A 72,089-nucleotide genomic window follows, 5' to 3' on the forward strand; every position below is an offset into this window, starting at 1 on the left:
CCCATGTTCAAAAACAGAACTAGGCCGGGTTTGCTCGATCACCATTGGCTCAGCCACACCACTCCCTTCTTCGGTCAATGGCGGTGAATTAGATGTCATATCTTCGATTTCTCCTTCTTCACTACTAGACTCTCTTAGACCAGCCCTCTTGAAATGTGATACATTTCGTGTCACTCTTTGTCTCCCTCTGGCGGCCGTTATCATGGATCCCTTTATGCCAATTATTTCCCACACATCAGGTTCAAATGGCGTTCTGAACTTTCCTCCTCCTCGCCGACATCTCACTACCACTCGATCTCCTTCTTGAAACCCTCGATACTTAGCTCTCCGTTGGGCACTCGCCCGCAAATTAGTAGCTTCTCGCCGGTTCTGAGTGGCTTTGGCGTCTAAGACAGGAGGTTTCCATTTAGGACCTGAGGGAATACAATCACGTGGAGACACTTTGAACATCAAAGAGGAGGGAGCACACCCCGTGGTGCTATGAGGCGTTTGACGGTAAGCACTAAAAAATTGGTACAGACATTGTTCACTGTCTTCCTTTCGTTCTACTCCAATTCTTAGAGCCCTGTTTAGAGTTCGCATAAACCTTTCCACGTCCCCATTTGCCTGAGGCCAATAAGGCATTATCTTCCGATGACGGATTGCTAGACCATCCAGGTATTACCTGAGCTCTTGTCCTTGGAACGGAGGACCATTATCAGTTCGAATCTCATCAGGCAGACCAAACAAAGCAAACGTTTTTTGTAAAACTGGACGTACATTTTCAAACGCTGTTGATGATACAACTTCCACCACTGGGAATTTGGTATATGAATCAATCAGAACAGCAGTCAATCTCCCATCCGGGAAACTTCCAAAGTCCATGCTCACTTTAGCCCAGGGTTTCAGAGTGGCCGGTTCAGTTACCACTGGACTACTTGGAGGCTCTATTGACGTAATGATGCAGGAATGACATCTCCCAACCATCTCATCAACCTGAGTATCCATACCCGGGAACCAGACTTTAGCACGTAACCTCGCTTTGGTTTTAGCCGCCCCTTGGTGCCCTTGATGAGCCAGCTCAATCACCCTCGACCAGAGACACTGGGGAAGCACGATTCACCTTCCCCTCAGAACCAACCCATCGTTGTCGGTAGACAGCTCATCTCGCACTTTCCATATACTCTGCATAGCTGCCTTTTGATCAGGGCAGGACATGTGGGTCTTTTCTAGAAAATATTTCCACCTTTTGTGACTTAACGCTTCTTTGACATGACTCAACATAGCATCTTCTTGGGTTGCGTTTACAATGTCAGTTACGAGAAGAGCATTAGGACATGCCGACTGCACAATCATGCTAACAAAAACTTCAGTACTTTCTTCGTCCTGTTCTTGATGAACATCAAACACCTGCGGAGACGGGTGTCGAGACAGATAATCCGCAGGATTATTAGCACCAGGGCGATATACAACCGAGAATCTATAAGGTTGAAGTAGAACAGTCCATCGCTCAATTCTCGGAGGTGCAAGATGTGTGCCACCTGTAAACAATGGGACCAAGGGCTTGTGGTCAGTCACCACTTGAAATTCATGTCCATATAAATACAGGTGGAAATGGCGGCACGCCCATCGAATGGCTAAGGCTTCACGCTCGATCTGTGCATATCGTGTTTCTACTGCTGACAATGCCCGACTGGCGTATGCAACAGGGATCCACTCTTGATGCCGCTGTTCTTGAAAAAGCACAGCTCCAAGCCCTACAGGGTTCGCATCCACCACCACTTCAGTTTTCTTACTGGGATTAAAATAGGCCATAGTCGCTTTATCGAGCAACGCATTTTTAATATCCATAAATGCTTGTTGCGCATCCTGAGTCCAGTCCCAACTGTGTTGCCCTTTCGTGAGTCGCCGAAGAGGTTCAGACATAGTGGCAAGCTGTGGTATGAACCTTCCGCAATATGTGGCCATTCCTAGAAAACTGCGAACTTCCGTTGGATTCTGCCGAACAGGCGCCTGACGGATTGCTTCCGCCTTTCGTGGGTCCACTTGCAGACCATCTTTAGAAAATACATATCTGAAAAACTCCACCGAGTTTTGATAGAAGGCACACTTCTTCTTGTGAAGAGTTAGCCCGGAGTCAGCCAACCGTTTCAATGTTGCCCTCAGATGACGATGATGCTCTTCTCTGGTCTTGGAGTATATCAAGATGTCATCACTTAAGACCTGTAATCAACAAACTAACAACAGCATATGAAACGCTATGCTCACCCGTCATCATCGCATTCATGTTGTGTAAATCGCAGCCTGTGAAAAGTCCATCCAGTCTTTTGTTCCAATACGATTCTCATAGCCAGGATCATACAGTTTGTTTGTTTAAACATGGCTGTTGTGAGTTTGGATGAAAGAGCCAGTTCTGGTATTTCATTCAATGCAAGTAAAATTACCACACTAAAATCACTGAAGCAGGTGGACCATCACCCACGATGTCCTTTCAGGGATGGTCAAGATGGAGGGTGAAAGCTCCTGCACCGCCATTCCATTTCTTCATCCTCTGGTTTTGCCATGCATCAAGGGACACTGCTGCGTCCTTTCAAGGTTGGTCAAGATGGCAGGTGGAAGCTCCTGCACCGCAGCTCCATATCTTTCTCCTCTGATGTTGCCATGCATCGAAGGGACACTGCTGTGGACCAGGGGGCCGCATGTGGTGGCAGGAGCGCTTGGTGCCCATTTTGGCAGTTTCTTTCAGCCTCAGGCAGCCACTGTGGTTGTGGCCAGCAGAAGGTGCATTAAAGATTGTGGCGGCGGGCCACAGCCATGATGGGGATTGCGCCATGTGGCTTTTGCTGCATTGACTCTGCAAACGGCCTGAACAACACTCCTGGATACAGACCTGTGGGACCTGGCCACGTGGTGAGTTCCTGCTGTGGGGTGGCATCAACTGCTACCCCTTTACTGTGGTGGAGAGATCAGCATTGGGAGCTGGGGATACCCCACGACCATGAGGTACGCTGAGGATACAGGCCTACAGAAATGGCTCAGGGCCTGTGTTAGGTGGGGCGGCCAGTAGGAATTCAGATACCTCAACCCAGGAGCCTTGGGGGAGCGTACAGTCGGGGCCCCAGGGCAGAACCTCAAAAGGGCACATGATGGGTTTGGGAGGCCTTTGATCTCTTATAAACACTGTCTTAGGCATTGCCCTGAGAGATAGCCCCAGCTTTTGATGACACGGCCATCCCTTAAGATATATTTGCCACCCAGGGGTCCCTTTGTGGCCTGTATCTCTGTTCACTGGGCCCCTGGGGGTGAGGTCCCACTCTGGATACATGAACAGACAATACTCAATTATTTAACATATTACTCCACAATGCCCTGTGCTGGCAGGCCCGTCCACTTTGCCCGATGACCCTGGTTTGACATTGAAGTGGCCTACAGACCTGTTTAATGCCTGGTACTCTCTGGGCCTGTTGATCTGCCTCGGGCCCCAGAATGTCTCTACTCAGCTTTCTACCAGCAACTGGGGTTTACAACTGGGTTGGAGTAGTGCCTACAGGGGGACCCCAGGGCAGGAGGTGTTGGCCGCTTATGCTGCTTGGAGACCACATATTTCACAGGTCACGTTGATGCAAGCAGACTGGCTCTCCACTCTCCCCCCATTTCTGTGACACGTTTCAACAATATGCTCTAAGAGCTTGCAGGTGACAAAAGCCTTCCACCCCGCGCCCGCCCCACATAGAGACAACTCAGCGCTTTGGTGCTATGAAGCGGGTGGGGCACCCCTGAAAGGACCATGGGCTGTGATAGGGGCCCTGGAGGACAGACCAACATGGATAAACATACAACTCCTTTGAGGGGAGCCAAGGGGCCCCCAGGGGAAGCCCCTGGAGGTAACACTCCCGCAACGGGTGACATTACAGCCATCATTCTGCTGGCCATCCAGTACTCCAAGATGGTACTGAAAACCAATATAAGGGAGGTGGGGGCAAATGTCTCTCTCCTCCTTTTAGGATCTCTGGTAGATGGTGGAACGGGTCTCTGAGGCAGAAAAAAAGGATCTCCACCCTTTAAAATACAGTGAAACACCTCTCATCAGAGGTGTCCCTCCTGAACAAAGACTCCTAAAGCCTGTTCGACTGAATGGAGGATGCCAAAAACAGGGCCCAACACAATAATTTATGCTTTATTGTCTTCCCAGAGGGGGTCGGGGTCTGATGCCTGAGCATTTCCTGGAACAATGGCTCCAGTCATGGATGGACTCCATTACCCTCTCCAATTGCTTTTTCATAAAATGGGCACACCACTCCCTTGGCCAAAGACCCTCTCTGGGGCATCCCGAGGCCCCTTATAGCCATGTTCTTGAATTATAAAGATCAGCATGCCATTTTCGAAGGTGCTCACCTTACCAAAGACCTTCCTACATTGTCTTATATCCAGACGAGCTTTGAGTGATACACCAGGGCAAAACACTGTTTTTTTGAGTCCCAGATGGAGGCCTGGACTGGGTTCACTGAACAGCGCCCCCTTACCATTAATTCACTAGATACCTGGGGTGACTCCAGGACCCCAAAAGGACACCACCCGGGCACAATATGACCAAAGTCTAAACATCAACGGAAAAGCTCCAGGAGATGCCTGCTTGGCCAGCACCACCCAGCCCCACCTTGAAATCAGAGGGCAATCACGTAGCCTACATGATGGTGGAGGACATGTTGTCCCAGCTCGGCAGGTTCACTTCCTGACTCTGGCCCTCAGTACGTTCTTTCTGTATTTCTTTTAAGTGTACACCAGTACCACAATATCCTGGGACAACTATGTACCAATATTTTGGAAGTGGAGGGGTGGAGGCTCCAAACCGGCACAGTAACATCTTCACCCCTGTTATTTAGTTAGCTCATTCTACAAGATGTTGGGTTTGGGTGACAAATGCTTCTTCTGGGTGGGAAGTATAAGGTGGAGGACTTTGGGAGGAATGGGAGTTGGTTTCTGTTTACTTGTTTTGGTGGTATTGTATTTTTATGTACTGTCCTTATTCACAGGGACAAGGATCTAAACATCCTACCCAATAGAATTTCCATTGTAGGCATCATTTGTCATCATCTCTTCCATCAACAGGGGCCACATTTGCCGAGTACTACCGGGACCTCTATGCACACCATATGTGCCCCGACATTGACGGCTTAGCTCCCTTGGTGGGAGAGCTTCCTTTGTCCCACATATCACCCCTGGGCCGAAAGTCCCTGGATGCTAACATCACTGGCAATGAACTAGGGAATGTGATGTCGGGGGTTAACCCCAGAAAACCCACACAAAACTCTACCGTAAACTTCGCCCCAACGTTATTCCTCCTCTGTTAAAACTGTACACAGAGGCTGTGTATCAGGGTCATTTCCCTTCTGATATAGATGAGGCCACTATCGTAGTGCTTCCTAAGCCAGGGCATCATTCAGACCCATCTCCCTCCTTAACAGTGAGGTTAAGATCTATGCCAAACTATCGGTGAGTCATTTACTGGAGGTTGTACCTGGGCTGGTCCATCCCGACTAATGTGGATTTATCCCTGGCGGCAACACCAGACCTAGACCCGCAAGACCCCAACAGCTACAGACCAATCACAAATGGACCTTTCCTGGGCAAATTGATAGAAAGAGCAGCATTCGCCCAGATGTCACAGTTCATTGAAGACAATTCTATACTTTCAGACTTCCAAACTGGATTCCGCCCAGGAAGAAGCACTGAATCGGCACTCATAGCAATCTGGGATGATCTTAAAAACACAGTCGACCGCAGTGGAGTTGCTGCACTACTTCTCTTGGACCTCTCAGCTGCCTTTGATACGGTTGACCATGAAACCCTAATTCAAAGACTCCACGAAGCCAGCATTCAAGGGATTTCTCTCAACTAGATTACCTCCTATCTTCAAAAAAGATCGAATATCATCCACTCAACCCCTTCTCGTCCAAACACTACCTCACAAAAGCAGGGGTCCCCCAAGGATCAATCATCTCACCTTTGCTTTTCAACATCTACATGATATCTTTACCAGAACCGATCAATGATTTCCATCTCACATGCTACAACTATGCAGATGACACACAAATACTACTTAAATTAGAATGCCCCCAAAACATTTAAAACTCACAAATCTTCAGTTGCCTCAGAGCCGTTGATCAGTGGATGACCTGGAGCCATCTCAAACTAAATACCTCCAAGACAGAAATACTCATATGTGGTGCCTGGAAAAATAATGACCCTCTGTGCGTCTGGCCTGACGATCCCGGACCACCTCCTCAATTATCCAAGGAAGTTAAAAACCTAGGAATCACCATGGATTCCAAGTTAACTATGAATGCCCAAGTGGACAAATTAGCACGAACAAGCTTCATCACCTTGAAGACTTTACAACGCATCTTCCCCCACCTCGGATTTCCACACAAGGTGCAAGCTACTATCTCGCTTGTACTATCCAAACTGGATTATGCCAATGGCCTCTACCATGGATCATCTCTGTCTATTATGAAAAAACTACAACGTATCCAGAATTCAGCAGCCAGGCTACTATTACATGTAAAGCCGCAAGCCCACATCTCCCCTGCCTTGAGAGCACTACACTGGTTACCCGTTGCCAGAAGATGCACTTTCCAGCTGCTTTGTATCACCCACAAAGCTATACATGGAACAGGACCGCTTTTTTATCAGAAACAAAATAATCAAATACATCCAACAAAGAAACCTCCGCTCAAGATTGGCACCCCGCCTTAGAAAACCACCATAGAAGAAAAAGACTATAGGTGGTACATCCTTCTCCGTTCAAGCAGCCAAACTATGGAATTCATTACCCCTAACTACAAGAGCCACTGATAACTTTCTTGTCTTCAGAAAACTACTCAAGAGTTCGCTCTTTCCTTCAAAACCACCATATTCAAACAACTATGGACTGCATATGCCTATGCTGATAAATATTTTTTTCTGATTATGTGTATATTTCTAGTTATGTATAGTTCTTTAGAAAATATGTATCACTACTATGTCATAACAATAAAATACACACACACTCTTTAAACCTGTTTGACTAAGTATATTTACCCATGGTTTTAATTATGTATTGTATGTGCATATGTGTGTGTTTGTATGTGTGTGTTTATGTGTGTATGTATATACATATGTATGTATGTATGTGTATATGTTGTTTCTGTGCTTGGCATGTTCGGGGGTCATTGCATGGCTCCTGGGTGGGTTGTTATACCAGATATCTATGAATTCCTGCTCTCATCTTATCACACTTATCTACCCATCATCATATGCCATGTCTCTATCAAACTATCCTCCATTCCCACTCTGACTCATCCCAAATCCATTCTACTACTTTCATCTCCTAAATAACTCTGCCTACGCTCTTCCCTCCGCTTCCACATCTAACTCAACAAACCTCACTCTACTACCGTGACCTCCCACACAACCCTACCAAATTCTCCCTCATTTATCTCACCCTGCTACTATGCTCTCCCTAACCCTTCCACATACTCTTCCCTCCTCCATCCCCCTTTACTCATCCCAAGCCTTTGGGTTGAGTAAATGAAGGATATACTCCCAATTAACACTTCTGGATTTCTTTCCTCCTCCACCCCTCCATAACTCCAATCAATCTAACTAACAAACTCTCATATCCGCGGCTCAAATTAACTCATAATAATACTAAAACTGTACTCATTATTTCTAGATACTAATCTATCACTAATTCTTGTTGGGTTCCAGCATAGCGTGCTACTCACCGAAAAGCGCTTCAATGCCTCGTCAGGGATAGTAAGCACTATATAAATACTATCACAATACAATATAATACAATTGCATCCACTGTGTACATGTAGCACTGTCTCGCATCAGAGTCTTAGGTGGCCCAGGTGCCCTCATGCTCATTGACTTCGAAAAAGCATTCAATATAGTTGATTGGACCTATCTAGGGGAAGTGCTCAAGGGAATTGGTTTTTACACCCCATTTCCGGACTTATGTAAAGGTTCTGTACGCTGGCACCCGTGCTCGAGTGCGGGTCAATGGACTGCTGTCAGAAACCTTCCCAGTGGTGCAGGGCACCCATCAGAGATGTCCCTTATCCCCCATACTATTCACGCTCACTATAGGGCCACTGGCAGTTTGGATACGGTGTGATGCTTAGGTGTGGGGCTTTGATTGAGGTCTAGCCATGGAAGCTTTATATTCATATGACATTCTCTTATTTATATACAAATCTGTGGAGACTGGGTCTTGGCTTCTCCATATTTTTAATGTCTTTGGGGGTGCCTTGGGTCCCTGGGTCAATTGGGATAAGTCCCTTGTGGTTCCACTGTGGAGAGACCTTTGGGATGAAGCCTGGCTATCCAGGATCCCCTTGCATTGAGTCAGCTTTTCATATCTGGGGCTACACATATTATGGAAACCAGGATTGACATGGATCCTGAATTTGTCCCCTGTATTACGTAGGGCAAAAGAGGATCTTTTGCGCTGGACTGCCTTACAACAGGGGGAATTTCCCCATATGAAATGATGAACCTTCCTATATACCTGTATACCCTTCAAAACTACCTGCTGTGCATCCCAAGACGTGGTTCTACTCTCTACAATCCCTGAGTCACAAGTTTATTTGGGCAGGCAGGCTCGCTAGGGTGTCCTTTGCAAGTGTGTACGTGCATTGTATGACAGGGGCCTTGTCATGGCTAATGTGTGCCTCTACTACTGGGCCTCTCAACTATTCCCCATCGATGAATGGCTGCACTGTGGCTGGGACAGCCTAGCTTAGAGAGTAGAGTTAGCCATTTTGGTCCTCGACAACATCCTGCACATCCTCTATGGTGCCCCTATTCCCTCTGACAATCCTGAGATCACCCAGGTGGCATTCGGAGTGTGGAAGACTGCATTATAATGGTTGAGTTGGAACCACAAGCTAACTGAAAAAAACTCACCTGTGTGAGCCAATGGATGGATCAGGTACTCACCCTACAAGGGCTCAAGGGGTGGGACTCCAGCTCCAAGGCTTGGTGATGTTTGGAGTGGTGACCATATGAAGGCATTCCACAAACTCCAGGCTGCTTTCCAAAGGCCCCAGTCTCAATTTTACCAATATTTACAACTCTGGCAAGCATTACCCGTCTACAATGATGCCCTCCAGAACATTCCAGAATATAATCCCCTGGAAAATAAGATCCTTTTGGGCAGCCTGGGTAAAAGGGGAATAGTCCATATCTATAAATCCATGATAATACACAGCCCTAAGTCCCTGATCCCTCTGAGGGACAGTGTGGAAGGCCATGTGGTACAAGTAGACGAAGCAGACTGGAGAGATGCTTGTATGGCCCATTGCACTTTGGTAATTTCTGCTAGACTCCACTTAATACAATTTAGATACTTACATCAAGCATATATGACTCCTCTCTGTTTGGATAAAGCTGGCCTTATTACCTCCTCTCTGTACATCAGGTGTAGGAGTTTGATCAGTGATTTTTTCCATGTGGTTTGGCTATGCCCTGTGATCCAGGACTACCGAGGGGGCAGTACTGGATGTGTTATCTGCTATAGTGGACACAACTGTTGTTAAGAATCCCAGGATCGTGGTACTGGGTATAATTGATGACTTGAGAGGACCAAGGGGAGATAGGATTTTGGTGGGAATAGTTACAATGATTGCAAAATGGAATATTGCCCAAAACTGGAATTCCCCGGCAGCCCCCTCGATCACGGCCTGGACTCAGACCATGGACTTGTGTGGTAAACTAGAAGAAGTTATTTAGGAGTCTCGGGATGCCCCCTTAAATAAGACAGAACTTGGGGTAAGTGGTGAGAACATCATGTTATGTTGATTAGATGATCCTATGACACACCTCTGTAAATACGAGTTTTGTGATTTTCAGTGTTGCCTGGGAGGGCAATTGGATGCTGATGTCGATATATGCAATGTGCTCACTAGCTTTTGGACAAGCAAATGTTATGTTGTTGTTATTGTACAAATCTGCAATAAAATGTTTTTATCAAATAAAAGATGTTGTTTCAGATGTTGAAGTAATGTTATCAATGATGTCATAGAACGTGTCATGAGTGATGTAATATCCGAGGTAATTAGAAGTGCATGGCAAGGGGACAATTTATAGTTATTGTAAGGGATGAGTTCTAGACACTAGAGATAACTATAACAGGTGAATTTCAGTGGTTTTGTTAACTTAAAATGTTATGATTTACCTTACATTTTCACCTAAACCTTAACCCTTTAATTTTGTTTTTTTCAGTGAATTTGCTAGGTTTCTTTTTTTTAAATTAAACTAAGATATAATTACGATTCCTAACTATAGCATCATTTAGTTTTTTTTCAGTGAATTTCTATGAGTTTTTTAAAGTAAAGTATGATGTCCATCAACACATGGGCTTAGGCAAAAAAACAGCTTGGGCTCCTGCAGCACATTATTATTATTATTTTTTTGGATGCCCTGGTGCCCAGCCGGGACACCCCTAGCTTTATTCCTTATTGTAGTCCATGGGAGAACCCCCAGGGCTCCTATGGCTCTGCCAGCTCCCTGCAAGTGGCCCTGTGGATGTGTAGGGGCCGGCAACATGTTTTGGATTGTTTGTTTAACAAACTGTTGTGCCCTGGTGCTTACTCCATGGGGGAGCCTCAGGATCACTGTGACCCCACTGGGTGCCTGCAGGTGGCCCCTTGGCAAAATTGGGATGCTCCGGTGCCCACCAAGGGTGCCCTACAGCATTTTTAATGTTGGGGCCAGCTCCCCTGCCTGACCCATCTGTGGTGCAGTTGGAGCTAGCACTGCTTCCATCCAATGGGAGAAGTATTTTTTTCTGTCCAGTAGGATGGGAGCAATTCTTTGTTTCCCTGCGAAAGCGTAGACAGGGAGAATCTTTTGTGCTCCCACAGGGCAAGAGCATATAAAACTGCCCTGGCTGCATTCTTGCTTGCAGTTAAACAATGATGTCCTGTGGGATGGGATCGCTAGAAAACCACAACAGGGCTAGCCCTAGGGGAAAGGGATCCCCAAAGCCATTGTATGGCTCAGGGAGGGTGGCCCCCACATTGTTTCCTATTAAATTTATGGGTTCCCGGGAACTTAACAGGCTTGAGAGCAGGGTTGCACACCCCTCCCCTAATTTTAACTCAGAATATTGCCCCCGGGGCCTGGAAGTGGCCCAGGAAGGGGGGCACACCCCCTTACCCTTCTTTAATTATTAAGCCCTGGGTGATGGCATACCCTGTGTCTGGAATTATCCCAGGGAGGAGTGGCACACCTCCCCTCCACTATTTATGAAAATGGCTCGAGGTCATGTTGTCCCTGGGGCTTCAAGAAGGAACAGGGAAGGAAACTCCATTCCCTTCTCCCCTATCAAATACATTGCACTGCCTCCTGCATCCTGGCCCACCCTAGAGGGGTGTTCTGAAAAGCACAGTGGGCTGAATTGTACCCTGGATCCTTCGTGGATTTGCTGTAAAATGTATTTAAAAATAATTTCTCAGCCACCCCTTAACAGATCACCTTGAAACTTTCTAGGTTGGAGCTGAAGTAGATTACCTTTTTTGGAAAGCCTAATGAAGATTCATCAAATGTGTCAAAGTTATTAGCAAACCCAAAAATGTTTTTCCTATGGAAATATGGTCTTAACTGTAACTACTAAGTGACAACCATGACTGGTATATATATATATATATATATGCATCTGGAGCAAAAAAGATACAAAGAGCGGGCTAGAAATGCAATATCCAAGAAAAGTGTGACTTAAAACAGATGGACAACCCAAAGAAGAAAAATGTATTTCCACTACAACAATTCAGCTTCCACCTGCCTCAGGTAGTGCAAGTTTTTAAAAAGCTTCATGAGTGAAGATTCTATTTTAGATAAGGAGTCAATCCACACCTGAGCTTTCTTGAAATATGTAGTAATCAGGTGGTATTGTCAGTGATGTTCAGTCCATCTTGATGCAAAGATGTTAAACAATACATCCAAATGTTTTCCCTGGAGTTCACTCTTTAAGACATGCTCCACATGGAAAGTTTTCAAATTTGATAGCAAATGTTTCACACAGGTAAAATGATTGACCACAGGTAATTACCCCCAAACTATGACCATGGCGGTGATAACTCCCATAGACAGCCAATGTACCACACCAACCGCCAGGGCATTAACACCACTGACCACAGTGGTAGTAGTCAACAGCTAGGTTGAAGACAAAGTACTGCCCACCATATCATGACCCAGGAAACTGCCCCGATTTCTGGGGTGGTACCAACGCCATCAAAAGCCTGGCGGAAACAGAACACAAAAGACCAAAGACTCACCATCTGAGACACAGGGAAGAACAACGCTGCCATGGAACCGGAACTGCAAGTCTTAACCGATGCTCATCTACGCCATGCCCCACATGGAACACCAAAGCTGACGATAACAACAATAGTGAGTACAGCCACCTAGCACACAAGGGAGGGAGGGAGGAAAAAGAGAGTGACACACACACAAACGCACTACACACACCTGACACACGCACACCATATGCACAACCAGCTGCAGACAAAAAACAATGGCACACAACACAATGCATAATAATGCAAGGACAACAAGAATGCAGTAATGGGAATGTATTGATTGTGAACAACTACCAAAAGAACCAATTCTCTCTGCTGGGGAGTGCAAGGCCACAGTCTCTGGAGTGGGTGACTTTCCTACTGGTTCTGGAGGGGGCTCCATGCCCATTTCTCTCTAGTGGGGAGTGCAAGGCCACAGTCTCTGGAGTGGGTAACTTTCTCACTGGTTCTGGAGGGGGCTCCATGCCCACTTCTCTCTGCTGGGGAGTGTAAGGCTACAGTCTCTCAGGTGGGGAACATGCCCACTGCTTCTGGAGGGGGGCCCTTGTACAGCTGTCCCTGGAGGGTGGCCTAAATGGCTTCTGCTGGTGTTGAGGGCTGCACTGTGTTATCTGGGTGTGAGGGCTGCACTGTGTCAGCAGGTGAAGGTGCCTCCTGGGAAACCTCTGCTGGAGGTGAGGGCTGCACTGTCTCAGCAGGTGAAGGTGCCTCCTGGACAGCATCTGCAGAAGGAGTAGGCTGGACTTCCTCAGCCTGTGGTGAGGGCCCGTGACCTCTGGTTGATGGTGTCACCCTTGACAGCCTCTGCTGGAGGTGAGGGCTGCATGTTGCACTCTCTCAGCAGGTGAAGGTGCCTTCTGGGCAGCCTCGGCAGGGGGAGTAGGCTGCACTTCCTCAGCTGGTGGTGAAGGCCGCCTGACCACTGGTGGTGGTGGTGTCACCCTGACAGCCTCTGCTGGAGTCGAGGGCTTCTTCCCATTCATGTCAGGAGGGTTTGGATCCTTACCCTTCCTGGCAGGGGTTGAAGGCCTTTTCCCCTTCATGGCAGGATGTGCAGGCTCCTTAACCTTCCAGGCAGGAGTCGAGGGCTTCTTCCCCTTCATGGCAGGAGGTGCGGGCTCCTTCCCCTTCATGGCAAGAGGTGTGGGATCCTTAACCTTCCTGGCTGGTGGGTTGGGATCCTTCACTGACTTGCCACCATGACTAGGTACCACCACTGTCAGCGTGGACTGTTTGGCTGAGGTGCTGGGCTGGGTCGTTGGGACCCTGTTCTTACGGACAGGACGAGGGGGAGTGGGATGAAAGAGGTCAAGTTGGGCAAGGAAAAGCTTCTTAGGGATGATGGGGTGGGATGAGGGAGGAGGAATGGGAGTGGACGTTGAGGGAGTGGTTGTTGGAGGTGTAAGTCTGCTGGACTTGGGTGCAGGTACATGAGCGGTGTGCTGATGTGAGGTGGATGGCTGTTGGGTGTCTGAGTGTTTGCTTTTGTGTCCTTTAGGGGGGCAGACAGGGTGGGAGAGGACACAGGAAACGCGTGGATGGATGTAGTGGAGGTGTCTGCTAGTGAGGTGTGTGTGCTGCTTGGTGTGGTGATGCTGGTGGTGGACGTGACTGTGAGAGAGGTGGAGGAGGAGGAGGAGGAGGGGAAAACAGTGGAGGCAGTGGATGTGGTTGTGTCCGCAACTGTCTGGTGTTTGTGTGAGTGCTTGTGGAATGAAGTGTGGTGCCTGTGTTTGACTGTGCCACTCTTGTGTTTTGTCTTGTGTGCATGCTCGTCTGTATGTGTGCATGGGATGGGATGGGGTTGAGGAGACTGGGTCTGGGAAGTGGTAGTTGGAGGGGGATGATAGGAACATGGAGAATGGCTGCCATCAGAGAGGAAGCCAGAGCCTGAATCGATGTCTGTTGGGCCCCCAATCCACCGTGGATGCACTCCAGGAATGCATTGCATTGCTGCACCTGGGATGCCATCCCCTGGATGGCATTCACAATGGTTGACTGCCCTATAGAGATGGATCTCAGGAGGTCAATGGCCTCTTGGCTCAGGGCAGCAGGGCTCACTATGGCTGGGCCTGAGGTGCCTGGGGCGAAGGAGATGCCCACCCTCCTGGGTGAGCTTCAATCGGGGGAGGTACCTGAGTCTGTGTTGTCGCCTCCTGTCTCCGCCGTGGTGCTCCCCTCGACCTCCGTCCCACTGGTCCCCTTGACGTCAGTGGACTCTGCCTCCAGGGTCCTGTTGGATGCAGCTCCCTCTGTCGACAGTGCCCCTGCTCCTCCACCAAATGATGCTAATGCACACATGGACAGGATGACAGAAGAAAAAAGGGGGGGGAGAGAGAGAAAGGAAACACTGAGTCAATTACTACACCAACACCACAGTTGGCATACACAGCACCGTCACACACAGAGATCAGGATTGAGCACTATGCATTGCACTGCCAGTGATTTGGCTAGATGCTATGGCAAGGTGGGGGCCACACACCACCAACTGCACCCCTCCTGGTACCCACAAAGCCATGACTGACATGGAATGCTAACAAGCTAGGTTACCTGCATTTGCCATACACCCATTACCGTTGAGCTGGATCACACTGCAATGTCTGACCTGGCATTAAAGGGCACCCACTAACTCACACCTACCACCCGGATCCAACGCCACCTACCAATTATTGTAGTAATGCCACTGTAATCACCCCCTTGTGGCTGCTGTGATGCCCTCAAGTGCCCATCCAGCTCTGGGAAGGGCACTGCCACTATTCGGGCCATTAGGGGGGTCAGGTTCCAACAGTCACCTTCCTCTTTGGGAGGCCATCTCCAGCTGGGCCTCCGCGGTCTTCCATGCCCAGCGTCTCAGGTCATCCCACCGTTTCTGACAGTGGGAGCTCTGCCTGCCATAGACCCCCCACAGGGTCCGCACGTCTTTGGCGATGGCACGCCATAATCCCTTCTTTTGATGGGAGCTGACCTGCAGAGGTAATACATACAGGAGGACACCATTACACATACAATCCAGACTGTCACACATATGGCCCACCAGTCCCGTTTCCATCACCATTGGCACACACATCGCCTGGCGCACACCATGTACAACACCACAAGACATCCCCCCGATGACTTGATGCTTGCACACACATCTCTATGTATCCGTCACACATGCATCATCCCCATGGTGTAATCACCTGTTGGCCTGGAGGCCCATACAGCAGTCTGTACTGGGGTAGGACCCCATCCACCAATCGCTCCAACTCCTCCGCAGTGAAGTCAGGGGCCCTTTCCCCAGCCATGGTAGGTTACAGACACAGGTTACAGCAGCACACGCAGTGTAGGTGTTCTCCTGTTGAAGGTCAGGAAACAAGTGAGGAATCTGATGGAAAATGGCAGTCACGTCCGTGGCAGTGTACACCATCACCGCCGGCGCTGATCCCCATTGGCCACTGTACTCCATAGAGTCCCATATTATTGAATGAGGAATTGCACAGCAGCGCAAGACCACCTTCTGACATGACACCCAACTTCAGCAGTTACCTCACTTCCACCTGTCCCTACATACACGACAGGCAGTCGCCATTTCATGGGGGTGAACAATGGTCATATCAACCTTAACTGCGTCCCAGCTTAGATTAGCACATACCTCGCCATTCCCACTGTGCCATCACAGAAATGCACTATGTACACTGAGGTTGTGGTGGCATTGTTTGAATTGTGACAGCCTACTCACTTTTGTGTCCCTTAGATACCTAGCGCTGTGGATGAATAGGAGGAGGAGACAAACCCTCGTGTACAGACCCCTTGAGGACTTGGCTACACTGGAGGACAGGCATATTATACTCACCTATAGACTGGACAGGGCCACAATCACAGTGCTGTGTGCCCAACTGGAGCCTGACCTGATATCTGCTATCCATCATCCGACTGGGATCCCTCCTCTAGTGCAAGTGTTACCAGTGCTCCATTTCCTGGCAGCTGGTTCTTTCCAGGTGACAGTGGGCTTGGCAGCAGGAATGTCGCAGACAATGTTTTCAATCATGCTGCCAAGAGTTTTGTCTGCCCTGGTGAAATACATGTGCAGCTACATAGCTTTCCCCCGGTGGAAGATCTGACCACTGTGAATGCTGGATTCTATGCAATGGGACATATCCCCAATATTGTTGGGGCGATTGATGGGACACATATTACGTTAGTCCCCCCCCCACCAGAATGAATAGGTGTTCAGGAATCAGAAGAGTTTCCACTCACTGAATGTGCAAATGGTGTGCCTGACAGACCAGTGCATCTCCCATGTCACTGCTAAGTATCCTGGGTTGGTGCATGACGCCTTTGTCCTGAGGTATAGCAGTATCACAAATGTGATGGACAAACTACAGAGGCACAGTGTGTGGCTAGTGGGTGAGCCATGGTCCCCATCCACTGTATGTTAGTGTATGCCTTCAGGTGTCATCCTCATAGCATTGTGTGAGTCTAAATGTTGTCCCTCAATACTTGCAGGTGACTCTGGCTACCCAAACCTATCATGACTGCTGACCCCTGTGAAGAATGCCAGGACAGGGGCTGGGGAACATTTTAATCAAGCACACAGGCGAGCCAGAAGGACCATCAAGAGGACCTTTGGGCTCCTGAAGGCCAGGTTCAGGTGCCTCCATCTGACAGGTGGATCCCTGTGCTACTCACATGGGAAGAACTGCCAGATAGTAGTGGCATGCTGCATGTTGCACAACCTGGCCCTCTAACAGCATGCACCTTTTCAGCAGAGGAGGAGACTGGAGATGCCCCTGTGGAAGCTGTGGACCCTGAGGACAGTGAGGATGGGGAGGATGAGGATGAGGACAACCAAACGTCAGTTATACGTCAATATTTCCAATGACACACAGGTGAGACAGTGCAACTGACCATTCCTCTGACTATTGCATCTCAACTTACTGTCTCCTATGGCTTGTCATTTTACAGATGTTGGTGAGATAACAACTGTGTACTAATGTGATGACTACAGACAGCTACAGGTCATAATTTCTATGCTCTCACAGTGTTCAGATCATTTGCACTAGATGTGACTGTTTCCATAATTGCACATTATCAAAACATAAAATATTAGTAGTCAAGTTGTGTTCAAGGGTGTTTATTGTATTGCTATGAAATTGAAGGAAAAGTGTAATGGAATGTGGTGATGATGGAGGAAAGTCCAGGGTATTGTTCAAGTCTGTTTGTAGCACAGGTCCAGTGTCCAAGGGGCCATAGGAAGGGGAGCAAAAGCAGTTCAAAGTGGACAAGGTGACAGTGTGGGACACAAGGGGGACAATCAGGAGAGTCACATTTCCTGGTGGTGGTCTTGGCAAGTGTTTCAGGCTTCTGCCTGGGTCAAAGGGAACATTTGCAGGGTGGGTCACCTTCTGCAGGGGGAGGGGTGCTGGTGGCCTGTGGGTCCTGTGGCGGGCCTCCTGCCCGCTAGTGGCACTCGAAGTGGAGGGCTGGTCAATGGACTGGCTAGTGGTAGGGGCCCGCTGATGTGTTGTTGCTTCCCTCATGATGTGGGCCATGTCTGCCAGCACCCCTGCTATAAAGATCAAGATGCTGTTGATGGCCTGCAAGTCCTCCCTGATCCCCTGATACTGTTCCTCCTGAAGCCACCTGTTCTCCTGCACATTGTCAAGGATCTGGCCTATCAGTCCTGGGAATGTTGGTAGGCTCCCAGGATCTCGGTGAGTGCCTCCTGGAGAGTCGTTTCCCTAGACGTGGCCTCTCCTGGTGCAAAGCGGTCCTCCCAGTGTCCCTGTTGCCCTGTGCCTCTGTCCCCTGAACGGTGTACCCACTGCCACTGACCCCGTGTACCTGATTGTCTTGGGAGCGAGGTGTGGACTTGGATCCTTGCACAGGTGGGCACACTGCTGATTGACGTGTCCTGAGGACAGAGGTGTGGGTCCACTGGGAGGCTGCTGTGGTGGCAGATACTGATGGGGAGGTTCTGTGGTGGGCTGTGAGTGGGCTGGGGTGACCAACTGTCCAGTAGTCCCTGATGGGCCAGATTGTTGGTCCTGATCCTGAAGTCGAGAGTTGCTGTCATCACTGGGGGCATCTTCTGTTGTGGGGCTGGATAGTCGTGGCACCTACTATCCGCTGGGATTGGCTGGGGCACCTGTGAGGATGTAAGTAATGCATTATGCTTCATGTCTGTGACCTATTGTACATCGCTGGCTTCCCCTCTATCATTGCTGTTGTCCAGAAACCTATGTTTGTGTATGGTGATGTATTGTGGGATTGTTAGTTTCCCTATGCTGTGCATGCTTTAGTGATTAGTGTCCATGCAGGGCTGGGAGGGCTATCCATGCATTGCTATGGCATGCAGGATTTGGCATTGGGGTTAGTCAGATGTGTAGGTGCAGTGTGTGGGATGGATTGGAGTAATGGGAGTGAGGGCGAGGGGGTGTGATGGCAGGCAGGTATGTGGGGTGATAAGTAGTCAATATTGACTCACCAGTGTCCAGTCCCTCCAGCGAGTCACTCAGGATGCAGTAATGTGAAGACTTGCTCCTCCCATGCTGTGAGCTGTTGGGGAGGAGGTGGGGCTCCACCACCAGTCCTCTGCATGGCGAGCTGGTGCCTTGCTGTCACGGAACGTGCTGACCCCCATAGGTCATTCCACCTCTTCCTGATGTTGTACCTTGTGCTTAGATGCTGTCCCACAGCGTTCACCCTGTCCACGATTCTCAGCCATAGCTCCATCTTCTGGCAATGGATATTTGCTGTACCTGTGCTTCAAACAGCTGTGGCCCTACCCTGACTATTTTCTCCACCATGACCCTTAACTCCTCATCAGTGAAACAGGGGTGCCTTAGTGGGGACATGGGTGTTGTGTGGTGTGTGTTGGTGAGAGTGTGTTGAGTAATGTGGTGGGGTGTGTGATGTGGGGTGCAGGAGGGATGTATGGGTGTATGTGGTGTGAGTGTCTAGTTGTCTCTACGGTGTTCTTGGCAATCTCCTGGAAGTAATTGTTGTTCGTAAAGGGTTTTGGGTACTGTTGGTGTATGTTTTATGGTACTGTGGGTGGGTGGGTGTGGTGTGTGTATGAGTGTCAGGTGTGTATTTTTAGTATTGGCCAATGTAGTGTTGTTTTGTATTTGGGTGTCCATTCAGAGTGTGGCGGTATGTACCGTTAATGGTTTACCGCCATTAAGTGTCCACCGTGGTGATTTGTGGGTCATGATGTGGTGGGCATTGTTTTGTTGGCATAATGGTATGGGTGTTGGTACCGCCACTTTAGCACTGACCTTTGGCTGGGGAAATTGTGTATGTGGCTGTATTCTGTCGGATTGGTGTATGTGTGTGTCATAATATGGGGAACGGATATTCACCACCGCGGCGGTATGTTGGCTGCCGTCACTGCGGCGGTAAGCAGGATTTACAACCAATGTCATAATAAGGGCCACTGTTTCTACTAGCATTGGTATTGGCTCCGAATCACATAAATAATGCAGGTTGATTGACATGTAAGGTGCTAGTTATACCATTGGTTCTTCATGTAACAGAACCTATTAGTGATGATCTTTGTAAAGGATAGATATTCACATGAAATGCAATTTTGTGCTACCAGAGGAAAGAGGTAGCTGAAATGTTAAAGTGGAAATATATTTTGTTCTTTTGAGTTGAGTTATATATATATATAGATATATATATATATATACATATTTATATATATATCTCTCTCTATATATATATATGTAGACGTAGAGCAGGTTTGCCCAGACCCTAAATTCTGGCACAACCTCTCCAGTAGAATTTTGAAATAAAGCCATTGAGGGGAATCAAATGCCTTCTTGACATCTAAGAAGAAGATCACCACCCATCCTCTCACCGCATCACCTCATGCTAAGTAAATATCTAAGGTTGTGTCTCATGGCCCTTTGGGGCAGAAAGGGTGACTGAGCCACCCCAATAAGCTTTTCTACCACCTGTCCCAGTCACATGGCTAGGACCCTAGTGAGTATTTTAAATTTCATTTTTAGGAGGGAAATGGGTCTATAGCGCCCACATTCCTCAAGCAACTTCCCACGCTTGGAAATGAGAAAGAATCTGTACTGTGTATAGATTATTTGGAAATTTGGCCCTCATTTTGACTCATAGAACATATCCTTAATCAGCTCCCACAACTTCCTTTTAAGACATTTAAAGAATTTCGGGGGGAATCCTTTGGGTCTTGGGATTTTACCTTTCTTTATTTGAGCTATTGCCTCTAGTATTTTGTTTACTACTCCTATAGGGGTCCTCCAGTTGCTCCCAGTCTGATTCCGCCAGGCACGGGATGGCATGTCATCCATAAATGTCATTAGAGCTTCCTCTGTCCCTGGTATCAGGATTCATAAAATGCGTGAAGGTGCACATGAAAAGCCCTTGATGATTTCCCGACAATACATCTTTGGTTCCCTGTCTGGAACGATCACCCTACTAATCCACCTCTGGCCCTCATTGTGTTGCGTTAGCCAGGCCAGCAACTTTCCAGCTTTGGTGCCCATTTTATATAGTCTATATAATATACCTGAGCCTCTTGCTGAACTTATTTCCTGTATTCCTCTCACACAAAGGCTAGCTGATGTTACAGTGTGGGGCTCTGCAGCTTCAAGAAGATGGTTTTTAATTGCAGCAGTTGCGCTTTAGTCTCTTTCACCTCCCTGAGTCTTTCCCGTTTATTCCCTGTAATATGGGAGATGAGAACTCTCACAACCATTTTATAAGCCTACCACAGTATAAGAGGATACTGGACTGATCCTTTGTTTTTCAGGCAACAGTGGTCAGTAGCTTCAGTCATGAGTCTCATTTCCCAGTCCAAAAGTTTCCATTGGCCATGGGTCAAACCTCCACTCCGCTGACCGCCTACCTTTGGTCAGCTATAGACACATGTAAATGGGCTGGTGATTTAAGAGCCCTCTCACCAGATATCTAGTTTCCCTATAATATTCCCTCTGAGTTTGCAGGATTAATATTTTTTCTTGTCTATACATGGACGTCATTGCACTGGACAAGTATGAGAATTGGCTGGTCTCTCAGTTTTCCTCCCTCCAGAGGTCTAGCAGGCCAAGGGCTTTAGTAAAGGAGTTGAGTAAAGTATCTGGTATGTTCCCTTGTGCATCTGAGAAGACTTTGTCTAGTTCCTCATTCATAACTAAATTCTGCCCCCCACATGTAGAAGAGTATGTGATTCGTTTATGATGCATTTTCCCATGTCCTTCAACAGCAGAGTCTGTAATCCCGATAGAAGGTAACACAAGGCCTCTGTTAGTCTAACTACATTCTAGAAACCCTTGAATGGCTGCCCAACATCCCCTTTGAGCTGTCGATGACTGTGTGATTGTCAGGGGAAATGACTGACGTGCTAGAATGCCCCACCTTGTTGGAAACCCAGAGTGCACCAGCACCTTATATCTCGCCCTCCTAAGGAAGCCACAATTGTTCCACCTTAGTTGTGTTTCCTGCAGAAGTATGATGTCTGGGTCTTGTCCGGCTAGGTTTTCGGCCACCACCCCTCTCCTCAGGTGATTGCCCAAGCCATTAAAACTTCACAATAGAAACTTAAGTCCCTCTTTCATCCCATATCATGCCTCCCAAATGCATGTGTGGTGGTGTAGTTGTTTCCCCCTCTGGCATATATTAGATTCACTGTTGTGGGTGATGACCCATTGGTGTCCCATAGCTTCTTCTGTCCCCCTCAAACTTTCCCACTCCCCAACTACCCTTCCTACAGTCTCATATAGCAGTTGTTGAATTGCCCACCACCCAACTTATGAGGGGTCTGTCATCCCCAAACAGTGCCATCAGTCTCTGTGTATGCCCACCTCCACTCAACAGCAGTGTTGTTATGTGCTTGACACTTATTCCTTCTCCTTGTGGCTATTAAGTGTGTTGTGCTGTGCCTCAGGTCGCAGCTCACCTCTTTAGATGCTGGTCTGCAGTTGCTGTTGCTGTTTTCTGCTGGCCCTCTGGTTTCAGCGTCCTCTCTGGCTCTTCTCTGCTCTCATCCCGACTTTGGCAGATGGCAGTGCTTCTCCCCTCCACTCAACTCCAGTCATTTCCCTGTTGCCTCTGTCAACTCATACAATCTTTGCTGTAAGGCCTAGCTTAGCCAGGAACAGCATAGGGTATGGCAGTACTCTCTTCCAGAGTTCTTTCTTTATCATTCTGAAGAAACATCAGAAATCCTATATGTTGGAAAGTGGATTGTTGGTAAGGGCGGTTAAGTACCTACATTTAGCAATAGGCCACTAACCTCCGCTTAGGTCCACTTAGGTCTCAATAAATTAAACCCTGCCCAACCCTAGGTAGCTTGGCAATGAGGGACAAGGCCTAACTTGGGAGACAAGTGTGGAAAGCATTTAAAAATCACAAGACAGTAAATAAGTAAAATACAAAACACAATAAAAATCCAACACTAATGTATAAAGATAGATTATATTTTTATCTTTAAAATGGCACCAAAATGTTTAAGATCGGATTAGGGGAAACGGGAACGGGATTTTTTAAAGAATTAATGTTTTCTAGCGCATAGAAGCAACTAGCGTTCAAAGGGTTGAAAAAGGTCACACTGGACAGGGACACTGTCCAGAGTTCAGGCCACCCACGAGGTAACACTGTTACACTTACTTTCAGAAGTGTTTTTTGATTCAGGAAAGTGGTCCACAGCACCAGCTAATGGTCCAAAGGCTCTGGTTTGCCTCTTCAGGTAGGGGACTACAACTCCCACAATGCACCTGTTCAATTTATGGAGTTGCTTCAAACAGCTCCAATCTTCTGGATCTTCTTCCAGAGGTCCTTTTTGGGTCCTTGAAGTGTCCACAACATGATCCAAGGTTCGAGAAGCTCTGAGTTGCTCCTTGGTAAGTTAAGACTACAATTCCCAGAATGCACCTAGTCAGAATCCTCAAATGGCCACTGGACACTGGTCAGCTGTGCTCTGCTTGAAGGACTTGATGCAGGGGACTCTGGGCAGCTCCTTTGTTCCTGTAGCAAACAGGGAGTCCCTTCTTGAAGCAGTAGAAGACAGGCAAAGTCTTTTTAGTGGTGAAGCCCATGTGTGTAGCTGGTGCAGTCCTTCAGAGTGCAGAGTCCAGTTGCAGGTCAGGGGTCCAGCAGGTCAGTCCTTCTTCTTCTTTGTCCTGTTCCTTGTAGGAATCGCGGGTGTGGGTGCAGCTCTGCCACATTTATCCTTGCTCCTGGGTGGAAAGCAGGGGACCTGGTTATCTAATCACGGGCAGGCTCCTTCCTCCTTTGACGACCACTTCCTTGGAAGTGTGGCAAAAATCAATCCCTAGGAGCAACATTTTTCAAAAATTTATCATGGCTGAAAGTGATTTTTGGAAGTTTGATCTGGCTGAGCCCACCCAATGGTGTGGCTCAAAATCCTAAGCACACCCCTCTCCTGCCCTCTCCTAATCTAATCAAGAGGCACCTAATTGTCTGGGTTTGTGGGATGTGAGGGAGGTCCTGAGATGCTCAAATGTCCTTCTCTGCTGTTGAAGACCAGTTTGACCACTTTCTCCCCATCCTGCTTCCCCATCTGCTGAGGAAGATCTCCTCCACCAGGCACATCCTTTGTGTTCAGCTCAGACTACTGCACACCTCGTCAAGGCAGCCTGGCCAGGCTGTAAGAGGCGGGACAATCGGAAAAGGGCCCTACAGAGCTCAAGTTGGCAACTTTCAGGTAGAGTTTTAAAGCTCTTTACCTGAACTAGTTATATTAAATCCAACAAAGTTGCATGTTGTGGGATTTATTATAACAATTAATTTGATACCAAACTCAAGGTATCTGGCACTTAAGGGGACTTTGTTAATTAAAATAAAGCCTCTTCATTTTAGCCTATGTAGGCCATTTACTACAGTGAGGGAAAAACACAACTGGCTATTTTACCTCACCAGGGCTCATGAAACAATTTCTATAATTCCCTGCTTATAAATACATGGCACCCAACCCTAGGGTCACATAGGGCACACCTTACGGGTGACTTTTATGTAAAAATAAGGTAGTTTAAGACTTTGGAAGTACTTTAAAATTCCAAATTCGAATTGGCACATGACTTTAATTAAAAGGAGCCAGCAAGGCTAGCCTGCCTTTAAGATCACCCTGGGCACCTCAGCTGTGCACCTATGGGTGCACTACCTATGCTGGGGTCCCTAAACATACATGACCTACCATATACTAGGAACTTATAGGTAAGTTGACATAGCCAATTATAATTAGGCTAATTTGCATACTCATTTTTAACAGAGCACAGGCCCTTGGACTGGTTAGCAGACTCAAGACAACACCAGCAAAAAGTGAAAAAATGGGGGCAAAAAGTTAGGAGTCCTCTGCAGTCAGCCTTGTTTTCTCACACTATACCTCTTCCTTAAAATCAGGAAAGGCCATGATTTTGTGGTTTCCATACCACAGTGGGCAATTGAGTCTTATTGCTCTCTAAATAGCGTCACTATTGCCCTCAGCCAGATTGAGGAGAGACTCCATAGGTATGATGCATTTATTCTTCTACAATGTGTGCTGAGAGGTCGCCTGGCTTGAATGTATTTAGTATGAAATGTTCAGTGAAACAGGCGGATATTATTTTGGCACAACCTCTCCTCCTTATCTTCACCTCTGATGTTTAGGCATTGCGTGGTTTCTTTTAACTGTCTTACTTCCATTTGGAGCACCTTGCTCATTGTGTTATGTTTCCTGAGGGTTCGCTTCTGCCTTGTGCATCCTTGTCATGATCTTGTGTACATTCGTCCAGAGGAGATTGATATTCAATTTTATTGTGTCCATCTTCGTCTCCAAAACCATTTTGGAGTTGTTGATGGTGGCCAGGATCTCCTGCAGTATGGGTTCTCATTTCTCAGACTCACCTCAATCTCATTCCTTCTTGGGGGCCTCTGCTTCTTTGTGTATTTCACCTTTGAGTGTGTATTTAGCTAGCTTACGGTACTGTATAAATTTGGGCCTATTGTCTGGACCCATCAAGAACTGGATCATTGTGTATGAGGGTCAGGAGTCATCTCTCCACCAGTCAGGAGTTTGCACTTGCCGCCCTCTTCTGTTTTCTGTGCGGCTGGGTGACTCTTGTCCAGGCTCCTTTCGTGGGGCCATCCTTCTCCCTCCGGCTTTACTGCTGCACTCTGTGCAGGCCCTCTGTGCCACCACAGAGGCATCCGATCTTCTCTCAGGACTGGAAAGTCTCTCGCATGCAATTTGCCCTCTCTCCTGAGCATCAAAGGGAGACCTCTGAGGGCTCATCCACCCCACTTACCTCCCAATGGTTACCACATTCCTTTAACGGTGGCCGAGTCAGGAAGTTCAGTTCCTGTCAGATGCGGGTCTGTTGTAGCGGTGGATGGAAAACTCCGCTTTGTTGGTGACGTTTGTGGAGTTTTCTCACTCTGCACTCCGCTTGGAGTGTTGAGTTTGGCAAAAACTCTGCCATCCGGCACATTAGGGAGTTTACCACTCACCGCTAATAAATAAATTATTTTTCTTAAGCTTCATACTGAAAAGACAAGCGAAATTTACGTTGGCACTGCTTGAGCTTGATGATTTAATAGCAAAGAAGATTTCTTGTTCGTTCACCTACACATCCCCTTTTATCCTGTCTTGCAATTACTGAGATGCAGCTTGGAAACATCACACTGAAACAAAGGTTCTGCGACCCCCTCGACAGAAGTGCTGCCATGTGAGGCATGCTTTCTTCAGTCAAGCATTCAGTTTGTCAAGTGCTGAGCTACATTACATGCATGACATTACATTAATTGGTGCTACCTGTGTTGATTAACAAAGCAAGCCGGAGTGACTGACATGCCGCTAAGTGATGAATGCCAGTGGCGGTTTCTGTGCACGGGCGTCGGGGCTCCGCCCCCTGTATAGTCAAAGTTAAAAGAAAGCAATCATTCCAATACTATATGTTTTTAATTTTTAAAAAAAACAACTCTTATAACTTTAAAGAACGGGGAGCACAGTACTGTCTGCCCCACGTGACTGACACATTACTTTACCTGCTCTCCCAGCGGACCCAAAGTCTAAGTATTTGCCAGGCTCACAGTCTCACAGCCCTGAGGGCTGTGATGTCATCAGCTCGGCAAAGACCTAGCATTGAGGCCCAGTCTCCACCCACTGATGACGTTGTGGTGAAGTTAGCCCTGGGCGTTTTTAATGCAAGCCCTGTAGGGCTTACACTCCACATCAATCAGAGAGGGGAGGGTATTGTCACTCCACCCTTTCCTAACTTGTTACAGGGTGTGGGTGGGACCCCACCCTGTGACAAGTTGGGAAAGGGTGTGGCGAACGGGAAGCCATAAAATCGAGTCTGCGCACACTCGACTTGAGTGGTGTCTGAGACTGCCAGTGCTCCCACGCTTGAGCCATTTTAGTAACAGTGCATGCCGTGTGTAGGTTCCGATAGATCTATGATTTACTGCAGTGCCGCCTTGACATATGTAAAGGAGTCAGGCCAGCATTCGGCAGTTCACCAGGTAAGGGTCATAAAAAATAAATTAATAGCTGCCGGGCCTCGGCTCACTTGCGTAGTTGTAATTGGGCCATTGTACGCAGGAGTGTAGTGCAGCAGCAGGCCTTGGGGCCAGGGGAGCATTTTGCCTCAGGAGTGGAATATGAATATAAAACGAGACTTGAGCCACTTATTTCTATGCGTACAGGCAGTTGGCAGAGGCATGTGAAATGATGGGGTCCCTGTAAGCAATGGCATATTATGGAAAAGTGCATTCTGCAAAAGGACTGTGCATTTTCTGTCGAAACTTGGTATTATTTTAAAACATTTCTTCTTGTGCTTTAACAAGTTCAGAGTTGCAATTATCGGTGCTAATAAGTACACATGCTGTTAACGAGTAAATTGGGTTTTATATGAGCGCAACATCACTTTATTATGTTTGCTTAAAAAAGTGAGTTTGAAGTTGCATTTGGTGGAATGTAAATTAAATGTCTTTTTGTATGCGCCAAAGGACAAACTCTGTAGGCCAGTGTATCCAGCGAAATGTGCGGTGCAATTATTGTGAAAAATTGCCTCTGAGTTTCAACATGCATGCATCTAACTTTCACCCACTACGCCCTACATTGTTTATGTCCAATTGCAAAATGATCATGTGTAACTGCCTATGATAATCTTTCAAACTCCCCAGGAGTAGCAGGGGTTCTAAATATGGCAAATCCAATTAGAAATCACTGCAATTCAAACAAAGCAATGGCAGGAGTATGCATGCATATCATGCATGATTTCACACAAGGCTGAGGAACCCTATGCACTCACACACGTGGCTGTTACAGGGCTTCGGTCCCTGCTAGCTTGCGCCTATGTGTTTAAAATGACCCCACTGATGTTCATCCACTATTTTGTTTCCACATGCCAGGCCACGGTATATAGATTAAGTTGGGGCACAGAGAGCCTAGTTGTGCTGCAGTCTGTCATGATTCACCTAGTCCATGTATTACATGTTTTTTTAATATGCATATGCACGTATGCCCGCATCCCCCCTAACGTGAACATCCGCATTCATAATCATAAGCCACTTCTGTGGACTAGACGCGCCAACGCCAGATCATTTTAAAAGTAAATGAAAACAGAAACACCAGTGCAGAACCAAACACACGTCATGGAGGATTTCGACCAGACACGCCGTGGCAAATGAAAAAAGCACCAAAGCAAACAACAAAGGATGTTGGCTAATTGCTTGTTTGTGTTCGTTAAGTGCATGTGTTGTTGTTTAAGGCGAGGGAAGGTCATTGTTATCCTGGGTCTGAATATTATGTACAGTGCAATGGGAATAAAGGGGCGAGTTTCAGTGTAGACAGACCTGTCAAACAAATACACTGTGTGGGTGCCCGGTGTGCCTGGCAGCGCCTCTGCTGGGTATATAGCCCACTGTGTCCGTGCAGGCACACACTTGGTTACAGGGCCTTCATTGTGCCGTAGGTGGGTGGTGTGGTGTGTGGTTTTGTAACTGTATGTCATCAGAGCTGCCAAGCTCCCATACTGCTTGTGACATGTCCATGTTTTGAGTGCATTTGCCGTTTGCGTGTGACATTCAAATGGTTTTGTGACACTTTTCTACAGTAATAAGACACATTTCAGAAAGGATTGTGAGACACCTACAGCTAATTGCACATTTTTTTTAGTCGACAGCAAAGTTGCATTCTGGGATTTGTAGTTTTGTTTGTAGAGATTGCTGGAGGACAAAGAAGTAGATTGGTTGAATCTTCCTGGCATCTATGCCAGCCACCTGGATACATTTTTGTCAAGTTTAGGTCCAGGCAGAAATGTAGGTGATACTACAGCATTGTGTTTTTTGCTGTATTCAGTTAATTAGGTGACAACTGCTAGGGGCATGTAATGTCTGTGAATCAACCCTTGCTGGCATTGTACTCAAACTTACAAAGGCTACTTCTGCTACACACAATAGCATTTGGAAATGATTGGTTTATTATTTTCACTATCAAATTAACTGGAATTATAGTTCATCTCGCATGGCTTTGTGTTGAGATCCATATACAAATAAACAATGTATCAAGCCTGCAGCACTATCTTTATATAAAAGAACTTTCAAACTTGAGGTTGTGATTGACAGGAAGAAGAACATGGTATACTCGAACTTCGAGTAGGCTGGAAAAATACTCATTCAAAATCAGTCAGCAATATGTGAGGGAGAAACTAACCCTAAAACCTCTTGACAGCTGCACACATCAAGACAGAAGGAAATCAGGCTTGCCTAACACGCCAGGCTTATGAAACGTATTCCTTTTATTTTAAAAAATGGAGCTTGAAAATGCAGCTTTTTATCCCATTTTTGTTAAATTAGATTTGCACAGGAAACGGCGACTAAGCTCCCCAAAAAATGCTGTGCCACACTGCCCTCTCTCCCCCACCCCTAGGACGAAGCCCAGCCCCACCACTCACAAACTTCACCAGCCGCCACTGATGAATGCATTACTGCATGCACAACAGGAAACCATGTCAGCATGTCTGTGGCCCACTGTGAAGCTGTCACGTACGTGTTTACAGAAACACTCAAAACCACCCTTCTGTGCAGAGCCGCATCACATGCAACATCCGGGCCACTGAAGCCAACGAACAACTGGGGAGCGTTTTATCAACCCAATCATCTGCCACATTACAGGCTAATGAACATCGAGAAATCTTTTACCCAATGCTGAGATAAAAGTTTGCAGTGCACAACCAACCCAAGATCATCACACTTCCCCACCCATAGCTTCCATATATGTTTTCCCCAATATGATTGGATGTACTGACCCGGCTGTCACTCTGGCTGTACTGTGCGTTATTACGGGACAAGGGTGTATCAGTGGAACACGGATTTCAGCATGAGAAAAAACTTTCCTGGGAAGTATGTAGAATTGACGAAAATGGAGCAGCAGGTAGGAAGAATTCAATTCGTCATTTCAGTCAGAAATGAAATCAATAGAATGGCGCTGTTTCTTTGCGAAGATTAGGTTACTTTCAGTTTGTGTATATTTGTGTCATTGTGCCAGCAGACTACCAAACGCATTTAAATGTTAATACAATGGAAAAATCATTGCACTAAGTAACCATTTTGGGCAGTGTATTATTTTACGATATTCTACTAACGGTTTTGCAAGCAAATGCATTTTTGTAAAATATTTTGCAGAAAATATGTTTCTGTGAGTAATGTACATGTATGCAAAAATAGGTCCACAAAGATGTCTCCAAGGCTTGTCTGGCAACCTCCACGAGCAGGATACATGTGGCATTGAGATATTAGAACACCTAAGTTTCATTCTGGTCACATTACAACCTCTCAACTTGGAGAGGACAGTAGAGCATACGTAACAACTAGTGTAAGGTGGTCGAGTGACTGGAATTCTGCCCAACGTGGAACTCCACGGAGTTTTTCTGTAACTCGGTGACTTCTGCCCACCTCAAGTCCATTGCCAGCTTCCCAACACACACATCAGCAGCGGGTTTTACCTGCTTATCCTCTAGTGGCACAGTGCTGAACGGATGACTTTGAGGCTTACGGATTTCTGCTGCGCTGAGCTGTCAACGGTACAATGCACATCGTAGGCTCTATGGGGCATATTTATACTCCGTTTGCGCCGGAATTGCATCTTTTTTTTGACGCAATTCCGACGCAAAACTAACTCCATATTTATACTTTGGCGTTAGACGCGTCTAGCGCCAAAGTCCATGGAGTTTGCTTCATTTTTTAGCGTGGACACCTACTTTGCGTTAATTATATGCAAGGTAGGCGTTCCCGTCTAAAAAATCAACTCCGAGGCATGTGCGTCGGATTTATACTCCCGGGCAAAATTCACGCCCGGGAGTGGGCGAGTCAAAAAAAATGACGTACGGCCGCTTTTGCGCCGTTTTTTAGCGCCTGCAAAAGGCAGGCGTTAAGGGACCTGTGGGCTCTGAAGGAGCCCAGAGGTGCCCTCCCATGCCCCCAGGGACACCCCCTGTCACCCTTGCCCACCCCAGGAGGACACCCAAGGCTGGAGGGACCCATCCCAGGCACATTAAGGTAAGTTCAGTTAAGTGTTTTTAAAAAAAAAAAATTGTGGCATAGGGGGGCCTGATTTGTGCCCCCCTACATGCCACTATGCCCAATGACCATGCCCAGGGGACAGAAGTCCCCTGGGCATGGCCATTGGGCAAGGGGGCATGACTCCTGTCTTTGCTAAGACAGGAGTCATTTCTATGGGGGTTGGGAGTGAAAAAAAATGGCGCAAATCGGGTTGAGGCGAAAAAATTGCCTCAACCTGACTTGCCCCATTTCTTGACGCCCAAACCCCATATCCCCCTACGCCGGCGCTGCCTGGTGTACGTCGTTTTTTTTAACGCACACCAGACGGCGCCGGCGGGTAACGCCGGCTAACGTCATTCAATAAATACGGCGCCCGCATGGCGCTTCAGAATGGCGTTAGCCGGCGCTAATTTTTTTGACGCAAAACTGCGTTAGCGCAGTTTTGCGTCAAAAAGTATAAATATGGGCCTATGTTCGCTCTGCTCTCTTCAGCTATTTTCAACACTTTCTATACTATTATTTAATTCTGAGTCGGAATAGTACACCTGACTGCTCCTCTCAAAAATCCAAAGACTTTTTCCGAAAGTTGCTTATTTTTGTGTAGGGAAAGTGATTCTGACTCTCCCTACCAAAAATATTTAATTTCCTATAACTTTTAACTTTCTGAAAAATTGTTTAGTTTATACATTTTTATGTCCTTATTTTAAATTCTGAACCCTTAAAATGACTTTATTTATGAATATATTTAATTTAATTGTTTCCAGATAAATTGGTATTCACAAGAATATTCTTATTGATTTTTGTTTTATATATTACATATTTTTTAACTTGCAAGTTATATTTTTTCATTAATTGCAAAAGTATTGCAACTTTTAATTTATTAAATTAACTTTCATTGATTAATTTTAATATTTTATGCAATATATACTCTGTATTTTTGCACTACTTCTTGATTTTCAGTATTATTATTTTAAATGTTAGTTTTCAGAGTTCATATTATTGTACTCTATTTTTTACATTAGATATTTTTAACATTTAGATTTTTTTGTAGGACGACATTTTAGAATCAATATTTTTGTTGTTTTAATTGTGAGTGTAGATTTGTCGACACTAAGGTTGCACATTTTTTGTATCTCTCTAGTTCTCTATATATTTATAGTTATTATTCAGTAGTACAATTTAATTTCAGATACTTCTATACAATATCAGTCTTAGGTGCGTTTCATTAGTCCCTATATGATAGCATTTGGGAACAGCTGAGGTTGGGTTTATGAATTGCGTTGTCATTCAATGGGAAGTGCTTGGTTTCCAGAACAAATTCTCCTTCAGTAAAAAAGCTTTGAATCTGGGGAAGACTAACATGGGACAGATTTGCTTCCTTTTGTAATCTACATTCGTTACATGAGGAATTTCTTTTTTTGTGTTGTAATTTTTTATTATATTCCATAACATTGTACATAGGGCAAATAACAGACCTGAAAAATTCAAGTACATCGTACACCTTAAAGTCCGGCAATACTGCGCAGAAAATGTCAAACACATTAGAAAAGAGAGACACTTTGGTTTGTAATAATGACCAAAAGAACCTGGGTTCTTCATGTCTATATCTAAGGCACAAAACTACAACTGAGATAGAGTAAATAGAATAACCAGAGCGCGGTAGCACAATAGTACAGTAGTACAATATCATAATACAATAGTGCAAGAATACAATAACACGATAATGTAATAATAATACAATACCGTAATACTACAATATTACAATATTCCTCCTCCGTCCCCCTTGAGGCCCCAATGAAGGGCAAGGATAGAGCAATTCCTAGAAGAACAAACAAACTTGCCATCCCTAGCTACCCCTCCCCTAAGTGTCCCAGAACTTCATTACCCAACAACTAGTTTGAAAATAGGAGGATGGGGAGCTCGAGAATGTCCCATGAGGATGAGTAATTATGGATAAGAAACATCACTGTAGGCCCTCCAGGCATGAGACACGAGCTGAGGATGGAGAACAGTGGTCTGAGCAGCTTGCAAGGGGGGTGATACCCACCCCATGGAAAGGGGGGGGGAGGGCTCAAGAGGGGACATAGCGGGGGAGAACAGATGGGGGGGTAACATCCTATTAATAACAAAGCGGGGGAGAAGAATAGACGACTCTGGGTGACAGCATGAATTAGCATGGGTGAGGTCACGGTTTTGGAGCGGGATATCTGAAGAAGAAGATATATACAAAGCTAGAAAAACAAATAAAGAGAAAAAAAGCTTCGGGTTGATAATAATAGTGGAAACAGAAGTGATAGGGAAAGGAGAGGGTGGCAGTGAAAGGGGAAGGGAAGAGGAGAGCGAGAGTAAGAGTGAGAGAGAGAATATAGGGAGCATTGGCGTAGATGGGGATGATAATGAGAATGGTAATGGTGGTGACCGAGGGGGTGGATGAACAAAACAGATGGAGGAGGGAGGCCAGGGGGCACATTCAAGGTGGATTGGCGGGAGCAGGGTAGATAAGGAAAATGGCGGAAGGGTGGGAAAATGAGGGAAGGAAGGGGAGAAATAGGAATAAGTGGTTGGTGCATTCTTGAAAGGACTGAATGGAAAGCAGGTGGGGGTGTGTGTTTGCACTCAACTGAGGCCGGCGCGAAACAGAAGGGGGTGATAGCGCACTGGTGTGTGATAATAGGATTTCCGAATAAGCGCGGCCCGCTTGGTCAATTGTATTGTGACCTCCGCAGTGGATATTCAGCTCACTGGCCCTGAGAGAAAGGATGAACACATTTGTAGAAACACATCCGTTTTATCTTGTAAGTCATATATGAGTCGCTCATGTGAAGCTGCCTGATACAATGCAGTGATCCATTCCCCATGGGAGGGGGCGGTCTCTGCACGCCAATGCCTGAGGATACATACCTTAGCTGTGGCCAGCATGGTGTGTAATAAACGATGTTGCGGTCGGGAGAGATCGTATAGCTCTCTGGTATCATGCAACAGTTGAAGGGAAGGGGTGAGGGAAGACGGTAAGGGTAGTGCTTCTCTGAGGGTATCCTCCACTGATCACCAAAAAGGCTGAATGACGGGAAGTCATGTAAAATATGTGGCAAATCACAGCGGGCATGAGGGCATCTCCAGCAGAAGGCGTGAGATAATAACCCTGCAGTACGTAATTTCTGGGGAGTCCAGTACCATTCTTGTAATGTTTTGAAAAGGCTGAATTTCAAATGGGCCTCCCCTGCTCCGTGGTCTCTAGCCTTGATTAAGTCTTCCCATTCCTTTAGATCGTATTCAACCTGCAGATGTGTCTGCCATTCATTCTTGAGGGAGATGAGGAGGGGAAGAGAGAAGAGGTGTCGGTTCATCAATGCCTGCAGTCCTGATACGGCTCCCCTCAAGCGTCCCCAGGTCTTTACAGATATTGAAGTATCGGGGAGTGATGGAGTCGCCAAGGGGGGTTTCCCATGTGTCTCTCCAGACAATGCCTAAGCTGAATAAAGTGCCACAAGTGATATACCGGGACATCAAATTCCTCCCTGAGTTCCGAGAATGATTTCAATCTGACCCCGTTAGGAGCTGGTCCACCCTCATGAGGCCTTTCGAACACTATTCCTTCCAGAAAATAGTCTTTCCCCCAATCAGAAAACCTTTATTGCCCCATATTGGTGCCCTGTCGTGTATTTGGGGGTCCACTTTCATTAAGCGGTATGCCTGCCGCCTTGAATTTTGCATGGCTCCAATCACAGGATTGGTGGTACAGTGGGGTGCCGGACCTACATTATGGAGCACCTGGAGTCCTGATGTGGAACGCAAGAGTGTCTGTTCTACTTCCACCCAAAGTGGCAGGTCCTGCACTCCTGGGAGTAGAAAAACCAACTGCAAGAGATGTAATGCTAGGGTATAGTGTTCCACTGAGAGGAGACCCAAACCCCCAAAACTCATGTCTGGCGAGCAAAGCGGCTCTAGGTAATCGTGGACGCATGGACCCCCAGACGAAAGCCCAGATTCAATGATCTATCTCTCGAAGGAGAGACAAAGGTATTCACAAAGGTAGCATGCCCAGGACATATAGAAATTGCGGTAAGGTCACCATTTGTACCACCTGCACCCTTCCCCACACAGAGAGGCCCAGATGGGTCAATTTCTCAAAATCTCGTTTCATACTGCTAAGCAGTGGGTCAAAGTTGTAAGCCACCATTTTATCCAAACCCCTGTTAATGTCAATGCCTAGGTACTGAAGGCATGACTATTTCCATTTGACTGAGAATCCCTGAACTGAAGCGCTTACTGTTACTGGAGATAATGGTAGAGCCTCACTTTTATCCCAATTGATCCGATAGCCAGAGAGATGTTCAAATTCCGAAAGGATAGCTCTGAGGGCTGGTAGGGAGTTAGGTAGGTCAGTGAGGGTTAGGGTGAGTAAAATGTCATCAGCATATAAGTAAATGGTAGGACAGCCGCCAGGAATCAATATTTCAGATACAAGATTGGAACTGCGAATAGTTGTCGCTAAGGGTTCTACGGATAGTAGGCATAATAATGGGGATAGGTGGCAGCCTTGACGAGTCCCTCTGTTGACAGAGAAGGTGTCTGATAGAAATTTGCTGCAGTTTACCTGGGCTGTCGGGGAGTCATACAGCAAATACACTCTGTTGATGAAGCTAGTCGCTAGACCAAAACGTTTTAGTGTTTCGAAGAGGTACCATCACTCTATTCGATCAACCGCCTTCTCGGCGTCCAGTGAGAGGGCTAGGGCTTCTTCTTGTGAATCCCAAGCCATCCATATGGCGTGGAATAGCATACAAAGGTGATTCCTCGATGAGCAGCCTGGTACGAAACCGACTTGAGTGTGATGAACCAGGGAGGGAATGACCTTCTTGAGGTGGGCTGCCAAGATCCCTGCCAGGATCTTGATATCTCCATTGAGGAGGGATATGGGACGATAACTACTGCTGAGAAGAGGGTCCTTACCTGGCTTGGGTAGAACTTTGATGGAGGCTTTGTTGGAGAGAGGGTGTAAAGAACCCGTCTGGTCAGCCCCCAGAAATGCCTCATACAAGGCATCTACGGTATCTGCTCCCGTCCATTTATAGAATTCTGATGTGAACCCATCCTCCCTGGGCGCCTTGTGATATAGGAGGTTGGCTAATGCCTGCTCTATCTCCTCCTTGCTGATGTCAACCTCCAGGAGCGCTCTGCCCTCATCCGAGAGGCATGGTATAGTCACCCTCTCGAGGAAGGTGTCCAAGCGACCATCGTCTTTAGTTATTTCTGGGGTATGTAGGGTTTGGTAAAAACGAGCAAACTCCTCTGCAATTGCCTGTGGGTGCGTGATAACCATGTCATCAGATCTGCGTAAGGCTGGTATGGCCAATGCCGCCTCCCTTTGATGGAGTTGAGCGACTAACACGAGACCCGCCTTCTCTCTATGCTCATAGTGGCGACCTCTCAGTCGCTGTAAGGCATATTGCGCCCGTGAGGTATAAAGGGAGTTGAGCTCCATTTTGGCTAGTTCCAGGTTTGAGTGTACTCACGGGAGGCCTGGGCGATGTAATCTTTCAGGTTTCTCTGTTGATCACTCCTTTGGGCATTGGAGACAGCTGTGACTCTCATGAGCTGTCCTCTAGTCGTTGCCTTCGCTGCAGCCCACAGTAGCTGGGGCGAAGAGACCAAACCTTTATTGTTCTGAAGATAGGTGGCGATGTGTGATCTAAGTTCTTCTCTTCCCTTTAGCGTTCGGTATCTGGGGTTTGGGAGACACCAAGGCTTACGACCGGGTGAGGCCATCCCCAGCTCCAGGGCCAATAAAACCAGAGAATGGTCAGACAGTGCGGCCGGAAGAATTTCAGATGTTCAAATCGTCTGTAATAACAGATGATTAATCCGAAAATAGTCTAGCTGGGATTGAGTCCCCTATACCGTGGAAATAAAGGTGTATTCACTGTCGGTTGGATGGGAAAGGTGCCAGTGGCCTAACAGACCATGGTCTGACAGGACGTCACTTAGGAGGGTCCGATCTACATTATTGCCCGCATCAAGAACACCTGATCGATCCAAGATGACATCCTGCACTAGGTTCCAGTCCCCACCCAGTAGGTATTGGGAGGCGCCGATCTCTGTCAGTAGTCGATCAAGGGAAAGGAAAAAAGAATGTTTGGAGCCTGTGGAAGCATAGATAAAACCGACACAAATTGAGTAAGTGCCCAGGGTGAGCTTGGCGAGGACGTAACGCCCCTCCGATCGCACCACGTCTCAAGAAGCCTGAACTGCAGGGATCGACGAATGAGTATAGCCACCCCGCATTTCTGCCCGGAACCCTGCGCTTCACTATGCACAGATGACACTCTGCTGAAAAGCACTTTGCCCACCCAGTCTCTGCAGAGTTTTTCAGATTCTGATGGGAAGAGATGTGTTTCCTGCAATAGGACAATGTGAGTTCTTTTTGATCAGAGATAAGATAAGACCATCTGTTGCTTGATGTAGTGCACCATACCATGTACATTCCATGAGAGGACTGTGAGCGGGGCCATTGACCCCATTATGGAGCATAGTAGAGACTGATTTGGAGGGGAACGAGAGATTTTGTGTGCATTGATACAATGAATGTAACAATAGGCTAGGAGTGGTGAAGCTCAGAGCACTTGTGGTCTGGAAAGGAACAAACGGGTAGGAGGGAAATTGTAGGGGAAACCCTCAGCCACGGAATGTGAAGGAATCGGACAGGCAGAAGAGCAAGGAAGAAGAATGGAAAAGATGCAAAAGAGACAGAGAAAGAACTAGAAAGAGATAATAATCACAGCAGTAGAGGGAAGAAGTGTGCAAACGATTATGCTCAAAAGGGAGAGGATGATGTGTGAGAAAAGAAAGAAGAATAGAATAGAATAAATATAGGGGAAGAGATAGGAAACGAAAACTACAGTGAAAGAGAAAGTATCTCGCCACTGAAAGCCTTGTTAAACTGCTGGTTGGGACCTGTAAGACTAGCGCGCCTGGCATGCACTGGGGGAGGCAGGAGGGAAACAAAGGGATTGGTATGTGGTCTAAGAGGACCACCAAGAAGCACCCATTGACAGGTAATGTTGGGCGATAGTGAGAGGAGAGCAGAGAGCATGGAAAGGCAGGATACAACATGGGGCATTACTGAAAGAGAGTGGAGGAGAGGACCACAACCCGGCCGACAGTGCAAACAAGTGATTGTGAATTAGCTCCTACCAGAGCAAATAAAAAGGATAAGTTCCATGCTCTGGCATATCAGGGCTGACGTCGTCAATGAGATATATCTCAGGGGTCATGAAAGGTATGGTAGCCAGTGATGGGAGTATCAAGGGGGGGGGGGCGAGTGAAGGGTCCCAAAACTACAAGTAGAGGAATCCTCATACAGACACCCAGAGAGTGCCTAAGAAGAGTAAAGTAGTCAAAGGAAAATGCAGAGTGAGGGCTAAGGTCCCATGGCTCGTGCCATCCGAGCGTCCCTCCAGTATGGCGAGTGGGGGTGGGTGAAATAGGATGAGGGGAGACAGGCCTCCTAAGTAAAGAGGAAGCATCTGTTGCTGGGTGGATAGTGAGAAGTCCTCCGAGCACCATAGAGCTCAACATTATGAGTGCACTTTGAGAATGTGGGGCGAGGCAGCTCAGGAAAGAGCTGAGATCCGCCGGTTCAGTTAAGTCCCTGGATTTGCCAATGTATGTAATCCACATGGGAACTGGTTCAAAGAGATCAAATTTAACATCCAGGTTCCTGAGTTGTGGATGAAGGGCCAAGAATGCCTTCCACTTTTCATTTGTTAGTCTGGAAAAATCAGCTGCCAGTCTGATCTTGTGTCCCTCCAGGGAGTACGGATCTTGAGATTTAGCTGCCGAGATGATCTATGTAGAGGACCAATCCTGTGGACTCGCTGGAACTCCAATGGTGGTGAGAAATCCAGGCCAGTGAGCTCGGGTAGAAGATTTTGGAGAAAAGTGTTGATATCGGAGCCCTCTTTGTGTTCCGGAATGTCAAAAAGACGAACGTTTTCTCTGCGGCTCATATCCTCCAAGTCTATTACTTTTGCTCGCAGAGACCGCAACTCTGCCTGTTGGTCGAGCAACAACGCGACATGGTCCACCACAGTCGTGAGACGTCAATCTAAGTTGTTTACTGTATCCAGGAAGCCGGCGATGTCAGCCCGTATGGCGGTAGAGGCCACAGTCAGGTCCAATATCTTTGAATCCATTGCCTCCAGACGGCGCCCCGCTGCGGCGATCTCCTGCAGTATGCGGTTCGCTGCCTCCATTGTGTGGGGTTCAGCTGGTGAAGTCACGGGGCAAGAAGGGGCCGTCTGCGCTGCCATGATTTTCGGTTGTGCAATGGCCTCGAAGAATAATAGTTGACGGGAGTGTTTGCCGGCTGACTTCCTGTTTGGCATTACCCCAGAGGGGAGAAGTTCCTGGAGAGGAGTTACCTGAGGGAGACGTGGCTATTAGACCCTGTTCCTGTTGTAGGAGCGTTGATGTCTGCGTCATAGCCGCCGAGGCTTCTGGTACTATAGCCGCCGTAAGGGATCAACCAAGCAAAGTTGGCCTGACAGAAATGTCACTCGCGGTAGAGGGGTCACGCAGCAGCAAGGATGTTCTAAAACAAGAGGTGGAGCTCTCCCCTCCACCAACCGGCATTCTAAGTGGTGGTGGGCCCCACCCTCAGAACTTCCGGGGTCAGCCTGTGCCAGTTCTGGGCCCAACTCGGATTGCCAGGCTTATACAAGGGTGGAAGGGTAGAGGGTGGAAGGATGGCGCCTTCAATGATGAGCCCTGTGGGGTATGACTGGTTGGGACACCAGTCGCTGCTCCACTGTAGTCAGGCAGGTGGGCCCTACCCTTCACAATACCCACTGGCGAACCAGTCGTTTCTCGAGGGCGGGTTCCCTCCTGCCAGGTCTCTTGAATCTGTTGCCTGCCTCTGCCTGGGGGGCCCTGAGCAGAAAGGTGCGGCTGCCTCTTGCAACTGGGTTGCCAGGGCCTTTAGAACTTGGGTGGGCCCCAGGTCACCATAGTCTGTCAGGCATGGTCATATGCGGTCATGTGCCTCACCCCGAGGCACCCACGGGATCATTGATTATTCTGCATCACACCGCTGCGCGCCGAGCCGTATGCTCTCCTGCTACATGAAGCGACCAGGGAGAAACGTTCCCAGCCGCTCAATCCGACTCTGGAGCCCTCCACCCCTCGCTGAAATCGAGGCCGCGGCTCAGCGCGCCACCCTACGCCACACCTGGCTGTGCTTTCTCGGCGGCCGTTACAGCCGCGGCACGTCATAGGCTGCACGTTTACCGAGCCTGTCGTTCCTTCAGGGGTCCCCAGTGTAACAGGAGGGGCTCTTGTTGGAGAGTAGCACCCCCTCCGTAGGCCCCGATCCAGCCCGGCGCACGGAGCTTCTCACTCAGGCGGCCATTCGTGTTGGCTGCCAGACCACACCCCCACATGAGGAATTTCAAGTCCAGTGACAACTTATTTTTCCTAGTTTATTTCTGGTTGCTTTTCTAGGAACTGCGGTTCAGTCTTCTTTATGCTATTTCTTTTAGTTTTTTCTTGACTGTACAGTGGTAAGAAATGTACTCACTATATAGCAATTGAATTAAGAATGTTGGAGTTTTGAACACCTCTAGTCCGTGTGGATAAGGAAGGCTGAATTACTCGCGTTTCCTGAGCACTAACATAGCAACCTCCTATTGTAGATATGTAGCCACTTTGTACCATCATTACAAAAATGTATGGGTGGTGCCTTCGGGATGCAGGATGTGCCAGGGTCCTGTCTGCATCTCATTGTGCAACAACACAGGAATTCTTGGAACTCTTTTGTTTTAACCTTCTGGGATGCTTCCCTTAGTTGAATCCAATTGCTCTATATCTACCTCTCCTCCCTCCTTTCCAAACCCTCTACCTTCTCCCTGGTTGCTATCGTTATGAAATGAAACAACTATGAATGATGGATTGTTTTACAAATACAAGTTGACTATTGCAGTTGGTAGAGGAAGCAGGCCTGGCGACTGAGGCTGTGACACTGTTTGAAACAAAACTCCTGATGACACTGTTTGAGCACTCTTTTGTTTCACTGCAGCAAGGAACCTGTAGCACTGCAAGGTATAACTACTCCATCAACAACCCTGTTTTAGAGCAGCCATATTTCTTCTAAATATCTTTTAGGCTCAGGGAGAGCTTGAACATTTAACACAGTTCATCCGCATATGAGTAGACTTGCCAAATTTTGCCTTGCGTGTGAACATGCAGCCATTGCTGGCAAATTTTCTTAAACCTTTTTTCACGGTGCTTGGAACTTGCAGTACCTTCTCTGTGTGACTAAGCTTGACAGATAAGAGCCTATTGATGCAGCAGAGTACCTATTCACTAACACGGGCCATGCAGTGATCCTGCACCAGGATACGAGGAAGAAAGGCTATTCTTCTCACTGACGCCAGCACAAGAAGCCTACGTTCCACACTAGTCCAAATTGCTAAAATCAAAATATGTGTGCAATTATTTAACTCTAGATGATTAAAAGGGTCTGAATCTAATTATTGGGAATGTGAGGATTGTTTCTGGGCTAATAGATTTTTAAGAATTTTTGTGGCTAAATCATTTTGCAGTTCATACCGACCACTCCAACGGTTGGTGTATTCCTTTACTGCACTTCACGACCAGAATATTTATGTAGCAGTTGGAATTAGAGGGAAACAATTTTTCTTTAGCATTACTAGGCTTATTCATGTAGTCAGGCCAGGGTGAAAAACTCCGGAGAACGTGGAGTTACCGATAGAAACCGCACGCCCCAACATAGCAGAGTTTTTTTTCTGTTTTTGTTTTCCCCCATTGGTGTGCGCTTACTGTCATTTTGCATGCCTGGGAAGCGAGACAAGAGACTACTGGTTCTTGCATGCACAAACAGCATTTTTTACTGGCTTGCAAGAGTTAGCTTCCCGCCATTGTCTTCTGGCATTTCTTTTTTGACATGTTCGAATGAGTGCAATCCACTGCTGCTGCAACCTGGCAAAGCTGAAGAAGCTAGAATCTACTACTTCGAGTGAAAAATCTTCTCTAGTGGACTGTTTGCGTTGATATTGTTGTGCAAGGAGCACTTTGTTTTAACAACAGGAAATGTCCCAGCTACTCCAACTTCCTGTTCCTGTCCAGCAGGCTCCTTCCAATCCTTTGGCAATCTCCTGGTCACTCTTCACTTGGATTTCGAGCTGGAATTTCTGGATTTCGAGCTGGAATTTCTGGATTTCGAGCTGGAAGAATCACTTTCTTTGTTTATCATTGGAATTAAGGACTTTGTTGTATTTGAGATTTCACAAATAACGAGGTGATCTTGTTCAAGGCACCAGTTACCGGGTGCCTTGGACGAGATCACCTCGTCCTGCACCCGGGAAACGGGGTGAGCGCTAGCGCTCCCCCTTTGGGGCCCCCACCCACACCCCCCGGTCGTGGATGGAAGGGGAATCCCTTCCCTTCCCACCCCGACCCCCCCACCCCTCCCTTATGACATCAGCATGCATCTCGTGCTGATTGTCACAGAGGCCTCCTCCTTCGCGCTGGAAGAGAAATGCAAAGCATTTCTCTTCTGATCACGAGGAGGAGGCCGAGAGAGGCTTCAAAGGGAAGGAAATGAATTTCCTTCCCTTTGAAGTCTCTCTCAGCGTTTCAAAAGCCGGATTGTAAAGCAATCCGGCTTTAGAAACGCCCATTAGACACCAGGGATTTATTTTGAAAACGGAAATTGGCATAAGGGAGCGACCCCTTGGGCAAGGGTCGCTCCCAGGGGGTGCATTTTTTTTAAAGGCCTTTTCTGCCCCCTCTGGGGGAGCAGAAACCTCCAGGGATAATTTTTATTTTTTTGTTTTGTTTTATTTTTTTGGTTTTTTTTAGAGGTGGGGAGCGACCCTTGCCTAAGGGGGGAAAATTACATTTAGGCCATTTCTGCTCCCCTTGGGGGCAGATTGGCCTATTGTTATGAGGCCGATCTGCCCCCAAGGGGGACAGAAACCACTAGACACCAGGGAGTTTATTTATTTATTTGGAAATTGGCATAAGGGAGCGACCCCTTGGGCAAGGGTTGCTCCGGGGGGGGGGCATTCTTTTTAAGGCCTTTTCTGCCCCCCATGGGGGCAGATCAGCCTATTATTAGGCCGATCTGCCCCCAGGGGGAGCTGAAACCTCTAGGCACCAGGGATCATTTTTATTTTTTTGTTTTGTTTTAGTTTTTTGTTTTTTTTTAGAGGTGGGGAGCGACCCTTGCCTAAGGGGGGCAAATTACATTTAGGCCATTTCTGCTCCCCTTGGGGGCAGATTGGCCTATTGCTATGAGGCCGATCTGCCCCCAAGGGGGACAGAAACCACTAGACACCAGGGAGTTTTTTTATTCTTCTTGAATTTCACGCAAAGGTCGTTCCCCTGGGGGGCAAATTTATTTTAAGCCATTTCTTAGGCAAGGGTCGCTCCCCTGGAGGGACAAATTGTATTTAGGCCATTTCTGCCGCCTTTGGGGGCAGATCGGCCGATTTTAGGTCAATCTGCCCCCAAGGGGGGCAGAAACCACTAGGCACCGGGGATCTTTTTTTTGCGCCAATGTCACGCAAGGGGAGCGACCCCGTAGGCAAGGGTAGCTCCGGGGGGGGGGTTGGGGGACAAATTTATTTTAGGCCATTACTGCCCCCCCCCCCCGGGGGCAGATCGGCCTATTGTTATTAGCCCGATCTGGCCCCGGGGGGCAGAAACCTCTAGGCGCCAGGGCAAATTTTTTTTTTTTTTTTGTTTTGTTTGTTTGTGTTTTTAGAGTTGGGGAGTGACCCATTAGGCAAGGGTTGCTCCACTGGGGGGCAAAGTGTATTTAGACCAATTTTAGGTCAATCTGCCTCCAAGGGGGCAGAAACAACTAGACACCGGGGATTTTTTTTTGTGCCAATGTCACGCAAGGGGAGCGACCCCGTAGGTAAGGGTCGCTCCCCGGGTGGGGGGCATATTTATTTTAAGCCATTTCTGCCCCCCCCCCGGGCCGGCTGAGCTAGAGGCCAAAGTCCACAGGTAGGCACTTTGCAAAAAACACCTCTGTTTTCTGTCAAAAAATGTGATGTGTCCACGTTGTGTTTTGGGGCATTTCCGGTCGCGGGCGCTAGGCCTACCCACACAAGTGAGGTATCATTTTTATCAGGAGACTTGGGGGAACGCTGGGTGGAAGGAAATTTGCGGCTCCTCTCAGATTCCAGAACTTTCTGTCACCAAAATGTGAGGAAAATGTGGTTTTTTTAGCCAAATTTTGAGGTTTGCAAAGGATTCTGGGTAACAGAACCTGGTCAGAGCCCCACAAGTCACCCCATTTTGGATTCCCCTAGGTCTCTAGTTTTAAAAAATGCACAGGTTTGGTAGGTTTCCCTAGGTGCCGGCTGAGCTAGAGGCCAAAATCTACAGGTAGGCACTTTGCAAAAAACACCTCTGTTTTCTGTCAAAAAATTGGATGTGTCCACGTTGTGTTTTGGGGCATTTCCTGTCGCGGGCTCTAGGCCTACCCACACAAGTGAGGTATCATTTTTATCGGGAGACTTGAGGGAACATAGAATAGCAAAACAAGTGTTATTGCCTCTTGTCTTTCTTTACATTTTTTCCTTCCTAATATAAATGAGTGTGTAAAAAAGGCGTCTATTTGATAAATGCCCTGTAATTCACATGCTAGTATGGGCACCCCGGAATTCAGAGATGTACAAATAACCACTGCTCCTCAACACCTTATCCTGTGCCCCTTTTGGAAATACAAAGGTTTTCTTGATAGCTATTTTTCACTCTTTCTATTTCAGCAAATGAATTGCTGTATACCCGGTATAGAATGAAAACCCACTGCAGGGTGCAGCTCATTTATTGGCTCTGGGTACCTAGGGTTTTTGATGAACCTACAAGCCCTATATATCCCCACAACCAGAAGAGTCCAGCAGGCGTAACGGTATATTGCTTTAAAACATCTGACATTGCAGACAAAATGTACAGATTAAAACGTAGTGAAAAATTGCTGTTTTTTTCACCTCAATTTCAATATTATTTTTTTTCAGCTGTTATTTTCTGTAGGAAACCCTTGTAGGGTCTACACAAATTACCACTTGCTGAATTCAGAATTGTGTCTAATATTCAGAAATGTTTAGGTTTCTGGGATCCAGCATTGGTTTCACGCCCATTTCTGTCACTGACTAGAAGGAAGCTGAAAGCACAAAAAATCGTAAAAATGGGTTATGTCCCAGTAAAATGCCAAAATTGTGTTGGAAAATTGGGTTTTATGATTCAAGTCTGCCTGTTCCTGAAAGCTGAGAAGCTGGTGATTTTAGCACCGCAAGCCCTTTGTTGATGCCATTGTCAGGGAAAAAACCACAAGCCTTCTTCTGCAGCCCCTTTTTCCCATTTTATTTTTTTAAACAAAATTTTCACTGTATTTTGGCTAATTGCTTGGCCTCCTTCAAGGGAACCCACAAAGTCTGGGTAACTCTAGAATCCCTATGATGTTGGAAAAAACGTACGCAAATTTGGCTTGGCTAGCTTATGTGGACAAAAAGTTATGAGGGCCTAAGTGCGAACTGCCCCAAATAGCCAAAAAAAGGCCTGGCACAGGAGGGGGAAAAGGCCTGGCAGCGAAGGGGTTAAAAAAGACTTGTATAACAGTGTTGTACAACTTGTTTGTTTGACAGAGGGCATCCACCAGGATTTATCTGTACTTTTATTTAATTTTTAGAATTTATTGTGGTGGATGGCCTGCATTTGGGGCCTTGTTATAGTTTTACTTGTAATTTTTGTCCTATAAATGAAAAATGTTTTACAGTTCTTGACATTTTCTCCATGCTTTGTTTTGAAAATTTGCAATATTCATTTAATTCACTAAGTTAATGTTAAGTGGCATATTCTGCTAATGGAATAGGACTTCCAGTGGTAGACCCAGTACTAGTCATGGGTGCATGATGAATCAACTGTTCATGGTGTCTGTTGAACTGAAACACCATGGACGGCATTAGCTAGATAGCTAAATGTTGTTTGGTGGTATTTCACATTTCTTTTCTGAAAACTCTGTATGGCGGGGTAATAGTACTTAATGCCTTTGTATGATGTGTGTTATTGTTGTAAAATTTATAGCCTCTTTAATTTTCATTTTTGAAACTACGTACTTGTTGCTGTTTTTTTCTCCTGTACTAATGCCTTCTTTCTCTGGCCAGTACGTGAGAGTGTTTGTCATAGACCACCATTTGTCTATGTTCCCTGTGCCATGTGGTCACGGGCCCTTTGTATAGTCAATTAATTATAGTCCTATACCTATGTGTTTCTTTAGTTTTCCATTCATCCTGCTTGTTGTTTGTGTGGGAAGCACTTGTGTTTTTAGGCCTGCATGTGTTCTTTTTTGTTGTGGTGACCATGCCTCCTTGGTGGTTGTTGTTTGACCATGCGGCTGACAGCCTTTTTGTGTATACAGTCAGTGTGCTTTTAGCCTTAGGCCTGCATGTGTTCTTCTTTGTTGTGGTGGCCATGCCTCCTTGCTGGTTGTTGTTAGACCATGTGGCTGGTAGCCATTTTGTGTAGGCAGCCAGAGTGCTTTTAGGCCTGCATGTGTTCTTCTTTGTTGTGGTGGCCATGCCCCCTTTCTGGTTGTTGTTTGAACATGTGACTGGTGGCCATTTTGAGTAGGCAGCCAGTGTGCTTTTAGGCCTGCATGTGCTCATCTTTGTTGTGGTGGCCATGCATCCTTGCTGGCTGTTCTTTGACCATGTGGCTGGCAGCCCTTTTGAGTAGGCAGCCAGTGTGCTTTTAGGCCTGCATATGTTCTTCGTTGTTGTGGTGGCCATGCCCCCTTGCTTGTTGTTGCTTGACCATGTGGCTGTCAGCCATTTTGTGTAAGCAGCCAGTGTGTGTTTAGGCCTGCCTGTTTTCTCCTTTGTTGTGGTGGGCATGGCTCCTTGCTGATTGTTGTTTGACCATGTGGCTGGAGGCTATTGTGTGTGTTCTTCAGGGCTAGTAGGTCAATGTGTATTACTTAATGTACTGTATGAGCAGTTTTTAAAAATATTTTAATCATATACTTTTTGGACTTTTCACCTCCACCACTCCTTGCCTTCGAAATACCTGTGGGTTTTCATGGTGGTCCCCTTCCCTTAGTACATCAGCAATTGAAATCTATTTTTTTTTTTAATATTCATTTTTTAGTAATTTGTTTCACACACTTTATTTTATTTAATTGTATAATAACAGTATAATTATATGTATTTTTTAAATTTGTTTCTTGGTTTTATAATTTTTTAAACTAAATTACATTTTGTTTTTTCATTTACCCCATTAGCTCCATGTCTGCCATAGGTGTACAGTTGCACTGCATAACATTATTCAAGGATTATTATTCCATGTGTCACCAGCACCTCCCTGAGTGTCACATGCCAACTTGATGCAGATAAAGCTCAGTTACATTCTGTATGTTGTAGCTCTGCTCCTTCTCATCCTTCATGAGTGTACATGATAATTAAAGTTAATGTTGATGTGGTTTTACAAATGGATACACTGTATTTCATAATTATTTTATAAGTTTAGTTAAGTAACCATTAAATGATATTGTTTCTACTAGTAATGCAACTGCAACAATGCCACATTTCACTGATCCTTCTTGCATGTTTTCTTTTAGGTGCACGAAGAGAAAGAGACATCACCCACAGTACTGCCAGAGCGAAGGTCTGCGCATGATGTGACGCATGACCACACCGAGGACCACACAGACATCTCTTCAGCATGTGAAGCTAAACGCTACTGCCAACTGACAGTCTTCAAGATGGCCCCAAAGAAAGCTGCTACCAAGAAAGTGGCCAGTGATAAGAAGGAGCTTCCCACCACTGGTATGTCACCCAAGACCTTTTTTGGGCAATAATGTGAACCTGCGGCACCAGCCTCTGGGAAGCAAGCTGGGAGCAGCACTCCCACATCAGCCGCCCCATTCCAAACTAGGCCCAAACCCATGTCTGGCACAGGGGCAGCCTCTCTAATCACTTGAATGCCAACGAGCAGTGGTGTTGAATTGGACTGATCTTTTTCTCAAAGTAGTATCCAATCATTGCCAGAAACGCAGACCAGTGAACAACAACTGCTGCAGCCAGCAATACCAGTTCCTACAGAAGTGGGGGCACATCAGGATGTTGAGCTTCATGCTGAGGAAGCCGAAGAAACCCCTCTTTCACAAGATCCACTGTCTTCCAGATCTCTACCATCTTCTTCTTCATGAATCCCTTCTGATGATCAAGTCTCCACTTCAATGTCACCTCAGTCTGAGACACACCAGGAGAGGCAAGGAGTGAAAATGAAGGTTCCTGAAAGCCTTAGAGTTACGGATGAAGAAGAGGATAATGACGAGTCTGACGAAGAGCCAGTCATCATGGATGTTAACCCAGACCCAGTGGAGTGAAACATTACTACATTTTCTTAACCTACTCTGAGTGATGTGGCACAGATACCACCACCTACACCTCTACCAGCTTCAAAATTTACAAGGCCCCAGGTGCGACCTACATCCACAGCCACCACAGTAGAAGATGGCACTGGAGAGAGGCAAATGCCATCAAAACAATGTCCACCTACTGCCACTTCTTCAGACATTGACAGTGGCCCCAGTGTTAGAAAATTGGCCTCCCCAGTTTGGGACTTCTTCACAGTTAGTGAGAAGGAGCCAAACATTTCCATATGCTCCATTTGCTGAGCAAGTGATAGTCGGGGTAAGCCTGGTACAAACAATGGAACCGGAGGCCAAACAACCCATTTGAGATGACACCAATGTTGGGAGATGCACTGTAGTGGCCAAAAGCATGCAAGAGGTGTTAGTAAAGGTGTTGAAAGCAGGGAATCTAATCCGATGATCGTGGAAGGTGAAGGTGAAGAAGAGGGATATATTTTTGTTACACAAATCAGCCCTGTTCCCAGTAGTGCAGTAGTATTGTCACCCACAACAGCAAAATCACAATGACACAGGAAGACTCAGAGTCATGGCGAAACACCAAGACAAGAACATACAGTGGCTGCCCCCCTGAGACACACATTGAGCCTACCACCACCTTCTAGGTCGCCTGCATCAGTGGCACCAGCAAAGAAAAGATCCAGGCTACTACTACTGCCATGTTTAGGCATGAGGGACAGTACAAATGCAACCACCCTACGGCACACAGGAAACTGGCTAAAATGTTAGCATTGGGCCACTTCCCTTTTTCTATTGTGGAAGGACTAGGTTTTCTAGAATTTTGGGCGGCTTTATGCCTGAAATGGAAGGTACCCAGTCGGACCCATTTTGCCAGAGTTGCTGTTCCAGTACTACATCACGATATGCTGGAATTGGTTCAACAAATTTTGCAGCAGAGTGCTGTCCACACAATCCATCTGATGACAGACATTTGGACCATTTGCCAAGCCACTGAATACATGGTCACTCTCTTTTGTGGGGGTTAGAGAAATGATATCTGCAGGTGTTGACACAGCTGAAATTATTAATGGTGCTTGGAAGCATGCAACAGTAGCTATGTTCACCCCAGAAGATTAACTGGGCAATCCAATAAGATTGCAGATGCACCACCCCATTTGGCAATACAGACTAGTAGCATTTTTCTTTCAATACATTTTTGTTAGAACTGTGTGTTAGCTTCATCTCAAGATTATTTATATGTACTATTTTGCAAACGTTAGTGACTGAACATTTTTAGATATATATCATAACAATTAGGTTTTCACTAGGGCTGATGGAACGTGAAGTTATCTGTGTCATACATATTATTTTTTTCTATTCCTCCTACAACAGGCTGCTGATCATTTCCCAAATGAATATTATGTTGGTGTATTGTTTGTCTTTTTGTCACACCTTTCCCCAAATCCCTTTCCCATCCTTTCATCAAATTCCCAACCCTCTTTCCCCAGGCTGTGCGCTTTATTGAGGTGTTACTGAATAATTTGCACCATTAATTAATCACACACTTGGTGGGGTGGATGTGGTAGAAGCAACATCAACTCGGTGTGCAGGATCTTCATCTGAGTTTACCTAGGTGGAGTGGGACCTTGCTTCCAAGCCTTCACCGTTAGTGCACTAGCATACCACTACTACACCACCAAGGTACCTTGAGAAACCATGCAGCCCTCGCTTCATCTATTCAGTTAAGAGGGTTATGGAGCATTGTTGTACTTTCAGTTTAGGCAATATAATTGGTAATGACAAATCTCTCTGCCCAATGCACTGCAGAGACTAGGAGAGTACTAGGTTACCGAACCGCATAAATAATTGTTATGCGCTATCAGCAGATTTTAAAACATGCTGCGCTAAAAGGAATACACTATTAGCAGATTTGAAAAACACACTGTGTAAAGGCAACAGTGCGAAGTAAAACACCCAAAAAAAGATTTTAGGCACAAACAGCTGTAAATAAATATTTATTTTCCCCGTCTCTAAAAAAGAACAAATACCCACTCCTTGCACCCACAACCGGCCTACCCCTATCTCCAAACAAATGTCCATTTCCCCAACCAATGTTCCCAAAAAACTGTCCAATTGTTCATGATATAAGTATAACATAAAACACAGTAAACAAAGTCATGCAAATCCCCACTCCCACTCTCTCCACCCACAACAAGTTCCACCCACCAAAATAAAAGGTTAAAAAAGGGACAGAAGAATGCACTAAAGGCAGGCCAGGGTTTGTCTGGGAGTCCCTCCATTACAGGCCCCTAACAGTGCCAACCTCCAAAGGAATAGGAGTTGGAAAACCGTGTCGGAGGCAGCAGGGCTGATGTGGCGGCGGGCGAATGCCCTGGAACTGTGGCACTGATGTTGTTGGGCTGGAGACAGTGGGGCCAGGTTGGGCCCCGGAGTACTGGCAGCAACTGCTGCTAACACCTTCTCTTCCTCGAGGACCACCAGCCACTACTATTCAACCCGTATGGCCTCCAGCTTCTGCCTTCGCATCTGGACTGCTATTTCCTGCCATGATGGTGCACCAGCAGTAATAGCTATATCAAGAAAGAAAAAAGAGATCTTGAAAACAATGCTCTGAGCAAAACACTTGATTGAAATCATGTAGAGTAGTGGCACAATAGCAGTATATTTGGAAGTCACCTCAGGCCATTCAATTTTAAGGTGATAAGAGTCACAGCCATTATGCACTATGGAGTACAAGTATTCTTCTCTCTCCTCTTGTGCTAAATGAATGGTAGCATGGCTAGCCCAACTGGTGCCATGGTCGTATTCATTACTGTATGCAGCTGGGGCAGCTGTACTAGAAAATTATCTTATTCCAATGGCCTTGTTCTTCTTTGTACCTGGATTACAAGGCAGAAAAATAAGAATGAAACATGCCACACAGTATGAAAAAATCAATCATGCAGACATCCTGTCTGCCATAAGAAGACGGTGGGAAAAGTGATTCACTGCAGTACAGGGAAAGAATTAAGGAATGGGATATATATATATATATATATATAGATAGATTATAGTTGGTGCATTGGTATCGTCACAGGCTATCCGATTCAGGAGAATCAAGGCTTTTACTTTTGTACCACTTTACTTACTGTCCTCATGCCCCTCCTCCACCACACTTTGTAATAACTACTTTTTTCCCAAAAAATACATTTCCTTTGCAGTAAGGAAATTAATCTTCCTAATGTACTCAGCTGCAGGGTAAGGTAGAAGGGAATAGGATGGGTAGGTAGAGTACACACTGGTCAATCAATTCCTCATCATCATCATGTGCCTGAGGTTTGGCTAGTAGTGTGACTCACTGTGGTTGGCAAGTGTTGAAAGAGAAATATTAGAACAGAAGTCAATCTGTTATGGAAGCCATAATGAATTATATTTATATCACTTGATTAGAAAAATGTGGCACAAATTATTCAGAAGCCTGGGACAGAATTTAAGAAAGATTAAATGAGTGAAGTACTAGGAAGCGACTGACCCAGTGGGCACTGAAAAAAAAAAGGAAACACATCTTGTTTTTGCATTGCCATGCATTGAAAAGTGTCTGACACATTAACTTAAATTAAGCAGACAGACTAACACATTAACTTAAGCAGACAGACGCACGTTGCATGGCCAACATTGCAGTGCCAATTCTGCAGATTTGAACCATGCAGCTGTTAGGTAATTATGGGTGGCACTGGTAAATGCCCATCGCAAGGGAGGGAGGCAATGGTAAATGATGCTGGGATACATATTACCTGCCTTGCTTAAAAACAAATGAGGGTCGGGCAATATTCTGAAATATCATCCAACACTTTTAATCAAATCTCTGAAAAAAAGCATTCCAAGCAAGTAAAGCAGGTGAGAAGAATGCCCCTATCCGGAAAAGCTCTCTTGTTTCTTCATTCTAAGCAGTTATCTCTTCATCATTGCAAATTTGTTCTTCGAGTACTCATATTCTTCACCCTTGGCTTTGATATACACCATTTAAGCTTTATATTTTCTCATGCAGCCCATTGCCATTTAAAACCATCCAAATTCCTAACACGTCTGTATGCTAACCTTTCTCCAACATCCATTTACCAAAACACCACCCATGCATCCTTTCACTCATTCCCCCATCCATGGGATCTAACCCATCCGAGGAGTCCATTCACCCATCCAGGAACGGATTCTTTTCATCCATACCCTTTCACCCACCTGGACTGGCATCCTTTCACCCATATACCCTTTTATCCATCCACCACCCACCCATGTATCCTATCATCCTCCTCATCACCCACCTATACTAGTTTCACGGAACTTCCTATTCCAAATTTCCTAACCCTAATCCAAATTTCCTAAACTACATTTTGGATTTACTGATTATTATGCACTGTAGGAAAGTCCTTTTTTTTTGCCTGATCACCCCCACTCTTTCTGGATAGGTACTGGTGGTTACTGACTCTTGGCTGTGCTCTGGGTACTGCTTACCAGTCCCAGGGCCAGTGCTCTGTGTAAAATGGATATGCAAATTAGGCTAATTATAATTGGCTAAGTTAACCTACCTATAAGTCCCTAGTATATGGTAGGGCATGTAGGTTTAGGGACCACAGCATAGGTGGTGCACACCTAGGTGCATTGCTGAGGTGCCCAGTGTCATTTTAAAAGCAAGCCTGCCTTGCTGGCTGCTTTCAAATTAAAGTTATATGCAAATTCGACTTTGGAATTAAAGGTACTTCCAAAGTCTTAAACTACCTTATTTTTACATATAAGTCACCCCTAAGGTGTGCCCTATGTGCCCCTAGGGCTGGGTGCCATGTAACTATAAGCAGGGACTTTATAAAAATAGATTTATAAGCCCTGGTGAGGTAAAAACAGCCAAATTCGTTTTTCCCTCATTGAAGTAAATGGCCTTCATAGGCTAGAATGGGCAGACTTTATTTTAAATTTTAAAGTCTCCTTAAATGTTACATACCAAGAATTTGGTATCAAATTGATTGTTATAATAAATCCCACAACTTCCAGTTGTTGGATTTAATATAACCAGTTCAGGTAAAAAGTTTAGACTTTACCTAAAAAGTTGCCAATTTCAGCTCTGCATTGTTTTTGCTGCTGTGCTCTGATTGGCCAGCCTACAGCAGCTTCTGCCAGGCTACTTTAATGAGGTGTGAAGTGGCCTGGCTTCACACAAAGGAATGTGCTTGGGGGAGAGAATCTCCCCTCAGCAGATGGTGAGGCAGGAAGGGGGAGGGCTGCCAAACTGGTCTTCAAAGGCAGAGAAGGACATCTGGAGCACCCAGCAACACCCCCACATCCTGCAACCCCAGACAGCTAGGTGCCCCCTTGATTAGATTAGGAGAGGGCAGGAGAGGGGTGTGTTTATGATTTTTAGCCACACCAGTGGGTGGGCTCAGCCAGATCTCTCCTCCAAAAATCAGATTCATCCATTTTGGATTTTTAGAGACTGTTGCCTTCTGGGATGGATTTTTGCCACACTTCCCAGGAAGTGGTCATCACAGGGGGACAACCCTGTCCCTGATTGAAGAACCAGGGCCCCCCTGCTTTTCACCCAGGAGCAAGGATAAAACTGGCAGACCTGCACCCACGCCTCAGATCCCCACCAAATTTCAAGAAGAAGGAACTACAAGGAGAAGAAGGACTGCCCTGCTGGTCCCCTGGCCTGCACCTGGACCCTGCACTCAGAAAGACTGCACCAGCTGCACACTTGGGCTTCACCACAAGAAGGACTTTGCCTGGCTTCCACTGGTTCAAGGAGGGACTCCCTGTTTGCTACAGGTGAAAAATTGCTATCCAGAGTCCCCTGCACCAACTCCTGAAAAAGTGACCAGCTGACCACTGTCCAGTGGCCAAAAAGGAGTTTGCGCCAGGTGCATTCTGGGAGTTGGAATCCGCACTTCCCAAGGACCATCACAGAACTTCTGGACCCTTGGGGTGAGCTGTGGACCCCAAAAGAACCTTAAAAGAACATCTGGGTGAAGCCCCAGAAGTTTGGAAAAGATTGGAGAATTTTTAAAAAAAAGCTCCATAAAGTGACCGACCCGACGCGGAAATTCTAGCCGGCTTGCCTCAACCGCGACCCGGCCTGACTTCGTGGTTCGTCCCGGTAAAGAAAAACATCCAAAAAAGAGACTAAGTCCGAACGTAAAAAGTTGACCGGGACCTTCCAGCCATCGTATCCGAGAAGGGCTCCACGGACGTCGGATCAAGATCCAGGTTTACCCCGGTCGAAGGATTTTCATCTCGAAAAAACGACTAAGTCCGAAGGTAAAAATCACCACCGAGGAAACCGACTTCGTGTATCCGGACAAGGGCTCCAGGAGGTCGGATCCAACTGGCAGGTTCGTCCCGGGGAAGAAAAACATCAAAAAAGAGACTAAGTCAGAAGGTAACTTTTTAACCGAGGCCTCCCGCGACTTGTAGCCGAGCAGGGCTCCATCGCGGTCGGCCTGAAAGTTTGACTTTGCCCCGGTCCTGGTGCAACCAGATGACCCGATTGGCGCTTTTTGTTTCTAAGCGCTAGAAAATAATAATACTTTAAAAATTCATATCTCCGGTTCCCCTGAACCGATTTTAATCGTTTTTGTGTCATTTTAAAGATAAAAATATAAGCTATTTTTATAAATTGGTTTTGGATTTTTAAACTGTTTCCTGTGTTTTATTTAAATACTGTTTTGTGATATTTGAATGCTTTACACTTTGTCTCCTAAGTTAAGCCTTGACGCTCGATGCCAAGCTACCAAGGGTAGAGCTGGGATTAATTTACTGAGACCTAACTGTACTTATGTGGAGGTTTGTGGCTTGTTGCTAGGTGTAGGTACCTACCTGCCCTACCAATAACCCATTTTCCAACATAATTGGAAGCAGCGACGGGATCCTGTACTTGTGTTCAATATCACGTTACAGTTTTAGGTAAAACAAATTAAAAGTCCTTTAAATTGTCCTAGTGCAAAAAAAAATTTAATTTTAATTTTTTTATTAATTTGGATTAATTTCAATTATTGAATTTTTGTAATTTTTCTAAATTCTTGTTACCAATTTTTGCAAAAAGTTTTTGTTGACACAAAACTAGGGAACCATGGAGCTTGATCTGGCTAGCCTACCCACACTGACAGTAGTCCAGCTTAGGGGGTTGTGTATTGAAAGAGGGTTGCCTGCAACCACTAATCTCAGGAAGGAAATCCTGATTAAATCCCTGACAGCATGGGCTGAGGCCCAAGAGGTAGAGACAGAGGAAGCTCCAGAGGAGGAAGAAAAAGGGGAAGATGCTAGCTCTAACCTTTCAGGGGAGGGAAGGCATCAGACCCCAAGTGAGGAAGAGGAGGAACGGTCCTCAGTGGATACAGTCACTAGGGCCAGACCCAAAGCTAGTGGTAGGAAGAGGGTCCTTTCAGGAGGAGAGAACCCATCCATCAGGGAAAGAGAGCTGGAAGCCCAGCTAGCCTACATAGCTTTGGAAGCAGATAAGCTTGCCCTAGAAAAGAAAAAGTGGGCAAGCAAAGAAAAAAAAGATGGAGGCAGCGAGAAAGAAACTGAGGTGTCCCTGGGTGGGGGTTTTGCCCCCAGATTACCCAAAGGGGTGGTTCCTGCCTATGTAGAGGGGGATGACATAGATAAGTGGCTGGGGGCCTTTGAGAGGGCCCTCCAGATGAGGAAAGTCAAGCCTCAGTACTGGGGTTCACTCCTTTGGGAGTTAGTTCCCAACTCTGGGAGGGATAGGCTCCTAACCATGAGTGGGCAGGATGCAGACTCATACCCCAGTATGAAGAGTTGCTTGACTAAAAAGTTTGGTCTAACCCCAGAGCAGTATAGGCTTAAGTTTAGGGACACCCAAAAGACAAGCACCCAGTCCTGGGTGGACTTTGTGGACATTTCAGTAAAAGCACTGGAGGGCTGGATACAGGGCAACAGGGTAAGTACCTTTGAGGGGCTGTACAATTTGATTATGAGGGAGCACCTTCTAACTAATTGTGTCCAAGAGAGGCTCCGCCAGTATCTAGTAGACTCTAGATTGACCAACCCCAGAGAGCTGGGGGAGGCAGCAGATGACTGGTTAAGAACTAGGGTTAACCAGAAACCCCCAGGGGGTGATCAGAAAAAGGGAGGACATGGTTCTTCTCAGGGGAAGAACCAGGGGAAAGATGACAAAAAACCCAAAGAGTCCTCACAAGAGTCCCCGAAAACTTCTCAGGGAGGGGGAGCCCCGAGCCAATTCACTTTTAAAGGGAAAGGGTATCAGGGAAAGAATTATGATCCTGCTAAAGCAGGAAAGTTTCAGGAGCTTGCTAAGGCCGGCAAGTGTTTTGACTGTCATCAGCCAGGACATAAAAGAGGAGATGCTATCTGCACCAAGAAGCCCCCCACTGGTGGGCAATCCCAGGGGATTGCTAGTGTAGGGTTGGGGTGGAAGTTGGCCCAGGGGTGGAATCAGGGTACACTGAGGTCACCTTAGTATCCGTGGGTGGGGTGGACATTGCAACTATGGCCACCTTACCTCCCATCATGGAGAGGTATAGGCAGAGGCCTAAAGTCAATGGGACTGAAGTGGAAGCTCTGAGAAATACAGGAGCCAGTGTGACAATGGTCGCAGAAAAGCTGGTTTCTCCAGAGCAGGTCTTACCTGGTGTCTTCCACCAGGTGACTTATGCAGATACCAGAACCAAACTCCATCCCATGGCTATGGTGAGTCTGGAATGGGGAGGTGTGACTGGCCCTAAAAAAGTAGCTGTAGCTCCTGCCCTCCCAGTAGAGTGTCTACTGGGGAATGATCTTGAAGCATCTGAGTGGTCAGAAGTGGAAAGAAGGGTCCATGCACAGATGCTGGACCTCCCTGAATGGGTGTGTGCTGTGACCAGGTCACAGGCGGCACAACAGGGGAATGCTGGACACTTGGACCCTGGAACAATGGGCCAAGCCTCCAAGAAAAAGAGAAAAGGCACTGGGTCTGGCTTGCCAGCCCCAACAAGTACAGAGGGTCAGGAAGAATCCAACCCTGAGGGGGAGGATCTGAACTCTGAGGGAGGGACACCTTCCCTGCAAACTCTGCCTGACTTGGCAGAATTGCAAGGGGCAGGTGGGCCCACCAGAGAAGATTTGTGCGAGGGACAAAGAGAGTGTCCCACTCTTGAGGGCCTGAGGCAGACTGCTGCCAGGCAAGAACAAGGGGATACCAGTGGTACCCACAAGGTTTACTGGGAGGATGGAGTTCTCTACACTGAGGCAAGGGCCCTTAAAGAAGGGGCTACTAGGAGAGTAGTGGTCCCCCAAAAGTATAGAGAATTCCTCCTTACCTTAAGCCATGATATCCCCTTAGCTGGTCATTTGGGACAGACCAAGACCTGGAGCAGGCTGGTCAACCATTTTTATTGGCCCGAAATGTCAGAAAAAGTCAGGGAGTTTTGCAGCTCCTGTGTCACTGGCAAGCCAGTGGCAAGACAGGGGGCAAGGCAAAGGCTCCCTTGATTCCACTGCCAGTGGTTGGGACTCCCTTTGAGAGGGTGGGGATTGACATTGTTGGTCCCCTAGACCCACCAACTGCTTCAGGTAACAGGTACATTGTGGTGGTAGTGGACCATCCTACCAGGTACCCTGAGGCAATACCCCTCCGGACAGTCACTGCTCCCACAGTGGCTAGGGCCCTACTTGGTGTGTTCACCAGAGTGGGATTCCCAAAGGAGGTGGTCTCAGATAGGGGCACAAACTTTATGTCAGCCTATCTGAAAGCCATGTGGGAGGAGTGTGGTGTTACTTATAAGTTCAGCACACCCTACCATCCACAGACCAATGGTCTGGTGGAAAGATTCAATAAGACCCTGAAGGGCATGATCATGGGTTTGTCTGACAAACTCAGGAGGAGATGGGATGTCCTCCTCCCATGCCTGCTGTTTGCCTACAGGGAGGTGCCACAGAAGGGGGTTGGATTCAGCCCCTTTGAGTTACTGTTTGGGCACCCTGTAAGAGGCCCATTGTGCTTGGTGAGAGAGTCTTGGGAAAAGCCTCTCAAGGAATCCAAGGAGAATGTGCTGGATTATGTACTAGGCCTGCGGTCTCGCATGGCTGAGTATATGAAGAAGGCAAGCAGAAACCTGGAGGCCAGTCAGGAGCTAATGAAGCTCTGGCATGATCAAAAGGCTACCATGCCTGAGTATCACCCAGGACAGCTGGTGTGGGTTTTGGAGCCCATGGCTCCTGGGGCACTACAGGCCAAATGGACTGGGCCCTATCCAATCCTAGAGAAAAAAGGTGAGGTCACCTACTCGGTGGACCTTGGCACCCCCAGGAATCCTCACAGGATCCTACATGTAAACAGGATGAAACCCCACCAGGACAGGGCAGACATGACCATGCTGATGGTCACTGATGAAGGGAAGGAGGAGGAGGGTGAACCTCTGCCAGACCTCCTGTCCTCAAAGGCAAAAGATGGGTCAGTGGAGGGAGTGGTACTCTCTCCCAAATTGACAGATCAGCAACAACAAGACTGTAAGCAAGTCTTGGAACAGTTTGCTAGTCTGTTCTCCCTGACCCCTGGACTCACCAATTGGTGTGTCCATGATGTTGACACTGGTGACAGCTTGCCTGTCAAGAACAAGCTGTACAGGCTGTCTGACCAGGTCAAGGCCAACATCAAAGCTGAAGTGGCTAAGATGTTGGACCTGAAGGTAATTGAGCCCTCTGATAGTCCTTGGTCCAGTCCAGTGGTACTGGTGCCCAAAGCTAATCCCCAAGGTGGGAAGAAAGAATTAAGATTCTGTGTGGACTACAGAGGTCTAAATGCAGTCACTAGGACTGATGCTCACCCCATACCTAGAGCTGATGAGCTCATTGACAGGTTGGGGGCTGCCAAATTCCTGAGCACATTTGATCTGACCTCAGGATATTGGCAGATTGCCTTAAGTCCAAGAGCTAAGGAGAGGTCAGCATTTTCCACACCAGAGGGCCACTTTCAGTTCAAGGTGATGCCCTTCGGGATGAAAAATGATCCTGCCACCTTCCAACGGTTGGTGAATAGAGTCCTATCTGGGTTGGAATCTTTTAGTGCAGCTTATCTAGATGATATAGCTGTATTTAGTTCCACCTGGAGGGACCACCTGGTCCACCTGAAGGAAGTGCTTCAGGCCCTGCTTCAAGCAGGCCTGACTATCAAGGCAAGCAAGTGCCAGATAGGGCAAAGTTCTGTTGTGTACCTGGGCCACCTTGTTGGTGGAGGCCATGTACAACCTCTCCAGCCCAAGATCCAGACTATCCTGGATTGGGAGGCTCCAAAAACCCAGACTCAGGTCAGGGCCTTTCTTGGCCTGACTGGGTATTACAGGAGGTTTGTTCAGAATTTTGGGACCATAGTGGCCCCTCTGACTGAGCTTACCTCCAAGAAACAACCCAAGAAGGTCATTTGGACCCCAGAGTGTCAGAAAGCTTTTGACACCCTAAAACAGGCTATGTGTTCAGCACCAGTGTTACTGGCCCCTGACTATAGCAAAGAATTTGTAGTGCAAACAGATGCTTCAGAGGAAGGGATTGGGGCAGTGTTAGCACAAGTTAATGAAGAGGGCCATGATCACCCAGTTGCCTTCATCAGCAGGCGACTACTCCCCAGAGAGAAAAAATGGAGTGCCATTGAGAGGGAGGCCTTTGCTGTGGTTTGGTCCCTGAAGAAGTTGAGGCCTTACTTGTTTGGCACTCACTTCCGTGTACAAACTGACCACAGACCTCTCAGATGGTTGATGCAGATGAGGGGAGAGAACCCAAAACTGTTAAGGTGGTCCATTTCCCTACAGGGGATGGACTTCACAGTGGAGCACAGACCTGGGACTGCTCATGCCAATGCAGATGGCCTTTCCAGGTTTTTCCACTTAGCTGATGAGGACTACCAGGGTGTAGGTTAGTACCCATCACCTTTCATCTGGGGGGGGGCAGTGTAGGAAAGTCCTTTTTTTTTGCCTGATCACCCCCACTCTTTCTGGATAGGTACTGGTGGTTACTGACTCTTGGCTGTGCCCTGGGTACTGCTTACCAGTCCCAGGGCCAGTGCTCTGTGTAAAATGGATATGCAAATTAGGCTAATTATAATTGGCTAAGTTAACCTACCTATAAGTCCCTAGTATATGGTAGGGCATGTAGGTTTAGGGACCACAGCATAGGTGGTGCACACCTAGGTGCATTGCTGAGGTGCCCAGTGTCATTTTAAAAGCAAGCCTGCCTTGCTGGCTGCTTTTAAATTAAAGTTATATGCAAATTCGACTTTGGAATTAAAGGTACTTCCAAAGTCTTAAACTACCTTATTTTTACATATAAGTCACCCCTAAGGTGTGCCCTATGTGCCCCTAGGGCTGGGTGCCATGTAACTATAAGCAGGGACTTTATAAAAATAGATTTATAAGCCCTGGTGAGGTAAAAACAGCCAAATTCGTTTTTCCCTCATTGAAGTAAATGGCCTTCATAGGCTAGAATGGGCAGACTTTATTTTAAATTTTAAAGTCTCCTTAAATGTTACATACCAAGAATTTGGTATCAAATTGATTGTTATAATAAATCCCACAACTTCCAGTTGTTGGATTTAATATAACCAGTTCAGGTAAAAAGTTTAGACTTTACCTAAAAAGTTGCCAATTTCAGCTCTGCATTGTTTTTGCTGCTGTGCTCTGATTGGCCAGCCTGCAGCAGCTTCTGCCAGGCTACTTTAATGAGGTGTGAAGTGGCCTGGCTTCACACAAAGGAATGTGCTTGGGGGAGAGAATCTCCCCTCAGCAGATGGTGAGGCAGGAAGGGGGAGGGCTGCCAAACTGGTCTTCAAAGGCAGAGAAGGACATCTGGAGCACCCAGCAACACCCCCACATCCTGCAACCCCAGACAGCTAGGTGCCCCCTTGATTAGATTAGGAGAGGGCAGGAGAGGGGTGTGTTTATGATTTTTAGCCACACCAGTGGGTGGGCTCAGCCAGATCTCTCCTCCAAAAATCAGATTCATCCATTTTGGATTTTTAGAGACTGTTGCCTTCTGGGATGGATTTTTGCCACACTTCCCAGGAAGTGGTCATCACAGGGGGACGACCCTGTCCCTGATTGGAGAACCAGGGCCCCCCTGCTTTTCACCCAGGAGCAAGGATAAAACTGGCAGACCTGCACCCACGCCTCAGATCCCCACCAAATTTCAAGAAGAAGGAACTACAAGGAGAAGAAGGACTGCCCTGCTGGACCCCTGGCCTGCACCTGGACCCTGCACTCAGAAAGACTGCACCAGCTGCACACTTGGGCTTCACCACAAGAAGGACTTTGCCTGGCTTCCACTGGTTCAAGGAGGGACTCCCTGTTTGCTACAGGTGAAAAATTGCTATCCAGAGTCCCCTGCACCAACTCCTGAAAAAGTGACCAGCTGACCACTGTCCAGTGGCCAAAAAGGAGTTTGCGCCAGGTGCATTCTGGGAGTTGAAGTCCGCACTTCCCAAGGACCATCACAGAACTTCTGGACCCTTGGGGTGAGCTGTGGACCCCAAAAGAACCTTAAAAGAACATCTGGGTGAAGCCCCAGAAGTTTGGAAAAGATTGGAGAATTTTTGAAAAAAAGCTCCATAAAGTGACCGACCCGACGTGGAAATTCTAGCCGGCTTGCCTCAACCGCGACCCGGCCTGACTTCGTGGTTCGTCCCTGTAAAGAAAAACATCCAAAAAAGAGACTAAGTCCGAACGTAAAAAGTTGACCGGGACCTTCCAGCCATCGTATCCGAGAAGGGCTCTACGGACGTCGGATCAAGATCCAGGTTTACCCCGGTCGAAGGATTTTCATCTCGAAAAAACGACTAAGTCCGAAGGTAAAAATCACCACCGAGGAAACCGACTTCGCGTATCCGGACAAGGGCTCCAGGAGGTCGGATCCAACTGGCAGGTTCGTCCCGGGGAAGAAAAACATCAAAAAAGAGACTAAGTCAGAAGGTAACTTTTTAACCGAGGCCTCCCGCGACTTGTAGCCGAGCAGGGCTCCATCGCGGTCGGCCTGAAAGTTTGACTTTGCCCCGGTCCTGGTGCAACCAGATGACCCGATTGGCGCTTTTTGTTTCTAAGCGCTAGAAAATAATAATACTTTAAAAATTCATATCTCCGGTTCCCCTGAACCGATTTTAATCGTTTTTGTGTCATTTTAAAGATAAAAATATAAGCTATTTTTATAAATTGGTTTTGGATTTTTAAACTGTTTCCTGTGTTTTATTTAAATACTGTTTTGTGATATTTGAATGCTTTACACTTTGTCTCCTAAGTTAAGCCTTGACGCTCGATGCCAAGCTACCAAGGGTAGAGCTGGGATTAATTTACTGAGACCTAACTGTACTTATGTGGAGGTTTGTGGCTTGTTGCTAGGTGTAGGTACCTACCTGCCCTACCAATAACCCATTTTCCAACATGCACCCTTTTATCAACACATTCTTTCACTCATGTTATATTTCACCCATCCTTTTGCCTTCCTTCTTTCTTTCAATTTCCCAAAACATATCATAGTTCAAGTTCATTTTATGAACCTTAGGCCCATATTTATACTTTTTGACGCTAAACTGCGCTAACGCAGTTTAGCGTCAAAAGATTTTGCGCCGTCTAACGCCATTCTGAAGCGCCATGCGGGCGCCGTATTTATGGAATGGCGTTAGCCGGCGCAAGCGGACCGGCGCTGCCTGGTGTGCGTGGAAAAAAACCACATACACCAGACAGCGCCGGCGTAGGGGGAAAATGGCGTATGGGCGTCTCAAAATGGGGCAAGTCAGGTTACGTCGAAAAAATCGTCGTAACCCGACTTGCGCCATGTTTTTTCGACGCCCATCCCCCATCAACATGACTCCTATCATTGTAAAGATAGGAGTCATGCCCCCTTGCCCAATGGCCATGCCCAGGGGACTTCTGTCCCCTGGGCATGGTCATTGGGCATAGTGGCATGTAGGGGGGCACAAATCAGGCCCCCCTATGCCACAAAAAAAAAAAAAAAAATACTTACCTGAACTTACCTGAATGTCCCTGGGGTGGGTCCCTCCAGCCTTGGGTGTCCTCCTGGGGTGGGCAAGGGTGGCAGGGGGGGTCCCTGGGGGCAGGGGAGGGCACTCTGGGCTCATTTTGAGCCCACTTGTCCCTTAACGCCATGCCTGACCCAGGCGTTAAAAAGCGGCGCAAATGCGCCGTTTTTAGCCACGCCCACTCCCGGGCGTCTCTTTTGCCCGGGAGTATAAATACCACGTAAAGGCCTGGGAGTCATTTTTTAAGACGGGAACGCCTCCCTTGCATATCATTAACGCAAGGAAGGGGTTCACGCTAAAAAATGACGCACATTCCGGGAACTTTGGCGCTAGACGCCTCTAACGCCATAGTATAAATATGGCGTTAGTTGGCGTTAGTTTAGCGTCGAATTTGCGTCGAAAAAAACGACGCAAATTCGGCGCAAACAGAGTATAAATACGGCCCTTAGTCTGCTGAGTTGCTGATAGAAGAGGCCATTAATACTTAAATCCCACTGCATCTACTAAAGCAGGGTGAGACGAGTGAGTCAACGACACTAATAATCCCTTTTAGTGACTATATTGATAATTGTCAATAAGCAAGCAATAGTTCTTACTACCGCCCGCCACCCCCGAGGCTCACCCCTCATCTGCTCCAGCAGCCGCATCTGCGCTGGCACGGTCGCTGCTGGCCCCAGCACTGGTGGTTGGTGCAGCTAGAAAAATACATTACACAATTTAGATGCCAGATATGCCTACCCCTATTTTTTTTTGTGATAGCAAAATACAACTGCAATACATCAATATATTTCAGTGACAGACTTCTCTTCTATCAAAAAATCAGGTGGGCATTTTGTTGGTTGGCAATTTTTTAAAAGCCAGGTAATCAAGTAAAAAGAAAAAAACGTTTGGTAATGGAGGGTCAGAACTAGCTATTAATGAATCTGAGTTTTTCAACAGAAATAAAAGGGTGTAACAATTGGTCAATGAAGGACATATGGTCTTGGTTGGCTAATGAAATGGGGCCATCCTCCTCATACTTTCAACCATGGTGCACGATCATCAACTGCTAGTATACTAATACACAAAAATGGAGGGTACAAACAATTACATGACCATGTTAAAAAACACATTTTTTCCCTTTTTTAATGATTGAGCTGGAGCAACAAAAAGAAAGCCTCCTCACAAAACATGTGTACAATACCTTACATGGGCATGCAATCTTCACTACATGGGTTCTCTGAGCCTTACCCCCACTTCACAAGATAAGATACATAAGGGGAGAGGGGGAGCTCACTGACAAAGCAGACGAAAGGACTCTACAGACAGACTAGTACAGCCAGACAGGTTGAAGTAAAGAAACTTGAAATATAGAAAATAAGTAAATAGGATAATGCACGGATAAGAAGAATTTACAGAACAGATAAATTAAAGTGGAGTTGGAAACAAAATAGGAGACAGGCACAGTAAAAGGGAGAAAATAATTCTAAATGTGCAGCGGTAAAAGTTAGGGAATTAAATGTTAGTATTAGCAACAGCAGGAGAACTTACTCGGGCCAGCAGAGCCATCTGCTCTGGCACCGGTGGAGGGCCACCTTCAGTTACTTCACCCGCCTCACCAGCCCTTCCCTGCCCCTGGATTCTGGATGATGTAAGACAAAAAATAAGAAAACATTAGTGGTACTATTAATAAATAATCTCTGCAAGAATATTACTTTTTTTTAAGGAAAAGGGAAACGCCGTATCATTTCTACTTCATAGGTTCAGAGCACCTATACTAGTTTCACGGACCTTCCTATTCCAAATTTCCTAACCCTAATCCAAATTTCCTAAACTACATTTTGGATTTACTAATAAATTGCAATGAATGATTTCTGCAGTTCTCATCTCATTCTCGATCTCTCAATGCATAGATTGGATGAATGCATGCAAAAACTACCACACATCACTGGGAAATTGCTTGGCAGCTGGCACTGTACAAGCTACAAAAAATAAATGCAGAGAGAAGTGACAGAACATACTAACTCACTAATACTAACAATAACTATGACTATCTTAGACAGGGCAAAGGAGAAGTTTCTGAATTAATTCTTAATCAGCCCAAGCAAATGCCAAAAAACAAGTACAATTAGGTAGCGCCGAGCACCTGTCTAGATGACGATCATGTAATATTATATTTGTAACATAAAGTTAACTTACCTGCATTTGAGCAGCATGCTTGCTATTTGGGAAGAAACTATTAACATAGAACACAACTGATAATTAATATTACTCACCAAGCCCGCAACCTCTACGCCTAGCAGGTTGAGCAGGTCCATTTTGCGGCCTAGGATATTGGCCCACTGGTGTGTAAGCTGTTGGTGGGTGCACCGGACCCCAGAGCTGCGGCGCACAGCCTGGCGCACCCTCTCCCAGCATTGCTTGTGCTCTTGGTGGCCGTACCAAGACCTGTCCCAGCTGCCTGCTGCCAAGGGGGAGGGTAGATGGCGCTGCACATAAAACACCAAGGCAGCCAGCTCACAAAAAATGGTGCATGACTGCACCCCTTCATGTCACAGCCGCCCACAAGGAAGGTGGCTGATGGCTGTGTTTGAGGGCCTGCGCTGCTGCTCCCTTGCTTTGCCATGGTGTGGGGACTTAGAGGCGAAGGGATAAGGAAAAAGGAAGGGAAAAAAAGAAAGCAAAGCATAGAAATTAAAAAGTAAAAGTCACAAAAAAAACACAAAAAAGGAGAAAAGTTAAAATATAAAAACACAAAGAGAAAAGGTAATATAATAAACAGAAAATAGGAGAAAATAGTTTTTAAAAGTGTGGGATGGGAGAAATATAGAGGGATATAAAAGTAGGCCCCAGCACCATAACAAACAAAAAAACAAGATGGCCGCACCCATGCGAACTATGGTGTCATTTGTGTGAAAATTCCAATGCGAGGACGTACTTCTCATTGTCAGTGATGTTAAGCGTAATGTGTATGGGCACGGCAAGAAACTCCACCCACTAGCGGAACTCCACATAGCACAACAGAGTTTTTTTGCAACTTTTTGGAGTGCTGCGTAGCATGGGTACGCGAACTTCGCCCAGACCTACATTTAGGTGATTTTCTCATATTATGGCTACATCTCAAAGAAGTGCAGCAGTTTGTGGATGAAGAAGATATGGATAATACTTTCCTAAATGTAACAATTTGTGTCAATGAAAAAAGATGTGACGAGGGACAAAGGGTTAACAACAACCTACAGATAATGAAGGAGCATTAGGATTAGGATTCTGGTAATCAGACTGCTGGACCGCCAATAGGGCAGTGGGGAGGATTCCGCTAAGCCGGTGGCCTTCCCACTTCTGTATTGTAATGTATCTGCCGGGCCTGACTGCAGAGACAGTGCGTTGGCATTTAGCTCTAAGGGAGAGCACAAGCCAGTGCCTGCACACTGTCTGCACCAGCAGCACAGTCAGAATGTGCACTGTTGCCATTGCAGACAGTACGCATTCTGACTGTGCTGACAGGGAAGGCCTCTGCACTGCACTGAATGAGCGGTGCTGGGGCCCCATTGTGACCCTGTCTCTGCCTTTCTGCTGACCTTTTCATGGCAGTGTCCCCACCATGAAAATGCTGGTGGAATGGCAAGTCATGATCAGCACTGTGGTGTCAACATCAGCACAGCCGTGCTTGACCGCAGCTTTCCCCACCACCAATGCATCAGGATCGAAGATCCCGGCAGTGGAGGCAGTCTTGTGGCAGTCTGACCACCAGCATCCAAATCTGGCAGTCGGACTGCCAAGGATGCAGCGGTCGGACCGCCGCTGCCAGTACCCCAGTGTTAGGACCACCGCACTCATAATTACTCAGTACGTAGTGATTAAGGGCCTTAACTACATTCTCTTGGTAACAATTTTAAAAGGTATAGGTAAGTATGAAATGATTTAAGTGTTGTGAAAAACAGCTTACTGACAAGTGATAAAATAATACCACAACAACCCTTACTCCAGAAATATCTAATTCCAAGTAGATAATTCATCAAAGCTTAAAAAACTCTCTATCACTCTTTTTCCTTCTCTCAATTTCTCTTTTTAATCTCTTACTCCCACTCGAGCACCTACTCTGACCCTTATGCATCCACTCACAAACCCACTCAGACACTCACACACCCACTTACAGACCCACCACTCTCAGCCCCACTCACACCCTCATGCACCTACCTCACTGACCCACTCAGACACTCAAGCACCTACTCACAGACCCACAAGGACACTGACGCACCCACTAAGACACTGATAAACCCACTCTCACCCCCAAACACACTCTCACAACCACTCTCAGCCCCAGATACACCCTCTTGCACCTGTTCTCACATCCAGAGAGACAGGCCATGGTCAACTCCCACCGTGCACAGCCAAAGGGCAGCACTCAGCATGAGGTTCGGTGGCTAGGGGGGTTGGCCGCAGGCTCTGGCCACTAGCCAGGCCATGTGGCCAACTGTCACTGCAGTGGTTGGATTAACGTATAGTAATAAAAAGAACTTTACGTTAGGAGAAATATAGAATTCCACAAAAAAAGGTTACAGTGACATTATACCTTAGAAATAGATTTATTTTTAAATATAGGAATTCACTCAAAAAAACCAAAGGTTACAGGGACGTTATATTTAGGGCTCACATTTTAAACGTACCAAACCATAGAATTCACCTGTTATAGTTAGAGTTATCTCAAGTAACTATAACTTGTGCCCTAAGGTAACTATAACTCACGTCCTCGCCATGCATTGCTGTATACCCCACAAATTGCAGCACACATGACATCTTTGATAAAATCACTGATAATATCAATACAACATTTGCAGTACAATTTTCGATGAAAAAACTGTGTATGGCAGGGGCACAAGTTATGTCTTGGCGCCCATGACATACACTATAACTAGGGGTTGTGGGGGTGGCCCATGTCCACTGAGTCCCATCAGCTCCTTTGCAAGCACCCATCCTTGGTAACAGTGGGAGCCTGCTGTATTGCTTTGCTCCCACCTAGTGGGAGCAGCTTTTCTCTCTGCTATGTCTTCTACCCAGGAGAGCGCAGACAGGTAATTAGATTTATATTGCTTCCTCACACTCTGCCGGGCAGGGAAGAATCGAGTGACCGGGGAGTGGCATTCCAGGGACACTGAATAACTTTGGGCCCCAGGAGAAGGTTCCCGAGGAGTCTTGTATGGCTCAGGGAAGGGGACCTCACAACCCACTCCCTGTATAAGAACGCGGGCCCTGGAGGATGGGGTCTAAAGGGCCATGAAATAGCTCAGGAAGGGAGGGTCTTCATGTCCCTCCCCTTTTAAAACATAATTAAATCAGTACATTCTAGGGATGGGATCAGTGAGACTGCTAAGTGGCTCAGGGAGGGAGACCTCTTACCCTTCTTCCCTTAAAAAAATGATGTGCCAACCCCACCTGGCAGTGTCCCACCCCAAGGGAGGTTCCATCAAAAAGGTGGGTCCCTACTTTTTTTAAATAATTTTTTGCCCAGCACCAGCACATGGGGACTCATTCCTTGAATCCTGTAATGGCTTTCAAACACCGTTGTCGATGTGTTGCAGCTAATCATATCTTTGGAAATGTTGGTCATGCAGTGTATATATATATATATATATATATATATATATATGTATATATATATCTATATATATATATATATATATATATGTATATATATATATGTACAATACTTAATTTCTCAAAACTGCTAAATGGATTTTCTTTCTGCCAAATTTAGTGTAATTCCATTTAGCAGTTTTTCTATATGGCTGTTCAATTTCCTTATGGGAAATTGCATAGGGAAAGGCATTTGGCACCCCCATTTTTCTTGACCCCTTTTTGATGTGTCACCCTGAAACCTATTATGACACCTTGAGAGCATGTCAAAAAATCAAGAATGCTTCACAAAATAAATTCAGGCAAAAGAACACTCCGTGGCAAGGGCACACTGAACAACAAGATGAAGGTTTAATTTTAGATCGGCAATATGCCTAGCCTACCAGTTTTCTTGGCAGCTCCAAGGGGCCACAACCACCCTGCCTCCTTTTTTCGTGGTGCTGGACCTCCCATGCCCGAAGTGCCACTAGTGTCTTTCTAAGGTTGTGGGGTATTGGAGAATATAGAAAATGTTCACTTTCTATGATGGTCTCACTCTGTTTTCCTACAGCACTTCCCATTGTAGATCTTAATGCATGGCATGTGTACTACTGTTTTATGGAATCAGACTTTGGTGTGTTCTAGTTAGCGCCCTAGCTGACACTGAGGCAAGGTAAAGCTGAAATATTCATGGTGTCGAAGCTCATTCCTGCCTTGCAGTTCATGCTTTTGGAACTGCTTTTCAAGATTATGTGTGGCATGACAGCTAGGTATGCCTGCCCCCTTTTGACAAGATACATGCCCTCAAGAGCCTAAAATAATTTCACATCAACCTGCCTTCTGTGGGTCAATGCAGGTTACTATTTTGAATGGACTGTTCTTGGTTCGGGATGCGGAGGAAAAAGCTTCCTTCACAGATACGTTCCGTTAGTGCTGCGAGGCATAGGCAATTCGGTATCGGAGACACGCAAAAATATATGAATATTGTGTTTTCATAATGGAGAGGGAATTAGCTTTTTTTTAAAAAAATATAGCCCCAAATTAGGGATGCGGAGTTAATTTTGGTTCGCTATTGTGTCATCTCTCGATCACCTCCAAACATGGAATAGAGGAATGATGCAGAACATTGTTGGTTCATTTGTCATTTGGTGCTATGTTAATAGGGGGAGGAGAAAATGCAAGTTTTTGTCTGCTCTGAGTCGTAGAAAGTGTACTTCAAGTCTGAGATGGACGTGTAGGAGAGGTGTGAGAGTTATGAAGCCTGATCTGTCGCCTAAGGTTTGTACCTGGTTTGCACAATGTAAGAAAATGCCACGAAAATGCTGCAGAGGTGGGTAGGCTATAGTCCAGGCAGTATTGTGTTAGCTGTAAAGCTTGTCCTTCTCTGTTTTCTTCTTGACCTTTTAGACAGTAAAGGACCTTCAAACCAGGGGTCTTGTGATCTGAGTGTTGTAGTAATCAACAATTACTGGGCTGCTTAATTCTGAGCCTTTTGAATGTTACTTTGTTATTTGTCTGGGAGGTCCGTGTAGATGGTGTTGCTGTGAACCAGGCATGACACTGGTACACCAGGGTGATCTTTTGTGACCAGAGTCCAGTACTCTGCTGGCGTTATGTCAGAAAGGCCCAACCAGAGATTGCCTCGAAAAGCGAGTGCAGAAATCCTTAGTATTGTACAGTGGCAGCAGTTCACATCACAAAGCTAACAATCTTTCTGTAGCTCTTTGGCTATAATCAGGGCCACTGGAATTATGCAGCAAGGGAGGACCAAATTATGCAACAAAGTTGAGTAAATTGTGCGGCAAGAATATGCAGATGTATGCAGTCTAATACAGCACTTTCTGAAATAGAACCGTTTTATATTTTGTCATTTTTACATGTAAACACTGTGTGAACAAATAAGCACAGCAATAGGACTGAATGGTGGCCAGTCAGCCTTTGCAAAAAGCTTTCTGCTGAACTGCCACACGTTTCGCTCCATTGCAGGAACTTCGGAACTAGAAACAATTGTTTTGTTAAAATATGCAACTTATGCAGCAGATGATGGAGTATGCACCAAATGCGGAAAATCCATATTTATGCAAAAATAAACAGTGGCTTCAGAATCACATAATTTCAGTGGTCTTGGCTATAATGAAGTTAAAACAGCATATTTTCTTTACACCTCATTTTCCATGAAGGATCAGCTTTTTGAAATGACTCCACCCAAATATCTACAGCTTTGCTAGATGGGAGGAGGGTACATTGGCTCTAATTTTTGAAAGGCTAGAAGTGCTTCTTTCAGTCCATAATTCTGCCTTCCTTCTTTAGAGTTTGCTGTAGGGCAGTAGTCACGTAGCCTCAGGTAGAACTTTAGGGTGTAGTAGACTTGGCAACAGGGACATGGTGCCACTTGGCACAGATTTGCTTTTTTTGGCCAGGCAAGATGTAGAAAGTAAATTATTCCACATTGGTTCTGACAGAGCAGGGCACGCGGCATGGCGAATTGGAACACTTCCCAATGGCTGTGTGCCTAGGCATACAACCGAGCAAGGTTTGTATATGACAGATGTGGACAATGTACACTTCAATTACCGTCCCAGTTTATCTCGTGCTTGGTGTTGCAGGAAAGAACTGTCATATCTTTTTTCGACATCCCGCTGAGTACACACAAGGCAGATGATGGACGAAACATTAACAGAACTGTCTCGGTCTGATGAGACCACGATTCCTCCTCAACGGCTGGGAGCCTACTGGGAAGCCGGGATACGTTTGTTCTTTACATTAAGAGGCCTAGACAGTGATGGCATGCATCCAGCAGGGATGTGTCTTGGGATAATGGAACCAAAGGGAAACGAGATAACTCAAAAGAAAGGTGGGCGAAGGCATTACTTGTGGTGCCAGACTGTCTCGGGGTGGCCCAGGCTCCATCTGAACGGGCCTGTCATCAAGTAGCCAGCAGGAGCAAGCTCACTGCCCACTCCCTTATTGCAGGAAGCCGCTGACAGCTCTGCACAACGTTATAGAGATGCAGCTGCTAACAGAACAGCAGTGGGCATGAAGACATCCCCTACATCTCTCTGTAAAAGCTCTCCCTCTAGGTGTGTTCACCCACCTGAATCCCCTGCATTGTATCAAGCCCTTCTTTTTCTACATGAGTCCTTGTGTGTGAACCAGTATTACATCAGCTAGCGTGTGCTTTCAGCAACTCACTCAAGGTGATTTTTGAATCAGATACGATCAAGAC

At 46.5% G+C, this 72,089-nt stretch overlaps 1 long non-coding RNA gene across 1 annotated transcript; it reads left to right on the plus strand.

Moving 5' to 3' along the window:
* Positions 1-29,614: 29,614 nt before the first annotated feature.
* On the plus strand, positions 29,615-49,675 carry LOC138245854 (uncharacterized). The gene is made up of 2 exons (XR_011194177.1): positions 29,615-29,715; positions 47,491-49,675. It is a non-coding gene; the product is annotated as an uncharacterized lncRNA (long non-coding RNA).
* Positions 49,676-72,089: the final 22,414 nt, after the last annotated feature.

This window comes from Pleurodeles waltl, chromosome 7, assembly GCF_031143425.1.
Source record: "Pleurodeles waltl isolate 20211129_DDA chromosome 7, aPleWal1.hap1.20221129, whole genome shotgun sequence".
Taxonomy (NCBI): Eukaryota; Metazoa; Chordata; class Amphibia; order Caudata; family Salamandridae; genus Pleurodeles; species Pleurodeles waltl.